We start from the raw sequence: 57,874 nt of genomic DNA on the forward strand, positions 1-57,874 counted from the left end.
AAATGTACGAACTTGGTGTAAAATTGATGCTATCTGCTCTGCTAGAATTGCTGCTGACACGACAACCATTGCGTGATGCTCACTGTGTTGCAGCCGTCACTCATCTGAGATTCGCTCATTTCAGATGTCCAGCTGAAATTCTGTGAAAATCAGATTCATTTTGTTGAAGTTATTGTGCACAAAGTGCAACTGACACATAGAGTGCAATTCTTCATCCCACTTCTGACCTTACGGCTGGCGGCAGATAATAAAGATGCGGGATGACGTGAGACTGCGTTCACCTGCTGGACTGAAATAAACATTAAGAGAGGATTAATGAGCGTGTTGTCGTTAAAAACCTGCTGATCTTGAATAAGGAGTGTTTATGAATCCGCTCCGAATGCTCTCAGCCAAAGTGCTTAAATTAAGGACGTGCCCCAAGAGCCCTTTGTGACTTTCTGGTCTGACGGGGATTTGCCATCACCTCCCGTGTACGTTCATTTCAAATCAAACGCTGGAATTCAGACAAAAACAATCAGGTATTTTGGGTTTATCTTTCTTTTTTAATCTGACATTCAAAAAAACCAAAAACAAAATCATGAAGTGAACTTTTTATTTCCAACATGTTGGACTTGTTCTTGTCTGTGGTTTGATCAGTGCTGGAGTCCAGATATCATCGTCCAGGAGACGCGGGGTCGCTTTCAGTGCTTACTCAAACCAACACCCCAAAGGAATGTCACATCTTAGCCGTGCACGTGAACGCTTGTGCCGGTGACAGAGGTGTGTCCGGGTCAGTCCGCGCAGACTCGGGCTGCAGCTCACTTCTTCTCGTACGTCTTCATGTATTCTGCTATGGACTTAGTGATCTCGCCACTTTTTTTGTCCTGTCCAAAATACTGCACAAACTCCCCGTCCGGTCCCACCAGGTACATAATGATTGTATGATCCACCTAAAGACAAAAACTCAGGTCACACAGTTGTTTCTTAGAAGAGTAAACCAGTTTTATTATTGTCAAACCGCAAGGACATGCCGCAGTGTCCCTGAAACAGGCGGTCACTCACAATGTAGTCGTTGTCTTCGTCCTTGGGGCCCTGGCTGTAATAGACTCTGAAGAGCCGGGACACCTCACCAATCTCAGCGGCCGTCCCCGTCAGGCCGATTAGCTTCGGTGAAAACTCTGAAAAAACGCACGATCATGTTTAAGACTGAAAGTAATAAACGACTTACGCACACAGATGAAGTGCGATTTAACAAAGAAGAGTTGATACATTTCCATTCCTACGGCTGCAGCACGTTTAGGTCAGTCATGACATCAGATGTGATTATTAGACTCAGAGGCTCGATTGATAATGTCTTAATATGATTGAAGGTAATATAAATGTGACCTTGACCTTCAGAGTGTGCAGAGTCCTGGAGGTCTCTTTAAGGTCATCACATCCTCTACTAGAATAAAACCCGTTTAAGGTCCTGTCACACCTTGACGATTTAGCCAGCATAAGCCAACCGTACTAAAAACGCTGGCATAAGTTCAATAAGTTAAGGGTAAGTTTTTTATAAGTTAAGAGCACGTTGAAGCACATTGAAGCTCGCTGATGTTCGTCCTAATAAGCTGAGCTCCTCAAAAAAATTTTGGGTATGCTGAAAATTTTCAACGCATGCCAGCGTGTGACTCATATGTCCTGCACATGCTGGACATCAGTTGTAGGTAAGTTATGTGATTGTTGGCAGATGTTTCTTGTAATTTACTCATAAGTCTAAATGCGTCCATTAATGCTGGTCACTGATTGGCTGAAAGCTGCACTCCGTATGCAGAACAACAGTTTCATTCACACACGGAGTAAATCTGACCTGTTCATTTCAGTCCAATTCACCATCACAGACGGACATGAATCCACATAAAGCTCCTGATTTTTGAAAATGACCTCGGAAAATCCTTTGATTTGTGGCTGGAAATGCCGCGTTTTAAAGCAAGTCCCTCTGTGGTTTTTCTGCTCCAGGTGCGTTTCTCATGCTGGTGCTGCGCTCTGAACACATAGAAGTGCTGTTATGATTTAAACTTTTAAAGCGCCGGCACTGTGGTGTGATCATCAGATGACCTGATTGATCGATCAGGGTGATCACACCTGATTAATGCGCTGTTTAAACATTTAAAGTGCCGTGGCTGTCGGTGATCACCATGCCGATAGATCACACAGCACTTCATTCAAATCGCACCTGATCGTGGCCTTAACCTTGTATTTTGAGGCATTCTACTGTAATTACCGGCACTGACTGCTACATGTCACTATCGTGTGATGTCTGGAACATTTCAAACCAGCCAGCTATTTTTATGAAGTAATTGGTTCATTTTCATTTTCATCACTGCTTCATTTCTGCATTCAGTACCTTTGACATACGCAGCCAAGGCCTCGGGCGTGTCCCTGTCAGGGTCGATGGTGATGAGAAGGGGTGTCAGGTTTGGGACAGTCTTCATTTTGTCTGTGGGAAGCAGTAGAGGATATTTGGGGATTGACAGCAGCATATTCTGTTCTATAAACTTTGAGGGGAACTTCAGTAATCACCTATTTCATCAACCACTTCCACCATTTTCTCCAGTTCTTCCGGGCAGATGTCTGGACAGTGTGTGAAGCCAAAGTAGATGAGAATCCAGCGGCCAAAGAAGTCCTCGCTCTTGGCGGGCTTGTTGTTGTGATCGACCAACGAGAAGGAACCACCCAGCGCCGGTTTACCGACTGACCTGTTCCTCTGCTTTCGAAGCACTGCAAACACCAGGTACAACAACAAAAAAAGGTAAACAGGAAAACTGCAGCAGAACAGAAGAGGCGGATGTTTAATCCGATGAAAAGAGAGCCCCTCAAAAATACCTCCACCTTTGATAGAGGAAGTGATGCACAGCAACATGGAAGATACTTACTTTCCTCCTTTTGTTGCTTGAAATACTTCACCCCGAGGAGCAGAGCGCCACCAACTGCAAATGTGATCACTAACGATTTCCATGTTATAGGCTGTAAAAGACAGTGAAGCACTCAGACAAATCTGCATGGAACTGCAGGACAAATTAACTCTACTTCATTTCAGGTTTTATAACTGAATAATCAATTCTCACACTGTTCGTGGGCTTTTGTGATCAGAGAGGCAGGTCTACAATCCGACTGACATTTAAAGATATTTGAGAAATATCATCAACTGCTGCTGTTACTTGCCCCTAATTTTGGTGGTTTCTTCTCTGATGAAGGTGATGGAGGTATGGAGGTAGAAGGTCTTGAGGAATGTTGATGCAGCCACTGTGCTGCTCTGAAGGTGCAGCTCCAGCTCATCTTTACCTGTTAATGAATAACACAGACTAATGCTGTATCAGTGTGGCAAAAATATGTTGATACCATTTAATACACTATCAGCACATTACCAACATACTGGCTCAACTACAAACATTCCAGACACAGCTTTGGAAAATCCATTTGCAAAACCTAAATCTGGTCACCAACAGCACAGACTGGACCAAGGGTATACAGGGAGAAGGATGCTGAGGATAGGTCAGGGTATACAGTGCATCCAAGAAGTATTCACAGTACTTCACTTTATCCACATTTTGTTATGTTAAAGGCTTATTCCAAAATGGATGACATTCATTTTTTCCCTCAAAATTTGACACACAGTACCCCATAATAGCAATGTGAAAAGGGTTTTTTTTGTGTGCAAATTTATTAAAAATAAAAATAAAATAAAAACTTTAAAAAAAAAATCAGACGAGGGTAGACTGAAAAGTTCTCGGCCTCACCTAGAAGGCAGGGCAGCATCTCCAAATCTATGATGCAGTTGTAAACTATTATGCCTTGTATGGTTATGCACTAACATTCATGCGTCTGTCTTTATTTATTTTTAGGTGAGGCTCTTTGAAAGTCTTCATATCTAGTGAAGATCCAAAAATGGACACAAAAGAAGCTCGTGTGGTGATTGAATATCTGCATAAAAAGGGCATGACACCCAAGGCAATCCATGATGACATGGATTTCCATTGCCATTGACATTGAGTCAGATGATGACGTCATTAAGGCTGTAGAGTCCTACCTGAAGGACCAAAATGAAGCCTTCTTCCATGAAGGCAACGGAATGTTGGAGCACCGCTGGACAAAGTGCATTGAGGTGAAGGGGGACTATGTTGAAAAATAACCAGGAACTAGGAGTATCCTGACAACCCTTCTTGGTGAGGCTGAGAACTTTTCGATCTACCCTCGTATGTCCATAAGTATTCAAAATTGAGCTCAGGTGACTCCTGTTTCCACTGATCATCCTTGAGATGTTTCTACAGTTTAATTGGAGTCCACCTGGGGTAAATTCAGTTGATTGGACATGATTTGGAAAGACACACACCTGTCTACATATAAGGTCTCACAGCTGACAGTCAGAACACAAACCAAGTATGAAGTCAAAGAAATTGCCTGTAGACCTCAGAGACAGCATTGTCTGGAGGCACAAATCTGGGGAAGGGTACAGAAACATTTCTGCTGCTTTGAAGGTCCCAGTGAGCACAGTGGCCTCCATCATCCATAAATGGAAGAAGTTCAGATCCACCAGGACTCTTCTAGAGCTGGCCGCCCGTCTAAACTGAGCGATCGGGGGAGAAGGACCTTAGTCAGGGAGGTGACCAAGAACCCGATGGTCACTCTGTCAGAGCTCCAGCATTCCTCTGTGGAGAAAGGAGAACGTTCCAGAAAGACAACCATCTCTGCAGCAATCCACTAATCAGGCCTGTATGTAGAGTGGCCAGACGGAAGCCACTCCTTAGTAAAAGGCACATGGCAGCCGACCTAGAGTTTGACAAAAGGCAGCTGAAGGACTCTCAGACCAGGAGAAACAAAATTCTCTGGTCTGATGACACAGAGATTGAACTCTTTGGCATTATGTTTGGAGGAAACCAGGCACCATCCCTACAGTGAAGCATGGTGGTGGCAGCATCATGCTGCGGGGATGTTTTTCAGCAGCAGGAACTGGGAGACTAGTCAGGATTGAGGGAAAGATGAATGCAGCAATGTACAGAGACATCCTGGATGAAAACCTACTCCAGAGCACTCTTGACCTCAGACAGGGGCGATGGTTCATCTTTCAGCAGGACAATGACCCTAAGCACACAGCCAAGATATCAAAGGAGTGGCTTCAGGACAACTCTGTGAATGTCCTTGAGTGGACCAGCCAGAGCCCAGACCTGAATCCGACTGAACATCTCTGGAGAGATCTGAAAATGGCTGTGCACCGAGGCTCCCCATCCAACCTGATGGCGCTTGAGAGGTGCTGCAAAGAGGAATAGACCAAACTGCCCAAGGATAGGCGCACCAAGCTTGTGACATCAGATTCAAGAAGACTTGAGGCTGGAATTGCTAAATTTGCAAAAATTTCAAAACTTTTTTCATGTTGTCATTATGGGGGGGTTGTGTGTAGAGGTTTGAGGGAAATAACTAGTTTACTCCATTTTGGAATAAGACTAACATAACAAAATGTGAATAATGTGAAGCGCTGTGAATACTTTCTGGATACACAGCATAATGAAAAGGATGCTGAGAATGGACAGGACTAGTAATTAACATATCTGAGGGACAGTTTAGGTGGGACAGTTTGGAGACAAAGTCACAGGTGAGACTGAGATCATGGTTTGGACATGTGCAGAGGATGGACCCGGGGTAAATAGGGAGAAGGATGCTGATGTTGGAGCAAAGCTCTCAAGTTGAGATACGCTCAAGAGTTATTTTCTGCCGAATCTCATCTTGCAGGTGATAGCGTTGAAATGTTTCAGAATGTCATGCATTAGTATGAGAGCATGACAACATAAGTCTCATGTTGAATGCATGAGACCTGACAGGACCGCTTTAAAGCGTGAGTCTCGCTACGAATGACTGAGACTTGAGAGCTCTGATGGAGCCACCAGGCAGGAGGAGAAGAGGGAGGCCAAAGAGGAGGTTTATGGATGTGCTGAGGGAGAACATGCAGGTGGTTGGAGAGACAGAGGAAGACACAGAGGACAGGGTGAGATGGAAACCATTAATTTGCTGTGGCGCCCCCTAACGGCAGCAGCCGGAAGAAGAATAATACGGCTACGTACTGATAACACGGGGTTCCATGGTAAATTTACGGTTGGTTAACGTCTGGATGAACTCATATTTGAGGTTGAAGTTAATAACAGTTTAAATCATATGGAGAAAAAAAAAAACAAGTTTTCCTCACATTAGTTAGACACCACCACTTTCTTTATTAATACAATATTATTAATACTTTAGTAATACTGCGACACTAAAAACGCATAGATTATTACCTGACAAACTGCTCGCGGTGTGACGTCAGTCTGCGGAAGTCCGGCGTCCCTCCGACAAACACCGTGCGACCATCTGACCGACTCCAAACCAGCACGTTTTTGTACCATATGAAGGTTTTTGTTAACAAACCTGCAGCCGGAGCTGAAATGTAAAACTCTGAACGCCATTCTGGCTCCGAGAAAACAAACGGACCACCGCCTGCTCTCAGGTCAGATTTACGGACTCCAACAAACGAAAACGGTTCTTACGGTATTCTCAAAAACTGTTCTCAGATCAGTAACCAGGCGGCGACGAGCTGGAGGAAGTGACGCAACACTTCTTCGTTATGTCTTAAAGTTGAGCTTGCTCTCTGCTTCCACCTGCTGACACTCAAGTATCATGACTACGAGTACTGCAACAGCAACAACAAAACAAAGACAAAACTAGAAAAAATAATCAGTGACATTTTTGTCAGACAATTGAACTGTAGTCTTTAAATGCAATTTTGATGCAGCCGTGTGTGTCGACAGGAAGAGCTGCAGCAAGCCGACATTTGACCCCATTACCTCAACCTTCTGACTGACCTTGCCAGAGCAACTCTGGAGTCCACCAGAGCAGCAAAAAATAAAAATTATATGTATAATTTAGAGTCCAGCAAACACGGAGAGTCAGAGGTCAGGTTTTGGTCACATCAGTAATGAGGTCATGTAAAGGTCACACTGAGCTCAGCTCATGACGTCATTTTGCAGCGACATCCAGCATCATGCGGATGTTGCCAGATTGGTTGGTTGTCGTATTTTTTCAGCAAATCAAAGGACTGGGCCTGGAGACACGTGAAATGGTCCATCTGTGTACTGTGGAGAGGTGGGCTCTGTTAGTGTCAGAGAAGGTTATGATGTAGGTCAACAAATAAATATATGCAGGTCATTTTTTTGCAATAATATCATCTCATGATATCTGCCAGTTGCGCCGCAGCAACTGGAGGATGACAGACAGACAGCACGCCATCCATCAGACCAGTATGCATGAATTAAATACAATTTATTGTGCAAAACTCATTCCTTCATATTTCCCATCAATTCTCAAGGTCATTCGGGCATTTAACCTCGTGGGGTGAGTTTTCTTAGTGAAAACGTCACCGAGCTCCATACAAGTCCATGTTAATTTGGTCACTTTTCAAAGTGGTCAAACTCATCAATAAAGTCAATTTGATGTACAACGGTTCATTTCAGGTCATCTTCATGTATAAATCTCACTGTTCAAGGCAACAATAGCTGTCAGAAGCAATAAAAAACTGGCTGATTTCAGTGGAACAGCATACAGAGCGAGCGTGTTGTCATCGAGCGGCCAGTCACAGAAGTACGAATTCTCGCCTTCGGATTGGCCACTTCACCACTTCACCACATCACGTGTGCCGACCTCAAGATTACACACATCTGATTTATTTAAAAAAAAAAAAAGGTTCCTGGGTTCCAGCAGGAACTTTGGTTCATTCCCGGGGTTCTTCAGTGTGGTTCAGCAGTTCTCTTGGTTGGTTAATTTCACCGGGTCGACGTCTAAATAGCGGTCTTGCAGTGTGAGGGCCAGTTGGACCTCAGCTCCTTATGGATGTAGAAGTAAATCCAGGCCACGAAAGGGAACACTGTCACGGCAACAGCTGTGCAGACTCGGAGGATCCCGACTGGAGCCCTGACGGAGGAACAGGAACCGAGGTTAGGAACCAAAAAAAAAAAAAAAACCTATTTCTGTAAAAACAGAAACCAAACTGTAAGAAATTCAAATTGAAAAACTAATTCTGATTCCACGTCTGTCAGCGCACCTTCCAGAGTGACGACAGAGGAGCAGCCAGACAACAGTCAGCGCCAGACCGGACAGTTCTCTACGGGCGACACACACACACACACACACATTTCATCTCCATCACTCTAATTGTTTCAGTTCAACAGTTATGACCTTGAGGTTGACCCTTCAATGTCACCCAAGGTCAAAGGTCATCTGCTCAAGACAAAAGAGACATGACTTCATATTTATATAACAACATGCTTCTGGAGATTGCTATGGTTCGATTATCAGACCACTAGTCCAATTACCGGCCCATTATCGGCCCTCCACAGTTACCGGCCCATTATCGGCCCTCCAACTACAGTTAGCAGCTTACTACAGATGGAGGACTAACTGACCACAGCAAGCAGAAAAAAAAAAACAAAAAAAACTTTATTATTACTTGCAACCCACACGCACCTACAAACTATATCAACTATCAATGAAACAACGAACAACCACTGAGTGATGCAACATGTGATGACTGATCCAAGTGACAGCGTACTTTGATTGGTTGCTCAAAAAGAAAAAGAAATGAGGAAAGAAAAAATCCAAGATGGCAGAATAGGCTCCCAGACAGCTGCATGAATCTGCTTAGCATTTCTTTTCTTTTCTATCTAAAAACCCTGTTTTTGTAACTAGATAAAACAGCTACAGTGATTTCTACAGAGATGTCACCATACTAACTAGCGATGCAAAAGCACGGTGACACCTATTTCGGCTCAAACAAATCAACTGAGCACTGCTGCTCAACGGGACACCGCGACCGTTCCAGAGCATACAAAAGTAGTGGGCTGATAATGACATTAGCGGCATGCCTTTGGTGAGGTATGATAGACTATCAGCTGTCATGCTAGTTAACGCTAACCTTCAGAGGATTCCCATAGTAAGTCCTCTATCGGCCTTGAGGCGGTTTTGTTTATCTCTGCATTCCAGAACGTCCAGCGAATGAGAGTCTAACTCCCCCTGGACAGGACACCAACACAGGTTACGTCTCCAACCACAGCCGGGACCCATTTACAGCTGGGTGGACTGAGACAATGAAGACACAGACAGGTGGCGTGAGCGGGGTTCAAACCCAGGTCTATGTACTGCCCTGTCCACTGAGCTACCTGCTCTATGAAATCCTCACACCCACGCCATGGTGGGTGTGAGGATTCTACCCCCAGTGAGGGCATGATCACGCTGCGTGAGGTGTCACGGAGTGGGCTCTGGGCGCGGGGTTTCCATGGAGGGCGGGGCTTCAGTGGAGGGCGTGGCTCGTACCTGCCCTCCTCCTGCTGGAACAGGTCTGTGATCCGCTCCCTAAAGAGCGTCCAACCCAACATGGCAACCACAGCCGTGGAAACCATCATGTGGAGGTCAGCAAGTCTCCTCCAGACCAAAGACTCTGACAAAAAACAACAACAACAAAAAAAAACCAACAACACAGGTCAAAGGTGACATTTCTATGACTGACACGGCGGCTAGATGGCGGTAGTGTTAATGGAGAAAAAGCATCAGCGCAACAAACTGAAATAAAACGTCCAAACAAACCTGTCACATGTGGTTTCACGCCAATAAATCCACAAAGAACCGCAGGAACTCCGTAACCCACCTGTCCGCGAGAGACCGTGTCAGCAGTGAATTAAAAACGAGGAGAAGATGTTTGATTGTTGGGATTCTCACCATCCACGAACCCGCGTCCGGATCGTTGATCTAAAGACAGAGAAAAATAACAACGACGACGAGCTGAGCGACAAAGCAAACACTCTTAGAAGTACTTACCTGCACATACGTTGCAAGAGCGAAAAATCCTGACATTAAAATATTACAAACTTGCCAAATCACGGAAAGTAAATTCATGGCGTTAACTTCTCTACCGACACTTTCAGTTCCCACCCGGGCCAGCGGGATGTACGGACGGCTAAAGTAGGCGCTCTATTGCCTTCAGGTACAGTCGGATAAATCACGCATTTTCTTGATTTTACCACGTTAACTCGCTTTAGCCCAGCTTTACCGATTAATTTGGGCAGTTATCTGTGTTATTTTACAGATTTCCATATGCTTTACAAAAAATCATACAAAGATTAATTCTTGTTACGTTTACACCCAAAGTGGAGGCTGTGTTTATTTTTGTGATTTTGGTTTGCACAATTACCAATGCTGTATCTGATGGTAAATTCACACGTGTTTTCTAACAGACAGAATTATGTGTGTAAAATATATGACCTCTGATGTATGTTTTATTCACAGTATCTGTAAAACATTTGAACGCTCCACGCCGGGATATCTTGCACAGTAAAACGAGCGAGATGACGTTCCGCCGCCCAGCAAGCTACATACTCAAAAAGAGCTATGTACTTCTGATCGATTTCCACAATAAAATCAGTAAAAAAAAAATAAAAAAAAATCGTAGTATCAATGTGCTTTATTGATTTCAAAATGTTTGTGTAATAAAAACACAATTAATTGTGTACTTTTTCAGAAAATGGTATAACGGGTCTGTGAGAGCCAGAATTCTTGATGGTTGGTAGGTGATCAAATACTTATTTCATGCAATAACATGCAAATGAATTATTTAAAAATCAAACAATGTAATTTTTCAGATTTTTTTTTTTTAGATTCTGTCTCTCACAGTTGAAGTGTACCTATGATAAAAATTACAGATCTCTCCATTCTTTGTAGGTGGGAAAACCTGCAAAATCGACAGTGGATCAAATGCTTAATTTCCTGTGTGCAATGTTGGTTTTCACTTAATTCTCAGTGCAATATTGTAGTCTACTTGCTGTTTACACTTATATTTGGTATTAAACATAGCTAATTTTGGCTTTTTTTTTCTTTTTTATTGTAATAGGTTATATTTATATCTATAGTTTTTTTTTTAAATAAGCAGGACCTGAGTACCACTAACATGGGAATGTGAGTTGGCACAACAAATAAAGTTCCTTGAATCCTAGACCATCACCATTATCATTCATTTTGTGGTGTTATACACCAACTTTGAGAATATTAGTTTGTTAATTTATGTTCTATATTGTATTTGTTCATTTAGCTTGTATTTGTTTGTATGCTTATTATTATTAATGTACGGACCCAATAAGTCCCTTCGGCTGCTCCCTTGTTTGCACTCGGGGTCGCCACAGCAAATCGAAGGCAGACCTGCATGTTGAATTGGCACAGGTTTTACGGACGCCCTTCCTGACACAACTCCACATTACAGGGAGAAATGTGGCAGGAGCGGGATTTGAACCAGGAACCTTCCACACTGAAACCAAGCACATTACCACTTGGCCACCATCCCTGCATTATTAATATATGGACCTTAATGGAAATAAATGTTTTCCCTTTACTGTGTTATGAATGTGTTTTTTGCATACATTTTGGTATGTACATTGAATTGTACAAAATAACTCCCATCAGTCTCTTTCTCCCTCTCTCTCTCCGGTTGGTTTGACCTGCTTTGTCTTCTTTTATTATTTCTACATCCGGTTTGTTCTGTGCCCTCGGTGGGTAGCTTGACGCAGCGGTGGCGGTGGGCGTTGACGTTTGATGTCGCTGGTCAGCTGATTGCGGCTCGAGGGCTTGTGTGCTAGCTGAGTTAGCTTCGCCTAGCTGGATGTTTGTTTTGGTGGATGCTGCTGCACAGGCGGCCTTTGACGTAGGACACCCCGTCGTTTAGCCCGCAGTCAGGTTCCCCCTGTGTCTATCGGTGTCCGGCTGTTTTTGCTCTCCCGGTTTTCGGCGCTGCCGCTGCTGATGGAATTCAAACAAACTGCAATGGCGACTCCCGGTCCGAACAGCTCGAGCCCCGCGGGCAGCGCGACCCCCGGAGCCGCGGCGCAGCACCACTTCCAGAGCCAGCACATCACCACCATGAGCCCGGTGCCCGGTGAGTTACCAGAGGCGGAACAAACGGCGCTCCCTGAACCGCACCATCAGCGTCTCCCCGGTGCTGCCAAACTCCGTTCATTTACCAACGTTTACAGTCGCAAATATCGTCCAAAAGCGTCAGACAAGCCACCAAAAAGCTTCTATGCAGCCCTAAATGTTCATAATGTAATTCGGCACATATTTGGTGTCGAGAATTGTGATCTTTCTCATTTATTGTCTTGACTTTTGTCCAAGTGAAACCCTTCTTGTATGTTTTGGGATTAGATTTGTGTCCAAACCAGCAGAGCTCACCTCCAGATTGATTTGCAGCCTTTTAATTCCGCTTTACTCCCCATTTGATTTCATTTGGGAGCAAATCAGAACAGAATCTAATGCAGATTTCTATAAAATTGACCTGGTTTGGCGGGACTTCACAACAAGAAGGTCGTATGTTCGAGTCCCGCTTAGTCCTTTCTGTGTCGACTTTGCATGTTCTCCCTGTGTTCTCGTGGGCTTCCTCCCACATCCAAAGACATGCAGGTGTGAATGATGACTGAGTCAGGGCCCCGATGTCGCAGACCGAACAGCCCCCCCCCCCAAAATTGGTTCCTTTACTGGTTCCTTCACTGCATGTCATTTGGGACCACAGCAGCACTTCTGAGTCTGACTCTCTTCACCCAAAGTGATCAGAGCAAGTAATGTGATTATTAACCATCAGATGACAAAGTAAAACCTCTTAAATTATTCTAAAGTCAGTATTAAGCAGAAACGAGGTGATAATCACCTCATTTTGCTACTGATGCATTGACGTTGGTGCAGCTGCACGTCAGACGTCTGCTGTGCTGCTGTGGCGCTCTGATCGGTCCGCCATCTTTTATGATGACATAATGCTTAATTTATGTGGAAATGATTGTTGTACAAAAGCTTCAGATATCTGTCGCTGAGATAGATGATGACTGGAGGCAGTTTGAAGCAGAAAGGAGGTAATAACTGAACCGCTGCTGATGCTCAGAAATGACGCATGCACAGTGAAGACGGGGGGCGATTAGGGGGGCCATTTGGTCAGCGACACCGGTATTAGTATTATGATGGTGGTGTTTCACTAAATATAATCTTTATATTTATTTTTGTTAATGCTAACTGTACATAATGAGCAATTCTCCCTATTATATATCTTCACCTATGAACCTGACGGGGTGGGGGGCAAACAAGCAAGCAAACAAACAACAAAATGACACGAGTAAATTAAAGACCGACTGGGATGTGAGGTGGATTTGCCGTCTAATCTCTGAGTTGGTGGAAAAATGGAAGCCATTCGTAGAGTTCATACCTCTGCCAAGACCACATATTCCCCACCGCCAAAATACCCACCAGCACCTGCAGTTGGCACCAGGCTGGGCGTCCCACAAGTTTATCTGTATGCTCATAACATTTTGAGGTCAGTGTTGCTATATGGTAGTGATGCTCAAATGAAGCAATAAAGCAGTATTGAACCACTTTGCCAGTTGTATTGAACATGGGTTCATTCATTCAAATTCAATTCAAATAGTGACATCTAGTGGTGAAATACTAGACAACACTGTCAAAATATGTTCAGCTGATTCAGTATATGGTGACTAGTATCTGGGATTGAGAGAAGGTGTGCTTTAGGAAACAAACTATGTGCAGGGAAGGTGAGATGTGCTTGTTACTCAGGACATGAATCTTGGGGATGGGAATTCAGAGATTGTTATTTGGGACACAAAATAGGTGCAGGGAAAGTGGGCTGTGCTTGTGTAACAGACTGTCATGAAATTTGTGGATGGGATTTCAGAGGTTTTTATTGAGGAATAAGAGTTTTTCCACTGTTTGTGGACTCAGGCGATTTCTTTTTTTGCTGACAACTTCTCCAGCTTTTGAAAAAACACAAGAGCTCACAGGAATTATACGAGGTCTCTTAGAAAAGTATCTGCCCTTTTTATTTTTTTCAAAAACCTGATGGATTTGAATCACGTGTGCTTGCATGAGCCAACCTTGAACCTTCGTACGCATGCGTGAATTTTTTCATGCCTGTCGACTGCGTAATTTCCTGGTAAGCAGCCTTTGTGTGGGACGTGTGCAGCGCGCTCGGCGGATTTTCGTTTCAAGGAAAAAGACGGAACGACTGGAGCAGCGCTGCATCAAATTTTGCCAGAAACTGGGCAACAGCCAGGTGGAAACCATTCAGATTATTCAGACGGCTTTCGGTGATGATGCTTTGGGCATCACACAGATTAAGGAGTGGTACAACCTGTTTAAAGACACCCGCACAACGGTGCAGAGCGAGCCACGCTCCGGTCGGCCATCAACATGCTGAAATTACCAGATTGTTTCCAAAGTGAATGCTGTTGTGATGTGGGACCGTCGTGTGACTATCTGAGAAATTGCGGAAGAGGTGGACATCAGCACTTTTTCGGTACATTCCTCTGTGACAGAAGATTTGGCCATGAAAAGATTGGTGGTGAAATTCATGCTGCTGCTGACGGCGGCGCAAAAGCACCTCCGTGTTGGAAGTCTCACAGGACATGTTATGACATGCCCACCTCTTCCACAATTTCTCGGATAGTCACCGAAAGCCATCTGAATCATCCAAATGGTTTCCACCTGTCTGTCGCCCAGTTTCTGGCAAAATTTGATGCAGCGCTGCTCCAGTCGTTCCGTCTTTTTCCTTGAAATGAAAATCCACCGAGCACACTGCACGCGTCCCACACAAAGGCTGCTTACCAGGAAATTACGCAATCGACAGGCTTGAAAAAGTTCACGCATGCGCACGAAGGTTCAAGGTTTGCTCATGCAAGCACACGTGATTCAAATCTATCAGGTTTTTGAAAAAAATAAAAAGGTCCGATACTTTTCTAACAGACCTCGTACATCGGATGCCACGATTGAAGTTCAGAGACACATGACTGATCCTCCCTTGCAAAGATCAGAGGATCCTCTGATGTACTGGAATGACCACAGAAATGTTTACCCACATTTATTCTTGTTGGCTAAACAATATTTATGCGGCCTTTACAGCCGCACATGCAACTGTACCTAACTTACAAACTGCTACATTACTACCTTTTAAGTTGCTTGTTTAGTAATAAAGTACTTTACTTGTTTAGTACTAAAGTACTTACCTTATTTGGACTGATCAGCTCAAAGTGTTCCCACATTTGAGAACAGCTTCTCTTTGTGGTTGGTTCCATGTTGATCCAAAAGCAGTGATGATGATGATGATGATAACAACTCCGACAACAAGCCCACATGTTTGTTGTGACGGGGTGCCTTTAAGGTGTGTTTTGGTGCGCAGAAGCTTTCTGAAGCAAGTCTCGTGTCAACAACTCATCTCGAAATATGAAGTGATTTATTTGGGACTGAAGCAGTCACTGCTTCATACGTTCTCGCTTACATCATTTGCTTTGGTGCAAAGCAAGCTTTAAAGCAGTGGTTCAAAGAAAACGCAACTTCGAGTTTGAAGCAAGGATCGGCGCTTTGGTGTCAGACTGACATCACTACTATATGGACACCTCGACATGAAAGTTGACACACAATGTGTCACAGAGGGTCAAAAATGAAATAAGTCCCATTTAGAAACTGTGAGATTAATTGTAATAACTATGATGGGTGAGGGTAGGGTGAGTGTGGCATGTGAGGTTGGCCCCGGGTGGCTGTAGATGTCTCGGGCTCTGGGGTGGGGGGTCTGCCTCGCCGGTTCTGCTGTGATCCCATGGCCCTGCTCCCCCTGTTGTGGGTGGTGGCGGTGGGGCGCGGGTGTTGGCACCTGGGGGTTGGCGGCTGCAGCTGGTGGTCTCCTGATCATGGGTTTTGGTGTTTGGGCTGGGATACGGGGTGGGGGGTGGGTTAGGGAGGTGTTCAATATGGGGGGCCTGGCTGCCAGGGGGCCTTGCGCTCTTCCTGGCCCCGGGGTTGGGCCTCGCCTCTTGTCTGGGTGCCGGGCTCCACCCTCGTATGGCTCGGTGGTCCCTACCTTGTGCTTTGGATTCGGTTGCGGTGGCTCCTTTGCCCCCCTTGCCGCCGCTCGCTTCCGCCCTCAGAGGCCATGGCCCTGATGGTGTGGTTCTGGGGCTCCCCCTATTGGTGGGCCTATGCCGGCGCCCTGTGCGCTTCCATTGGGTATGGGGCGGCTCCCTGTGTCTCCGCGGGGAGGGGTGGTGTCTGGGGTGCGTTCCAGCGCCGTTGGGCCGCTCCCCTGTTGGTTTGCTGTGCTGCCCAGTGGCTATGGGAGCTGCCTTTCCTGGCCCCTGTGCCCTTCCGCTGCCCCTTTTCTCCTGGTTCCCCCGGGGCCCTGCGTCCTGGACCCACTTCCGTCGGTACTTGTGGCCAGCTGCGTGGCTTCTGACGTGCCGGAGTGGTCCATGTCATATGGTAAGGTTCTGTACTCTTGTCTTGGCCCAACACACCAGCCACAGTAGTGATCGGATATTTAGCTGTGATCTGGGTCTCTGTGTGTGGATGGTCACGTGTTTGTGGCCGTCACCACAATTCGGTTTTTGGGTGCGCTTAAGGGGATTAACACTACGGTGTTCTAGATTAGGGTATGGATGCTCACTAATCAGACAACAGACTGTTGCTGTCACTGTTTGTTTATGTGTGGTTGTTTGTCATGGTATGTTGTATGGTTGGGGCCCCGTCTCCTCGGTGTCTCACGTCACAGTTATTGTCTTCACCACTTGTCTCTTGTTCTTGTCTGTCTTTGTGTTGTTTTGATGGTCGGCCCTTCCTGATAGAAGTTGTCGGTTGGCTTTGAGTAGGATGTTGTAGGCTGATCGAGAAGGGCGGATGGGGGTCACACACACACACCACATTCACTCACGCACCACATACCTTCTGTCTTTCTAGAATAAATTGCATATATGGTTATTAATGTTCATAAATGGTTCTGCCAGTGTGACATTTACCAAAATAGAAACTCTGTTACTTATCATAGGAACAGATCCCGAACAAAAGCAGAAATGTATATTTGCAGTTGGACTCTAATGTTTTTATGTCTCCAAATGTCCCGTCTCATTCTGTCCCCACACTTTGTTTCTTGGAACGGACAAAATTTGTAACAAAAAGAAGTCACATTTTGCAACTTTGTATTCGTTGTGAACCCTTTTAAATGTAGGTCAGACATTTTGTCAGGTAATTGTGAAAATGAATAAATTTGTTGTGGTTTGATCTATTTTTTGTGTTTATGGAAGCTTGTTAGAGGGGACATTTTTTACCAAGCTTCTGAATGTGATTAAAAAGTACATTTCTTAAAAAAAATCTCCATCTGCATTAAGTAAATGTACCAAATCATATTTGTAGATACTTAAGGTTTTTAATATATAATATTGTCTTTCCTTTTGTAATTTAATAACAGTGCAAGTTGAAATATACACTTACTTTTTTTGACGCACACATTTATCTACAAAACAGGCAAATTTCCAGCCAAAACTTTGTAACCAACCATGGTCGAGCTCAGGTATTTGGCACGATTATTCATCATGTGGGTCTGATGCACAAGAAACTGATATTACTGAAATTACACAATTGTTACGCAATTTTTTTCAATGTGAACTTGTCCATGTCTCCATCATTCTTCTGGATCCTGGATTTAGGATCTGTTCTGGATCAATTTACTGCTTTTGTCCTTCCCTTCTTGGTTATGTTTCTTTGTCATCAGGGTTCAATAAGTAAATGTTAGGAATCATCATCATGGGGAGGTGATAGTCTAGCGGTTAAAGCGTTGGGCTTATGACCAGAGGATCCTCTGTTCAAATCCCAGCCTGACTGGAAAATCACTAAGGACCCTTGGGCAAGGCAATCTCCCAGATGCTCCCGGTGTGTAGTGGGCACCTTGTATGGCAGCAGCCTGATGTCGGGATGAATGTGAGGCATTGATGTGAAGTGCTTTGAGCATCTAATGCAGATGGAAAAGCGCTATATAAATGCAGTCCATTTATTTATTTATTTCCCCCAAAAATCTGTATCCGTCAGGATCTCATAGTTTATTCACAACAACATATTTACAGTAACAATTACATATAGCTATTCTTACCTTTTATTAATCCTAATAGCATTAAATAATCACTTAATGGAGTATTTTGTATAAACTCTCACTTTTCATTTTCAGAGTCCAACACGTGCTGGAGATGTCAGAGTGAAACAGGTAATTACATGTTAACATTACTGTGGTGCACACAGATACACACAGTGTTCCCGAACCTGAGCCCTCTGCGCGGCGACACTGTTTTAGTTTGAAAAGGTGTGTGACCACATTCACTATTTCACAATGAAATCATTGCTGTGGGGAAGAAAACTAAGATTTAAGGGTGAAAATAAATCAAAATCAGCACATTTGCTGACGACACTCTGCTTTTAAAGGCCCTGTCACACCATGATGATTTAGCCAGCGTATGCCAGCTGTATTAAAAAACGCTGACATAAGTCGAATAAGTTAAGAGTAAGTTTCTTATGAGTTAAGCACATGTTGAATCCCGCTGATGCATGTCCCAATATGCTGAGCTCCTTGAAAAATTTTGGGCATGCAGAAAATTTTCAATGAGTGCCACCGTGTGACTCATACATCCCGCATATGTGGGGCATACAGTTGTATGCAAAAGTTTGGGCACCCCTGATAATTTTCATGATTTTCCTTTATAAATCATTATTTGTCTGGATCAGAAATTTCAGTCTTTTACACACACACACACAAAAAAAAAATATATATATATAGATAGATATAGCAGACGGACACACTGATATTTGAGAAGTGAAATGAAGTTTCTAGTCTTTACAGAAAGTGTGCAATAATTATTTAAACAAAACTGGGCAGGTGCATAAATTTGGGCACTCTTGTCATTTTATTGATTTGAATACATTCAACACTAATTATTGGAACATTAAATTGGTTTGGTAAGCTCACTGACCCTTGACCTCCTTACACAGGTGAATCCAATCATGAGAAAGGGTATTAAAGTGGCCATTTGCAAATGTTACTCCTCTATGCATCTCTTCTAATGAGTGGTAACATGGGAGCTTCTAAACAACTCTCAAATGACCTAAAAACAAAGATTGTTCAACATCATGGTTTAGGGGAAGGATACAGAAAGCTATCTCAGAGAGTTCAGCTGTCAGTTTCCACTGTGAGGAACATAGTGAGGAAATGGAAGACCGCAGGCACAGTACTAGTTAAGGCCCGAAGTGGCAGGCCAAGAAAAATCTCAGATACGCTGAAGTGAAGGATGGTGAGAACAGAGTCAATTAATTTTGTCTCTCACAGTTGAAGTGTACCTACGATGAAAATTACAGACCTCTCTCATCTTTCTACGTAGGAGAACTTGCACAATCAGGGACTGACTAAATACTTTTTTCCCCACTATCTGATATATTTAACTGAAATTGCTGATCCAAACAACCAATGATTTATAAAGGAAAATCATGGAAATCATCAGGGGTGCCCAAAGTTTTACATACAACTGTAAGTTGTACAACCCCAATTCCAATGAAGTTGTGACATTGTGTGAAATGTAAATAAAAACAGAATACAATGATTTGCAAATCCTCTTCAACCTATATTCAATTGAATACACCACAAAGACAACATATTTAATGTTCAAACTGATAAACTTTGTTGTTTTTGTGCAAATATTTGCTCATTTTGAAATGGATGCCTGCAACACATTTCAAAAAAGCTGGGACAGTGGTATGTTTACCACTGTGTTACATCACCTTTCCTTCTAACAACATCAGACCACAGCACACTTTTCCACTTTGCATCTGTCCATTTCACATGAGCTCGGGCCCAGAGAAGGCGGCTGCGTTTCTGGATGTTGTTGATGTTTGGCTTTCACTTTGCATGGTAGAGTTTTAATTTGCACTTGTAGATGTAGCGACGAACTGTGTTAACAGACAATGACTTTCTGAAGTGTTCCTGATCCCACGCAGTAAGATCCTTTTCACAATGATGTTTTTAATGCAGTACCACCTGAGGGATCAAAGGTCACGGGCATTCAGTGTTGTTTTCAGCCTTACCACTTACGTGTAGAAAGTTCTCTAGATTTTCTGAATCTTCTGGTTATATTATGGACTGTAGATGATGGAATCCCTAAATTCTTTGCAATTGAAAGTTTGGAAACATTATTTTTAAACTGTTGGACTGTTTATTCACGCAGTTGTTCACGAAGTGGTAATGCACGCCCCATCTTTGCTTGTGAACGGCTGAACCTTTTGGGGATGCTCCTTTTATACCCAATCATGACACGCACCTGTTTCCAATTAGGTGTTCTTTGAGCCTCGTCACAACTTTTTTGAAATGTGTTGCAGGCATCTATTTCAAAAGGAGCAAATATTTGCACAAAACAATAAAGTTTATCAGTTTTAACATTAAATATCTTGTCTTTGTGGTGTATTCAGTTGAATATAAGTTGAAGAGGATTTGCAAATCATTGTATTTGGTTTTAATTTACATTTTACACAACATCCCAACTTCATTGGAATTGGGCTATAAGTTATGTGATTGTTGACACACGTTTCTTGTAAATTACTCATAAGTCTAAATACGTCCATCAGTGCTGGCCACTGATTGGCTGAAAGTTGCAATCCTCATGCAAACAGACTGTTTGCTTCAGTCCGACTGATCATCACAGTCTGATGGACATGTATCCACATAAAGCTTGCGGTTTTGGAAAACAACATCTGAAAATACTTTTGTTCCTTCTTGTGGCTGGAAATGTAACATTTTAAAGCAAGTCCCTCTGTGTTTTTTCTGCTCCAGGTGCGTTTCTCAGAGGGTGCCGGTGTCATGCTCTGATCACACAGAAGAACTGTGACAATTTAAACTTTTAAAGTGCCATCACCGTCATTGTGATCATCAGACGACCTGATCGATCAGCTGTGATCACATCCGAATGAGGTGCTGTGACTCTTTAAACTTTTAAAGCGCCATCACTGTCTGTGTGATCTGTCGGTGTGGTGATCACACTGACAGATCACACACAGCCACGTCTGATCGCAGTCGACTGGCACTTTAAAAGTTTAAATCATCACTGCGTTTCATTATTGGGGTCTCTGATGACCTGATCAGCGGACCTGAAAGCAGCCACCCGGCTCATTAAAAGTTTAAATAGTCACAGCACTCCATTCATTCATGGCAGCGATTACGACACCCAGTGGACTCATCAGCATTCTGTACACAATGAAAATGGTCCACCAAGATACAAAATAAAAAATAAAATAATGTTGAATTACTCTGTTTCTGACCTGCACCAACTGTGCAGTACCGACCCGAACCACTCGGTGGAAATGGGGCTGTTGGCATACGCTGGCTAAATCGTCAAAGTGTGACAGGACCTTTAGGTTCTGATGGTTAAATTGTCAGACGTGTGGACAGCATGTCAGTTAGCTGTTGGTTTTGGTTGATGGATTTATTTGTTAATACAGCTACAGCTGCCAGAGAACTTCAGCTATAAATGTTTGTATTTCTTTATTAATTCATCTGTTTTTGGTTATTGCTGTTTGTTCCTGTTTCAATTCATGTTTATCTGACCATTTTCACATTTGTCTTCATGCTGACGATCTGTAACCACTGATGTGATGCTAAATGATGGTGAGCTGTCCAAAGAAAATGTCTGTTAAGTCTTTTCCCCGCCGACCGTGTGGTGATGGTTCTTCACGCTCATGTCGAGGTCACTTTGTATTTGATCTGCTGGTCATTTGATATCCATTTGGTCCGATGGTTGACGATCCTCATATGTCACCGTGCGGCAGTGTTTGCACTCCTGCATGCTCAATGCTTTGTCTGGAAAATGTTTCTGAATATTTGGCAGAATCTGTGATTAGTCATTTGTCCTGAGAGTGCCTGTCGATCCAAAGCCTGCAGAATTCCTGATGTTCCGACTTCTTTTTGACATGGACACCTCTGCATTTCAGGAGTGCTTCAGAAGTTTCTCATAATAAGTTGTTTTGTAAAACCTGCTAAAAGGAAAGGTGATTATAAAATGTCACCATTAGAGGGCAGTGTTGAGGCAGATAAACGGGGTGGTTGGAGGTGATGTATGAAGAGAATAAATTCTGTCTTCTCACCTCCAGGGTTTCAGATAAACCTGTCTGGAGCTCCCCCAAGTAAGCAAAACCTCTCCTGCTGTACCGCTTTGATTTCTTCCTGCCTGACAGTCTGTTGTGGATGAGTCTGTCCTGAATCCTGCTGCTTTTAACTAATCCAACTCCATGCTTACGGGGTTCACTTCAGCTTGTGCCAGGAACTCAAAACACTGACACTCTTAGTTGTCTCCCTGCTCCAACACACCTGAATCCAATGAAAGACTCTTTAGCAGACTTTTAATGAGCCTTTCATTGGATTCAGGTGTGTTGAAGCAGGGAGACAACTAAGAGTGTCGAGGACCGAACTTGGCCACCACTGGCCTAGACTTTGGGAAATGTTCTGCTGGAAAATGGACAGTCTGCTATTAACTGTGAATCAAGTGTGGATTTTTACTTTTTTTTATTATTATTATTATTTATTTATTTATTGCGGCTCAACCTTAAAAGTTTGTCTAAAATGTGGCGTCTGTTGCAGTCCCCCAAGTAAGCAAAAACTCTCCTGCTGTACCGCTTTGATTTCTTCCTGCCTGACAGTCTGTTGTGGACGAGTCTGTCCTGAATCCTGCTGCTTTTAACTAATCCAACTCCATGCTTACGGGGTTCACTTCAGCTTGTGCCAGGAACTCAAAACGTAACCTGAGTGTAACAGCACAGAATGGGGAAATTACCAGATTTTCTGGAGTATTAGTTGCACCTGTTTAAAAAAAAAAAAAAAAAAAAAAAAAGTCTCTTGAAGGGGAAAGCCCATATATAAGTTGCACTGGAGTATAAGTCACACCTTTTTTTTTTCTCTGTATCATCAGCTCGTTAATTTGGAATTTTTGTGCATTGTTGTAGTCTGTTGTATTTTTGTCAATTATTTGATTATTGGTCATTAATTACTTATTTTATTCTGATTTATTTTGTTTAGTCTTTTGTTTCCTGTGAAAGTCCGATATAAGGACTTACTATAATTATTATTGTGAATAACAAATGCATGATTTTTCAGTATATAAGTCACAACTGAGTATAAGTCGCATCCCAAACCAGTAAAAAAGAAAAAGCCGTGACTTATACTCTGGAAAATATGGTTATGTGCAGCCATGTAGTGTTGCCAATTTAGTGACCTTTGTTTGAGATCTAGTGGCTGTTTGACCTTCCCTAGTGACTAAAAATCCTATCTAATGACAAATGTTGCAACTTTTATTACAAACTTTTATTAGTTTGTAAATCTTTCGTTAAATAAGATTTCAAAAATATCAAAAAAATAAATAAAATGTGTGTGTATGTTATATCGTCCTCACCCATCTTTTTCGTCCCACCCCGCTAAAAAAAAAAAAAAACTAACAAAATGATCCAGCCTTCAGGAGAACAGGATGCTGTTCTTTTTTTTTTGCCCTATGCAAATTAGACATGATTACTTAATCTAGTGACTTTTAGTAACGTCTTAGGGAGCCAGTCGCAGTGTTTTTTTTTTGTTTGTTTGTTTGTTTTTTGGTTTTTGCACAGCCGCGACTATACCCTGATCAATAAGAGCCTAGACCAGGGGTGGACAAGTTTGGTCGTTCGGTCCTCGAGAGCCACCTTCCTGACACTCTTAGTTGTCTCCCTGCTCCAACACACCTGAATCCAATGAAAGACTCTTCAACAGACTTTTAATGAGCCTTTCATTGGATTCAGGTGTGTTGAAACAGGGAGACAACTAAGAGTGTCGAGGACAGAACTTGGCCACACCTGGCCTAGACTTTGGGAAATGTTTTGCTGGAAAATGGACAGTCTGCTATTAACTGTGAATCAAGTGTGGATTTTTACTTTTTTTATTATTATTATTTATTTTTTGCGGCTTAACCTTCAAAGTTTGTCTAAAATGTGGCGTCTGTTGCAGTCACTGTGTGACTTCATTCCTGACCTGCATTATATTTGTGCAGTTGTCTCTCTAACCAAAGCGTTGATGATAAATGTGCACCTGTGCGCACACTTCATCTGCTCTTTCAGGACATGTGCAAGGTCCTGCGTCACATGGTGGCCGTTCTGGGTGATCGATCTGCACTTACATGCACCGATGGCCCCAATTTAGTCTGATTAATGTCAGTTTATATCAAAAGTCAGAATGAGAACAACGTGTCAGATATCGGGTTGGAACCTCCACCACCAAACTCACAACCTGCTGCTGCGCATTCATGTCATCATATCCACTGATTAGGGTCACGTCGAAACATACAGATATGACTGCAGCCATAAAATCTCACAGTATCAGAGATGAAATTATGAATAAAAATGAAAATATACATTTGAATGCAGTGAAATTGAAACATTACTCACAGATCTTTATTGATGCTAGTTAGCAGTTTATCAGTGAAGTTAACGGCTTCACTACAGCGACATCTAAGTAATTGTATGATGTCATAATATGTGCTACTGCAATGAATGAGAAATAAAACAAAGGTTTGGTTTAATTGGAGACTTTTAGCTTTTAATTTGAAAGCATTTGCATCCGAACAGAGCAATAGTTGTACATGTAGCTACTTTGATGCATCAACCTGTAATTTTAGGTTTAAGGTCATGAACCTGCATCATTACTTACTGACACAGATTGAAGTGAAAAGTAAATTTAAAGACTCAGCTTTCATTTGTGCTGTCTGGCTGACACTTCAGAAAGTAGAAATCGTGTTCAGTGAGAAGACACACACACACAAAGGATTGGCGGAACAGTTCTGCATCTGATTTGGTTATTTTAAGAAGAAGAAAAGCCCTCACATGAATCTGCTATCTGCTTAAAGCTTAATGTCAGGCAGTGACATTACTTTTCCACATAGTCACATTCTCTTTCCACATACTTATACCAATGCCAGACAGGTTTTTGCATCCTGTCAGTGAAGAAATCGGGTCTCTTCTCTCAGTAGCAGCGACGCACAGCTGCTTGCACTTCTGCATACAGGGACTGGGACAGAAAGTTGGCCCTGGACTTTTTTCTAAAGACTGGCCTACCACTACAATCCGTGGGCAGATACTGTGCCAACTCGCTCCCCACTAAACTACATATAAAGACAGAGCCCTTAATAACACTGTTGTTAGACCTGGTTCTTTAATTAGTTCTGTCCTCAATAGTAAAAAAGAAACTCTGTAAGTACAAAAGGTACAATTTATTCAGTTTCAGGTGAAGTTAGACAGATCTGGGTCCTTAATGGTTAGAGCTCACACTGCAACTCAGTCAGAAAAGGACCCCAAACACAGATTACAGTAATGTTTTATACAACCCCTGGCAATAATTATGGAATCACTGGCCTCGGAGGATGTTCATTCAGTTGTTTAATTTTGTAGAAAAAAGCAGATCACAGACATGACACAAAACTAAAGTCATTTCAGATGGCAACTTTCTGGCTTTAAGAAACACTATAAGAAATCAGGAAAAATAATTGTGGCAGTCAGTAACGGTTACTTTTTTAGACCAAGCAGAGGGAAAAAAATATGGACTCACTCAATTCTGAGGAATAAATTATGGAATCGCCCTGTAAATTTTCATCCCCAAAACTAACACCTGCATCATATCAGATCTGCTCATTAGTCTGCATCTAAAAAGGAGTGATCACACCTTGGAGAGCTGTTGCACCAAGTGGACTGACATGAATCATGGCTCCAACATGAGAGATGTCAATTGAAACAAAGGAGAGGATTATCAAACTCTTAAAAGAGGGTAAATCATCACGCAGTGTTGCAAAAGATGTTGGTTGTTCAGTCAGCTGTGTCTAAACTCTGGACCAAATACAAACATGGGAAGGTTGTTAAAGGCAAACATACTGGTAGACCAAGAAAGACATCAAAGCATCAAGACAGAAAACTTAAAGCAATATGTCTCAAAAATGCACAACAAAACAAATGAGGAACGAATGGGAGGAAACTGGAGTCAACGTCTGTGACCGAACTGTAATAAACTGCCTAAAGGAAATGGGATTTACATACAGAAAAGCTAAATGAAAGCCATCATTAACACCTAAACAGAACAAAAACAAGGTTACAATGGGCTAAGGAAAAGCAATCGTGGACTGTGGATGACTGGATGAAAGTCATATTCAGTGATGAATCTCGAATCTGCATTGGGCAAGGTGATGATGCTGGAACTTTTGTTTGGTGCCGTTCCAATGAGATTTATAAAGATGACTGCCTGAAGAGAACATGTAAATTTCCACAGTCATTGATGATATGGGGCTGCATGTCAGGTAAAGGCACTGGGGAAATGGCTGTCATTACATCATCAATAAATGCACAAGTTTACGTTGATATTTTGGACACTTTTCTTATCCCATCAATTGAAAGGATGTTTGGGGATGATGAAATCATTTTTCAATATGATAATGCATCTTGCCATAGAGCAAAAACTGTCAAAACATTCCTTGCAAAAAGACACATAGGGTCAATGTCATGGCCTGCAAATAGTCCGGATCTTAATCCAATTGAAAATCTTTGGTGGAAGTTGAAGAAAATGGTCCATGACAAGGCTCCAACCTGCAAAGCTGATCTGGCAACAGCAATCAGAGAAAGTTGGAGCCAGATTGATGAAGAGTACTGTTTGTCACTCATTAAGTCCATGCCTCAGAGACTGCAAGCTGTTATAAAAGCCAGAGGTGGTGCAACAAAATACTAGTAATGTGTTGGAGCGTTCTTTTGTTTTTCATGATTCCATCATTTTTTCCTCAGAATTGAGTGAGTCCATATTTTTTTCCCTCTGCTTGGTCTAAAAAAGTAACCATTACTGACTGCCACAGTTTTTTTTTCCTGATTTCTTATAGTGTTTCTTAAAGCCAGAAAGATGCCATTTGAAATGACTTTAGTTTTGTGTCATGTCTGTGATCTGCTTTTTTTATACATAATTAAACAACTGAATGAACATCCTCCGAGGCCGGTGATTCCATAATTTTTGCCACGGGTTGTAGACGGTCTGAGACCATGGGTGGACCCAAATTTCTCTTGGCTCACAGTAACAGAGAGGCGGTCCTCCCTTGTTGTGTGCTTAGCACGTGATCAAAAAGCTTATGTCATGTTTAAGCCATGTGCTAACTAAGTCAAAACTGGAAAGATGTAAAAATAAGACCGTGGGTTCGTGACCACTATGCCTATTGTTACGCCTTTTCACATGATGACTCAGGATGGGGCCGATCCAATCCAGTATTGGTATTGGCTTCCGTATTGGAAATTTCGGATACAACCTGCAGCGTTTTCCGATACCGGAGAGGATCCACTTCTGTAAAACCTCTCAGGTGCTGCTTGCTCTCTGCTCTGTTTGCTGCTGAGTGTGAGGAAGGGAGGGGGAGGTCTCTGAACTGAGACCGAGCTGTTTGAAAGAGGTCTCTTCCGCATAGGAGCAGGATTGTAGACACGGTGGGTGACAAATTTCTGCCCGGCTCTTGGGTTCAAATTGGCTGTGCCACAGAGGACAGATTTTCCGCAAATTGAGCTGAATTATTGCTGAAAATATGCGTTGAAAAATCAACCGCTTCAGCATCCTGTGAGGCTGTGAAACGTCTGAGCTCAGAGCATAGCTGAACAGAGTTTCTGTCTGCAGAATGGGGGGAAAAACTCCATCAAAATCCTTCAGTAGTAATCCAGAGTTCTTCATGTGTGTGTAGCTGATGATACATTTAGAAATTGACAGTTTATTTTACAGTTGAAAGTCTTTGAAGTTCCAAGCTTGCCCTTAACACACACACAGAGAGAGAGAGAGAGAGAGAGAGAGAGGGAGGGAGGTGCTATATGCTCGTTAAACTTAACGATCATAAACAGGAAAGTGTGAAAAACTGATTCACAAAGTTTTTCATCTTAAAAATAGCAGGTTTGACAATCCAGTCAGTCCGGGTTCAGGTGGACTGAATGGATTGTCAAACAAGACAAACAACTTTTTTTTTTTTTTTTTTTAAGTAATACAATCCCACTCAAAAATGTTGGAAAAAAACTGTCAAGATGAATAAAACTCTGCCTCCTCCACTGCAAAGGTACCATGTGTCATTTTTAAAGAAGAGAGCAATTGAAATCAAATAATGTTTTTAACCTTTAAAAATGATTATTATTATGATTATTATATATATAATTATTTATTTTATTAAAGGAAAAAACTCACTGATCAAATACAGTTGGGAAGATAGACTGTGCTATAAACTAACAATTGTGTATAAATGAAAATAAGGTGCCCTTACAACTGAAATATCCACCTCCGATAGTCAGAATTCATCCATCATCGACGATTTCATAAATGGCACCATTGACACAATTTTAACCAGTCAGTAAAAAAATCCCCTGGATCGCTTGCAGAATGCTGTGACGTAGTATGGGCATGGGCTGATGTACCGTTCACTGATTCATTGATTAACATCCCTTTGAGCAGGTGGAATCAGTTAATCAATGAAATCACCTGGTGCAGTGGGTGGTTGCACAGGAAACCTGCATCCTTTTGGCCCTTTCTGGAACGAGTTTTTTCATTCATTCATTCATTTCCTTTATTTACCCAGGTAAAGACTCATTGAGATTGACATCTCTTTTCCAAGAGTGACCTGGCCAGAGCGAGTTTGAGACCTCTAACACCTTTGCCCCTTCTATACTGAAGGGCGACACTGGCGGAGTGTTGAACCTATGTGCCCATGTGACTTCACACATCGCTGTTAAAGCAGCCAACATGGCCGCCTGCTGGTGGCTTTAGACCAGCCATACAAAAACGATCTTAACACCGATATTCGCCCTCGTCTAACTCGGGCGAATATTGGTCATTTTGGGTGACTGGGCATGGACGGAGGCGTTATTTATATGAATGAATGAGTGTTTATCCACACCATGCTGGCACGCACCTGCTATCATCGCCACTACCACCAATCTCCTCCTGCTCCTGTACCGCCTACATGGCAGCGGGATCCTCACTGTATACGGCCTGTGGTGTCAACAGTGAAGGCAGAGTCTCTGTAATGCGTGCAGTTGTTTTAATCTGTTATCTAGTCAAGCACCTTGAAACTATAAGTAAAAAAACAACAAAAAAAAACATAGACATAAACACAAATGTAACATAACACCAGTCTAAACAAATTCTTAAGTTTTACATTGCAATACTTGTGTACACACACATACAGAGCATATTAAGTGATTCAATCAACTCAAAAGTATTTATACAGATACACATAGCAAGAAGAATATTTAAATCCTCAAATTGACACACAAATCCTCCATGACACCAGAAAATAACACCAAGTGCTAAAAATAGTAAGTACTAGCATTTTAAAACAATGTGTTTATTACCCACAGTCCGAGTGTACGTACTTCGATTCGCTCACCAAGGCATCAAAACTGCTCAGATTTGGCTTGCTGCTCTTCTCTTGCATCAAGCAACACAGTCCAGTCGAAGATTCAAGCTTCTCTACTTCTCTTGTAACATCAACATTACTTGTGAATGGATACTTCTTTGCCAAACAGAACTTCACACTGGTGCACTAAACAAAAATACAACACACATTCACAAAACAGTGTGTATTGACATCATATTTTGTAGAAACTATGTAATTAGTGACCAAAGCAAAACATCAGTATACCACACTCATCGGGTCACACGCAAAAAAGGTGTGTGAGAAAACCTCCAGAGATTTTTACTTTCAGTTTCTGTGCTCCCCATTGCTCATCATTAAGGGTGATTGGGGGGGGGGGGGGGTCTAGAACATGCTTAGATGGGACTCTTTCTTTTGCCTGACAAGCCACTGGGCCTATGCTGTGTCTGCAGGCTGCAGCTGAGCTTTGTGGGCTAGTGCATGACTCTCTCCTTGGGCTGGAAGAGTCACAGTGGCAAAGCGCAGCAAAAAAAAAAAAAAAACCCTGGGCAGCCCCCGGCCCATTATTAATCGGGCCACTTAGAAAAATCTTGGTAGACCAAATGGCCAATCCACCCCTGCCTGCGTCATTAGTATGACAGTTTCCTTTCAGTCCCCTTTTCTTTCAGTTTGGAGAAAAGGAAAAAGAGGGCATGAGCAATCCTGTGATATCTGGTGATATCCTTTAATGGTGTGGAGGGTACTGTCATGGTCACATTCTGTTCACTTTTGTCAGTACTTTAATTTTGGCTTACTTCATGTGTTTATTTGGTTTTCCTGTCCATGTGCACTCTGGTTTCCAGTAGATATGCATGCCTGTTTCCTCGTTTATTGTTTCACGTTGTATTAAGACGTCCTCCCCTCACTGGAGTGCCAGAACATCTTGCTCCCAACCAGCTCTTCTAGCATTTTTCTCCCATGTTGGTTTCTCCTGTTGCTGACCATGTACTGCCTCTGTACTTGTTTGAGTTTTGGCCTGACCCTTTTAGATCTGCTCCCTGGTTTGGCATGTGCTTTTTGTGTTTATGGGCTGCCTCTGACCTCACTCCCTCACCAACACTGTGCCCCCACTGTCTTAATTGGACTCTGTTTGCAGCTTAACTTATCCAATTGTCGTTCTCTGCTAATGAGTCCCCAGTCAGGGTCTCATCGATTCATAGATCTGTACTGGATCTGCTGTTGTAACCGTCAGCAAAACAGGAGACTCCAAAAGAATCACACACATCTACTCATGTACTGTATAAAACAAAATAAAAATGTAGTTTCAGCCGCACCTAAGCTCTCATATTATGCACTCACTGAATAGCGAGGTGGAGTACCCCATGCCGCGCATGTCATAGATTGTCAAATGAAGCCCAGAGAGTATGGTAATGCTTAATTAGTCAATTAAACTAATAGTCCCTGAGGTCCGCTGGCATTGGTGCGTTTCTCCACATTCTGTTGCATCGAGCAGTTGAGAGTCTGAGAGTCTATGACCACCTCGATGGATGACCACCTCGATGGGACGCTACATGGCCGCAGGTTACTTCCCCAGCCGAGCCCGGTATCCATTTCCAGCTGGGTGGACTGAGACTATGTAGATTAAATGTCTTGTCAAGGACATAGATGGATAACATGAGCGGGATTTGAACCCAGGTCTGCGCATTGGCAGACTTGCTCCTTACCCGCTGAGCTACCTAACCTACACCTGTAAATAACATCACACCTTTTAGGAAGCCAGTATAAACCTGTTACTGTTTTATAAGAAATTGTAACTTGATTTATCACTTAATTGTAAATGATGACTTCTGATCTTCCTCACTGTAATTCAGGAGTTTTACCCAGTAATCATGAGCTGAATTCAAATTAATTTCTGCAGTTGAAGCACCACCGAAGTGGTTCTTCAGCCTACAATGAGCAAGCTGGATTAGCACCTATAGCTTTATTAATGTGTCGTAAATAGATTTTTTTTTTTCCCCCACGACACCCTGCAGAGTTTAGCCAAAGTTTTCACTCACTCACTCGTCTTCAACCACTTACTCCAGTTAAGGGTGATGGGCTGGAGCCTGTCCCATCAGTCATAGGGTGAGAGGTGGGGTTCACCCTGGACAGGATGCCAGTATGTCACAGTGTCACATACAGACAAACAAACACATTCACACCTACGGACAATATAAAGTTTCCAGTCCATCTACCCTGCATGTCTTTGGATGTGGGAGGAAGCCGGAGCACCTGGAGGAAACCCACACAAACACGGGGAGAACACGCAAACTCCACACAGAAAGGACACAGGTGGGAAACAAACACTTCCTGTGAGGCAACAGTGTTAACCGCTAATCCACCGAGCTGCCCCCCATGTTTTCATTCATACAGAGTTTCAGCTCACAGTCTGTTGGGGTGTTCCTGGTGTATCAACCTCGAACGCGTCCTTGAGTCAAGGTGAAATCAAGCATATTTCCATCACGCTGTTGCTCCTGCTGTCTTATTTATCTGTGAGATTCTGGATCCGTATGGAAAAAGTTAATTTAAAAAGTGAAGACACGTCTCTAAATGAAAACTGACCTGCTTCAGTCACTACAACATAAATAAATCATCACTTTTTCACCTAGTTGGCTTTTGAGACATCAGGTGATGGACACAAGAACATTTTGGAGGCCCCTTTCAGTTCAGGAATGGTTTGAGCATGTGTGCTAAGTCTTTTTTTTTTCTTCTTCTTTTTTTTGTTGTTGTTTAAATGCATGCCCTCTGTGTACGTCTGGATAAATGTATTCATTCCTCACTGTGTGCTGTTGTGTTCTCCTCGCTTATTTATTCTTCTGACTTTGTGTGATGAGCATTTTTGTCTCTGCTTTAATCTTTAAAGGTTTCATGTTTCAAAGCAGGAATTCCTGTCAGACCTTTGTTTGTTGTTTGTTTGTTACTCAGGTAAACGTAAAGCCCTGAAGTTGAATTTTGCCAATCCTCCAATCAAACCTACCACCAGATTTACACTGAATACAGCGGGACCGCCGTTTCAGAACCCGCACATGTAAGTAAAAATCTGAGCTTTTCTTCTAATCTTTCAAAAGACACTCAACAAAAATGGAAATATAACAGTTTTCGTTTTATTTCCACTTTACATGCACTGAAGCAAAAGATCAAAGATTTCTTCTGTGCACACAAATCTTGTTCACAAATTTGTTTAAATCCATGTTAGTGAGACCTTCACCTTTACCCCGTTAATCATCCACCTGACAGGTGATTAAACAACTTGATTCTAAATCATGCAGTTATATATTACTTTTCCATCTGAATCAAGCTCAAAGCGCTTTATAATGACGCCTCACATTCACCCATTCACACTCGTGCAGTGATGTCAAGGTGCTGCCATGCAAGGTGCTGAACTGCACATCGGGACCAGCTTGGGGATTAAGGACTTGCCCTTAGTGGTTTTTACGGTCTGACAGGGATTTGAATCGAGGATGCTCAGGTCTCGAGTCCATCACCTCCCTCACATGTCAAACATTTGGAGGGAGCGTGCAGTTGGCCTGTTGACTTCAGGAATCTGCTCCAGAGTTGTTGGCCAGGAACTGAATGTCACCCACCTCCTGGTCGTAAGTACATCCAGCCGGCTCGGTGTATCTCTGGCTGCTACATCTGGCTTCTTTGCCAGATTAAGATTTATGTATTTCAAGATCAGCTGCACTTTAGATTTGACATCTGTGCAACAATCATACTGTTATTCAGCATTTTGAGATACCTGCCAGGCGGATATATTATCAATACCCATCAACACGGATTTTAACACATTTGTGAACAAAATTCAAGGAAAATAAACACATTTTTTGCCCAGGGAAGAAGTGTTGCATTTATATTTTTGTTGCCTGTGTGTGTATATCCAGGGTTCTCAGAGTTGGGCATTTAACTTTTTTTTCTTCGTAAAGTTGTTTGTTTTTGCCTCTGTGCACTGGTTTGTTTCGTTAATGACATGATTGGAAACTGTATTTTGTAATTTTGTAAACACTTCTAAATTTAAAAATGATGTTTTTGCAGTGGGGAGCTGTGGCCTGAAGGTCTGAGGTGCCTCAAGGCGCAGCAACCCTCAAACATTGTGGTGGACACCGGTGGTCAGGGAAGCTGTGCCACTGAAGGAGTCCTTCCGGGATAGTTTATCTCGGAGGACTCCAGAGGCAGTTGCAAGGTACCAACAGGCCCGAAGGGCAGCAGCCTCTGCTGTGGGGAAGGAAAAGCAGCGGGTGTGGGAGGAGTTCGGAGCAACCATGGAGAAGGACTTTTGGTCAGCACCAAGGTGTTTCTGGAGACAATGAGGCACCTCAGGAAGGGAACCATCCAAGCTGTCTACAGTAAGGATGGGACTCTGTTGACTTCAACTGAGGATGTTATCCTGCGCTGGAAGGAACACTTTGAGGAACTCCTGCATCAGACCACAGCGCCCTCTAGCTGATGGAGGATTTTCATCAATTTCCGTGGTGGAAGTCACTGAGGTAGTCAAACAACTCTGCAGTGGCAAGGCCCCAGAGTTTATGAGATCTGTACAGAAATGCTGAAGGTTCTGGTGTGGAGGGATTTTCTTGGATGAGATGTCTCTTCAACATTGCGTTGAGGTCTGGGACAGTGCCTAAGGCCGGGGTCACCAACCTTGTTCCTGGAGGGTACTTGTCCTGCATGTTTTTTTTTTCCTTTTTTGTGTCTTCCAGCTGTTGATTGGCTGAGCACACTTGATAGAGTTAATTGTGTGGGAGCAGAACAGAGAAAGTTAGAAACATGCAGGGTAGGGGCCCTCTAGGAACAGGGTTGGTGACCCCTGGCTAAAGGAGTGGCAAACTGGGGTGGTGGTCCTCATATTTAAAAAAGGGGGCCAGAGAGTGTGTGCCAATTACAGGGGCATCACATTACTGGGTCTCCCTGGTAAAGTCTAGTCCAGGGTGCTGGAAAGGAGGGTCCGACCGATAGTCGAACCTCAGATTGAAGAGGAACAGTGCAGGTTCCAGCCTTGTTGTGGAACAACCGACCAGCTTGTCACTCTCACAAGGATCCTGGAGGGGGCCTGGGAATATGCCCATCCAGTCTACATGTATTTTGTGGACTTGGAGAAGGCATATGATTGGGTACCCCGGGAGATACTGTGGGAGGTGCTGTGGGAGTATGGAATGAGGAGGTCCTTTCTCAGGGCCATCCAATCTCTGTACTCACAAAGCGAGAGCTTTGTTCAAGTGCTCAGCAGTACGTCAGACTCGTTTCCGGTGTGAGTTGGCCTCGGCCAGGGCTGCATCTAGTCACCAATCCTGTTTGTGATGTTCATGGACAGGATATCAAGGCGTAGTCAGGGGGAGGAGGGTTTCCGGTTTGGTGGGCTCAGGGTCTCATCACTGCTTTTTGCAGATGATGTGGTCCTCTTGGCTTCATCGGCGTGTGACCTCCAACACTCAGTGGATCAGGTTGTGGCTGAGTGTGAAGCGGCTGGGATAAGGATCAGCACCTCTAAATCTGAGGCCATGGTTCTCAGCAGGAAACTGATGGATTGCCTACTCCGGGTAGGGATTGAGGTCTTGCCCCAAGTGAAAGAGTTCAAGTACATCGTCAACTTGTTCACGACTGAGGGGACAATGGAGCATGAGATTGGCCGGAGAATAGGCGCAGCAGGGGCAGAATTGAATTTGCTCCACCGTACTGACCTTGACAATAAAGGAGCTGAGCCAAAAGGCAAAGCTCTCGATCTACTGGTCATTCTTCGTTCCTACTGTCACCTATGGTCATGAAGGTTGGGTCATGACTGAAAGAACTAGATTGCAGGTACAAGCAGCTGAAATGTGCTTCCTTAGAAGGATAGCTGGTGTCTCCCTTACAAATAAGGTGAGAAGCTCAGTCATCTGTGGGGAGCACGGAGTAGAGTTGCTGCTACTTCGCGTTGAAAGGAGCCAGCTGAGGTGGTTCGGGCATCTAGTAAGGATGCCTCCTGGTCGCATCCCTAGGGAGGTGTTCCAGGCACATCCATCTGGGAGGAGACCCCGGATGAGGTGGAGAGATAATATCTCCACACTGGCCAGGGAACGCCTCGGGATCCCCCAGTCAGAGGTGGTCAGTGTGGCCTGGGAAAGGTGAGTCTGGGGTCCGCTTGAGCTGTTGCCCCCGTGACTTGGTCCCAGATAAGCGGTTGAAGATGAGTGAGTGATGAGTGTTTTGCAACCAGGTAAAACCTCTGAAGTAATTTAAAAGACATCTAGCTATGCGGGAATGTCACCACGAAAGACGTTTAACTGACATAAATCAATCAAACTTTGGTTCTGTTGAACAGTCAAGAATTGAATAAAAGTTCTTAGTGACTGTGTTGAGTTTCCTCATCACTAGAACTACCAGCCTTTTCTCACTACTCCTTTTTCTCCCGGAGGGTGCCAAATGGCACCGCTGGGGTAATTTACAACTCATTAGGCCACCTTTTCTTATGTGAATGCAGCCATTAGATCAGAATGTGCCAGTACCAGAGTCACCAGTGTTCTTTGCCTTCAAATGATCATTTGTTGCTCTCTGTTCCATTTGCCTGCACAGAACTGGGAAAAAGGGCTTTTGTTTACTTGGCTCTGTCTACATGGATCATGTTGCAAAAAGACTGGAAATTAACTGAACTTATTTCATTGAGCATGTTTAAGTCCAGACTGAGAGCACTTGAGATGACCTCTTTAAATTGTAACTGTTTTTGTTAATCTTTTTTATTTTGTGTGAATTTAATTCGAATTGTAGTGTAACTTTTCTGCCTCTTGGCTAGGACTCCCTTGCAAAATAAATTTTTAATCTCAGTGAGATTAAATAAATGTAAGTAAGTCCCTTCGGCTGCTCCCTTGTTTGCACTCGGGGTCACCACAGCAAATCCAAGGTGGATCTGCATGTTGATTTGGCACAGGTTTTACGCCGGATGCCCTTCCTGACGCAACCTGGTTAAATAAATGTAAATAATAATAATAATAATTTACTTTGATGTCCACGAATGTATTAAGCTAACTGCTTTTTAATATATACATGTGCATCTCACGAAATTAGAATATTGTGAAAAAGTTCAATACTTTTTCTCAGATATTTTAGAAAGTGACATATAAACAGCAAAAAACCCACTGGTTTATTGTGCAAAACAACACACCGGAAATAAAAAAGGATCCAAAAAACAGTCAACAAAAGCACAAACAAAACAAAATGGCAGGCTGGATCAAGGTCAAGAGCAAAAGCAAATGCAAGGTCAATACACTTGAGAGCAGTCCATAGAGCAACAGTCTTTTTGGAGGGGAAAGCAAAAGTGTGATCCAAATAACAAACACAGGTAACGCACAAAAAAACAGTAGTCGTGCCATACAACAATTATACAACTCAGGAGAAACGTGGGGCTCAAAAAGCAGCATGAAGTTCACCGACAAGGATGCAGTATCCAGATCAGACAGGAGATAATATACCTCTGGAAATATATTTTTTTGGCTTGCTAAAAATGAAATTCAACTGTCTGGACAAATAATAAAATTCTATTCTGCTTCTGACCAAACACAACTTGGCTGTAGGTTGCTTATTCACAACAAAATTTATGTAGTATGTTGTCAAAGTAATTTAAAAAAGTAAACTTAAACACCATGACTTCAAATTACCATTGCTCCTGTCATGGTTCACGCTTCTGGTGCTTAATTTATGATATCTGGGTTTATATTTCTAGTGTCATCTCCTGTGTATTGTATTCTTGTGTAGTGTTTATATTATCTGGCATTTCTCTTCCATGTTAATTAGTCAAGTTTTCCTGTTTATTATTTCACTCATCACTCACTCATCTTCAACCGCTTACTCCAAATAAGGGTCGTGGGTTGTGCGAAAGTACACTGTACATTCAGGAACACGGCGTTGGCCAGTCGCTGTGTTTTACAACCTGATTGACTCCCTAACCCCCGCTGAGTAGAGTGTAACGGCCTCATTTACATAACACTGGTGTCAAGATGGGCTGTTCACAGCCGCCATTTGGCACCACCTTGGGATTTAAAGGAAGAAGTGCCATTTGGCACCACTCTGGTAGTTCTAGTGTTTGGATGTCTTCACAGACATCTTTAACACTTCCCTGAAGCAAGCCGTTGTTCCATCATGCTTCAAAGCCGCCACCATCATACCTGTGCCAAAAAAATCAGCTCCATCTTGCTTCAATGACTACCGTCTGGTGGCACTGACGGCCATCATCATGAAGTGCTTCGAATGGCTAGTCATGTCACACATCAAATCCATCCCCCCCACCCTAGACCCCTCCCAGTTTGCATACAGAGCCAAGCGATCTACAGAGGATGCAATCTGCTCAGCCCTGCACCCAGCCCTCACACATCTGGACAAGAAGGACTCATATGTGAGAATGCTGTTCATAGACTTTAGTTAAGCGTTCAACACCATAACACCTCAACAGGTCATCTGCAAACTGGACAAGCTGGGGCTCAGCAGTTCCCTTTGCAACTGGCTGTTGGACTTCCTCACCCAGAGGCCACAAGCAGTCCGTGTTGGCAACAACACCTCGAGCAGCATTGTATTGAACACAGGGGCTCCCCAAGGCTGCGTGCTCAGTCCACTGCTCTTCACATTACTGATACACGACTGCACAAACCATAGTGAAGTTTGCGGATGACACAACTCTGGTGGGGCTCATCACCAAGGGCAGTGAGACTCACTACAGGGAAGAGGTCAACCTTCTGACCACATGGTGCAGAAACAACAACCTCCTGCTGAATGTCAGCAAGACCAAGGAGATTGTTGTTGACTTCCAAAAAGGTCACACCCAACACCTGCCACTGACCATCGAGGGTGCTGCTGTGGAGCGAGTGAGCAGCACCAAATTCCTTGGGGTGCACATCAGTGAGGACCTGTTCTGGACCACCAACACTGCATCACTGGCAAAGAAGGCCCAGCGGCGTCTCTACTTCCTGCACAAACTCAAGCGGGCAAGTGCTCCACCAACCATCATGAGCACTTTCTACGATGGCACCATTGAGAGCATCCTTTCCAGCTGCATCACTGTGTGGGGTGAAAGCTGCACTGACTACAACAGGAAGCCCTACAGCACATAGTGAATGCAGCTGGAAGGATCACTGGTGCCCCACTCCCCTCTCTGCAAGACATATACACCACCCTCCTCACCCACAAAGCAACCACAATTGTGGGCGATGCAAGCCATCCCGCACACAACCTGTTTAGCACTCTGCCCTCCGGGAAGAGGTACAGGAGCCTCCGGTCCCGCAAAACCAGACTCACAAAGCGCTTCATCCACCAGGCTGTGAGATTATTGAACTCTCTCCCCCCAGCTCCACCCAGGCTTTCAAGAAGCTAATATATATATTTGCACTTTACTGTCCTTATTGTCGAAATGTCTTGTCCTGTCATCACTGAGGGAAGGTGAGAAACGAAATTTCGATTCCTTGTATGTCTAGTACATGTGAAGAATTGACAATAAAGCCGACTTTGACTTTTTAATATATAATTAAATGTTATACACAGTGGCACCAAGAGTTTCAAGTGAGAAATGCCAACTGCTTGTCGCTCTCATTTGTAGCTAATGTTAGTGTTTTTGGATTTGTTCTTTAAATAATGAATGGATTTTTTTAAATTAATAATTTTTTTTAGAAGCTTGGCAATGTTTTCTGGAATAGAGTCTAAAAATGATTGGAAACCCGTATAAAAAGAAGGTGTTGGAAAATGTGGTTGTTTTAGCTGTTACTCTTGTATATCAAGCTTTTTACTTGTGTTTATTGTGGTTGGGGTGACTGTGATGGGTCCGTGGCTATAAATATTCACCAGTGATGTGCGTGACATCATTTTGTCACCACGTGGGTTTCACAAGTTAATGTACAACCTCTTTGCTCTAATATTTATATCAAAAGACTATGGATCAGACATTCCTGTGTCACGGTCTGAATGGTCCCCTTTTGTATATTGCGCATGCGATTAGTCGACATCATCTGCGGTCTGAACAGTCCCTCGTTCTGATCGGTCCCCCTGCCTTCACTGCGCATACGTCATTTTGGAGGGGAACGATATGTCTACTCTCCACAATTGGTTCCCCCCCAGACATGAATTCTTAATTCTTCTAATATATTAATGTGGCAATCTGATTGTGCTATAATATCAATACATTAAAAGGATCTGTTACGCTTGTCTTTTTTTTTTTTTTTTCACCCTCTGTCCAGAGCCTTCCTCACCGCCCTCTTCTGATTTTTGGTCAAACTAGCGGGGTAAATGCAGTCCTCCAAGTACTGCATAATCGCCTCCATCAGCTCATTGTAGTCACCAACAGTCTTTCTGTTGTCCAAAACTCTCTCTTCAGTGGCATCCAATATCACTAGATATCAAGAGCAAGCTCGCAAGCATGCGTTATTCCTTCTGCGGCAAAGCCAGAAACTCGGGGGGTATTTTACTGGCGTCACCACTGTTGCGTGCATGTGCAGTATGTAAAAGGGGAGTGATTTTTAGGGGGGTACTGTTCAGATTGTGACACTGGGTTTAATTCATTAATCATGGAATCAGCATTTTTTACATTTCCATGAGAAACATTATTCACTGCAGCATTTCATGTTGGAGAGAAGTTTGAAGCTGTAACCTTTTTCTAAATTTTGTCTTTATGTGTGTATCCACTTGTGGCATTTGTCAGAGAGCGACTGAGAACGCACAGTATCGAGTCATCTGGGAAGTTGAAGATCTCCCCGGAGCAGCACTGGGACTTCACAGCTGAGGATCTCAAAGATCTGGGCGAGATTGGGCGAGGAGCTTATGGCTCAGTCAACAAGATGGTGCACAAGCCGAGCAACCAGATCATGGCGGTCAAGGTGGTCGCTTGAAACATTTAGCCATGTTTAGAAGGTTTGTGCTCTGAGGTTTTATTTCATTGTCCTCATCTTTTGCAGAGAATTCGATCAACAGTTGATGAAAAGGAACAGAAGCAGCTGCTCATGGATTTGGACGTGGTCATGAGGAGCAGCGACTGTCCTTACATCGTGCAGTTTTACGGCGCTCTCTTTAGAGAGGTGATTGTACCCTTAACTGAATTTTTGTCTTCTCTTATTGTTTATGTTGCACTTTTAAATAAAGTGGTGCAGTTATCGTCTTATGAGTGTATCTGCAGCAGATGAATAATGTTTTTGTACCTTCTGGTTTCAGGGTGACTGTTGGATTTGTATGGAACTTATGGCTACCTCGTTAGACAAATTCTACAAATTTGTATATTGGTCATTAGATGATGTGATTCCAGAAGAAATATTAGGAAAAATAACATTAGCTGTAAGTTTTACTCCGATGTCCAGCTCTTCAAAAATAAAGACGCTATTTTCTGACTTCAGCGACTGAATGATTATTGTATGTGTTACAGACTGTGAAAGCACTTAACCACTTAAAAGAAAACTTGAAAATAATACACCGAGGTAAGATGACGTGAGGTGCCTTCTAAATACCAAGACTGATATACGATCTCACGTATGTCAGTGTGGCTAAATGGATGTTGGTGTTCTGTCTCCGTCAGACATAAAACCGTCAAACATCCTCCTGGACAGGAACGGCAACATAAAGCTGTGTGACTTTGGCATCAGTGGGCAGCTGGTGGACTCAATCGCCAAAACCAGAGATGCTGGGTGCAGACCGTACATGGCAGTGAGTAGCACTTGATTATGAATACGTGTGTATATATATGTATGTATGTATATATATTTATGTATGTATTTTCTTCTAAATATTGTGGCAGTTGTAGCTAAAGTGGATTCTAGATTAGCTAATTATAGGCCAATCTCCAACCTTCCTTTTCTCTCAGAAATTCTTGAAAGGGTAGTTGTAAAACAGCTAACTGATCATCTGCAGAGGAATGGTCTATTTGAAGAGTTTCAGTCAGGTTTTAGAATTCATCATAGTACAGAAACAGCATTAGTGAAGGTTACAAATGATCTTCTCATGGCCTCGGACAGTGGACTCATCTCTGTGCTTGTTCTGTTAGACCTCAGTGCTGCTTTTGATACTGTTGACCATAAAATTTTATTACAGAGATTAGAGCATGCCATAGGTATTAAAGGCACTGCGCTGCGGTGGTTTGAATCATATTTGTCTAATAGATTACAATTTGTTCATGTAAATGGGGAATCTTTTTCACAGACTAAAGTTAATTATGGAGTTCCACAAGGTTCTGTGCTAGGACCAATTTTATTCACTTTATACATGCTTCCCTTAGGCAGTATTATTAGACGGTATTGCTTAAATTTTCATTGTTACGCAGATGATACCCAGCTTTATCTATCCATGAAGCCAGAGGACACACACCAATTAGCTAATCTGCAGGATTGTCTTACAGACATAAAGACATGGATGACCTCTAATTTCCTGCTTTTAAACTCAGATAAAACTGAAGTTATTGTACTTGGCCCCACAAATCTTAGAAACATGGTGTCTAACCAGATCCTTACTCTGGATGGCATTACCCTGAGCTCTAGTAATACTGTGAGAAATCTTGGAGTCATTTTTTGATCAGGATATGTCATTCAAAGCGCATATTAAACAAATATGTAGGACTGCTTTTTTGCATTTACGCAATATCTCTAAAATCAGAAAGGTCTTGTCTCAGAGTGATGCTGAAAAACTAATTCATGCATTTATTTCCTCTAGGCTGGACTATTGTAATTCATTATTATCAGGTTGTCCTAAAAGTTCCCTAAAAAGCCTTCAGTTAATTCAAAATGCTGCAGCTAGAGTACTGACGGGGACTAGAAGGAGAGAGCATATCTCACCCATATTGGCCTCTCTTCATTGGCTTCCTGTTAATTCTAGAATAGAATTTAAAATTCTTCTTCTTACTTACAAGGTTTTGAATAATCAGGTCCCATCTTATCTTAGGGACCTCGTAGTACCATATCACCCCAATAGAGCGCTTCGCTCTCAGACTGCAGGCTTACTTGTAGTTCCTAGGGTTTGTAAGAGTAGAATGGGAGGCAGAGCCTTCAGCTTTCAGGCTCCTCTCCTGTGGAACAAGCTCCCAATTCAGATCAGGGAGACAGACACCCTCTCTACTTTTAAGATTAGGCTTAAAACTTTCCTTTTTGCTAAAGCTTATAGTTAGGGCTGGATCAGGTGACCCTGAACCATCCCTTAGTTATGCTGCTATAGACGTAGACTGCTGGGGGGTTCCCATGATGCATTGTTTCTTTCTCTTTTGCTCTGTATGCACCACTCTGCATTTAATCATTAGTGATCGATCTCTGCTCCCCTCCACAGCATGTCTTTTTCCTGGTTCTCTCCCTCAGCCCCAACCAGTCCCAGCAGAAGACTGCCCCTCCCTGAGCCTGGTTCTGCTGGAGGTTTCTTCCTGTTAAAAGGGAGTTTTTCCTTCCCACTGTAGCCAAGTGCTTGCTCACAGGGGGTCGTTTTGACCGTTGGGGTTTTACATAATTATTGTATGGCCTTGCCTTACAATATAAAGCGCCTTGGGGCAACTGTTTGTTGTGATTTGGCGCTATATAAAAAAATTGATTGATTGATTGATTCATGGAACCTTTATGTTTAGTCAGAGACACCCCACCCCGCCTTACCTCAGTGCATCGCCTTTTATAGTTTCCACTGACACTCTGCACCCTTGTTGTTTAAATAGCAAGTGCACTTGTGCTCATGGATGTGTTGCACTTAATGTACGGTATTTTCTGGACTAGATGTTGCACCGATCTATTTGTTGCATCTGTCCAAAAAAATGTGTCATGATGAGGAAAAACCTTTGTAAGTCACATCAGCCTATATATCACATTTTTGAAACGTGGTGCTGCCGCTTTATACAACAAGCAGACTGCCTGGACACATAGATGGAGTTGATACATTGGAAAAAGTCAGAATACATTATTTCCAGGACTTAATGGACTTTATTACTGATCCCTCTTCTAGTTTATCTTTCTTGTGCGGTGCTGCAGGTGTGCGCTCTGATTTCTCTTCTAGTTTATCTTTCTTGTGCGGCGCTGCATGTGTGCGCTCTGATTTCTGTTACAGTTTATCATTCTTCCCGTGACCGCAGAGCTGCAGCTGGCGATCGCGCGTACTCTAATTGTCCATGAGTGGACGTGGAGATGTCCCCTGTGAGGAGTTATACTGGATGTGGACATGTCCTGTCTCTGGCAGTCGGTCTGTGAGCAGGAGTTAATGGACTTCATTTAACACAATCGTGAGAGAACTTGAGGAGCTGAAGTCAGGCTGTAATGAACATTTTTTTTCTTTTAATTGTTCACATATGCTCTTTGAGCGGTATAGTTACTGCATTGTGTTACAGTGTAAAAAGTTTGACAATAATCCTGCGGCGTGATTTATAGCTCGGCAACAAAGGAGCACAGCAAGACTCATAAATTAATGTTAGGTAGCGTGGTATTGTGTGGGTGTGGCATACAGTCACCTTAAGTACCGTAACATTGTCTCAACTTGCGTGAAAACTACTTCCTTTCTGCGTCCAGTGCTTTATGCCGAAAATCCATGAAAAAATTAAACATGTTTAATTTTTACATCATTTCGCGTCACCCTTTGCGTCCCTCAGCGTATTGTGGCGTTAGACTGCAAAACTCGCCGTCGTCATGACGCTACATGACACAACTCTGTGTTGGCCCGATGTGAAAGGGGCTTAAGTCGTAGGACAAGCCAAACAATAAAAAAAAAAAAAAGTGTTGTTGTGTGGCAGCAGAAAGCGAGTCTGTCTGTCATTTCTGTGGCCCATCATGCAGATGTGCATGACATCGCCAGGCTCACATTTTGTATACTCTGCTTTTATACATAGGGGCGCGTATTGTGCTCATCTTCTCATTGTAACTCATCAGACTAAAATGAAATTAAACTGAAGACAAAAATTACAAATAAAATTGAAGAGAAACTTCAGTGACAAGTTGACAGGGCCTGTTTGGGGATTTCATTCCAGTGACAGGACCTCCTCTTAAAATAATAATGATAATGATGTTCTGTGTGTCCAAGGTCCGGGACTTTAGGTTCCTGCTGCTTCCTGTCTTGCGATATGTTTGTCAGACTTGGATGCCACACAGTGACCTACAGTGTTGACTAGATATGTTTGGTGCTGGGTTTCTGTGGAAGATCATTGGGTACTACTGGAATGAGCTTGTGTCAAACGAGTGGTTATTTTAGGAGAGTCAGATGAGGAGCATCGCATGCATTGTGAGGGAACATCAGCTAGCACGTTTTGTCCATGTGGTATGTTTCTCTGGGTGTGGTCCAGCACACAGGCACCTCAGTGATGAGGACCCCCAGCAGCTGGAGAAGGTCAAGAGGGTGCCCACGTTGCACCTGCCGGCTGCAGATAGATGGATACGTTCTAGAAGTGGGAATGGACTAGGTGGATCCTATGGACCCATGGTGGTTCCTTAGTGTGGATAATGTAGCGATGTGCAGGATGAGCACATACTCCCCAACCAGGCCTGACCTCTTGTTAAACAGCTAAATGAGCTTGCAAATGTGTCTTATCTATTAGGACATTTGTGAAATTGGCAGAACTAGAGTGTGCTGCAGATATTATAGGCGGGTGTAATGAATAACATTAGCAGAGGCTGCGCAGAGGCTCTGGCATGTGCTCACTGACTCACTGGAACAAATGAATGCAGCAGAGTCTTGATGAGGTTGGTTCACTTCCACCTGTGCTTCTGCTGCTGCCATTACTCAAAGCGGGCTGTTGCACGCAGAGATCCAGTGACCTCACTGAGGCTTTTTCTGAAAATGATCAAAACATGGTGTAAAAGCAGATCTTCCTCCAGCTCAGCTATAATTTATTATTTGAACAGGAGTTCATATCTAATAAATTTTAAATTACCAGTGATATCACAGGTGGGGGCCAAGTGGTTAGTGCACTTGGTTTCAGTGTGGAAGGTTTGTGGTTCAAACCCCACCCCTGCCACATATCTCCATGTAATGTGGAGTTGCATCAGGAAGGATATTTGGCGTAAATCTTGTGCCAATTCAACACGCAGATCCACCTCTGATCTGCTGTGGCAACCCTGAGTGCAAACAAGAGAGCAGCCGAAGGGTTGTACAGTGAAATAAAAACAAAACACAGCAGCAAGTATTGACTTTTTAGAATATGGAGGAAGAAACCTTCAGGCTTTTTGATTCGTAAGCGGCAGATTGTTAATTATAGTTTGCGTAATTTAGTAATGGAATGGATGAGTAATCGTGTCAGCACTCGCCTGTTTTTGGCGAGCAGCCACTGCGCTCTGTATGCTGAAGCACGCCGTATCGACTGCAATGACCTCAGCGCTATAGTTCTTTTTTACCCCTGGTTACATTGATGTCAGGAGGCTAAACCCTCTTGTTTTGACCCCCTTACTGTCTACACTAGGTTCCATTCTAAGTTTGGTTTCAACACTGTCAGGATCTGGCAGGACCCCCCCCCCCCCCCCCCCCCCCCCCCCCCCGTGGATGGTTCATTTATTGGTTTCAACCTCAGCCACACTGCTCTATATTCTTGTTTCCAGCTAGCAGGCTAGTCACGTGTTACACCATGTGAACAGAATTTGGGGGTGGGTATCTTTAGGATTTCATCCATACTAGTGTAATAGTAGTAGTACCAGTCCAGGTGAGTCCACCTCTGCCGAGGCAAAGTATTATCCAAAGTTTGTCATAGTTGGTACGGCTTGTTCCCATAGACTCATGCAGAATTTCAAGTCCCACCCACATGAGTTGGACGCAGCCTTATACAATCTTTAGGCTACTTTCATGACACAGTATGTGGTGGTCACTGACATTAATACATCTCCCAGGCAAAGAAATATAATAATGTTTGGGTGGTGATGAGGCTGCTTCTGAAGATTTTTTTTTTTTTTTTTTTTTTTTTTTTTTATGTTAGCACTTGTAGACTTAGCATAGCATGTGTCTTTGTGGTGCTGTGGTAAAGACAATGCCTTAATCAATGCGTGCATCAACAGTCGTATCCGTGAAGTTACTGTGACAGGCGCTCTTTTGTTTAAAGGGAAGTCAACAGTGTGAAAAATGGGTAAAAATGAGTGGCTTCTAATCAGACTCTGCTTATTCTTCGAGGCCGGGCAATGTTGCAGCCAAGACGTCGTTATTATATAACGAGGACGAGGTTTAAAAAAAAAAAAAAAAAAACTCTGCCTCAAGGCCTCCAACACTGGTAATTTCATCGCAACATCAAAGACACAATTTCTAAGAAATGAGACACAAAATGACTCTTTTATTCAAAATAAGTTATGATCAGCTTTACCTACAGCGGGCCTAACGAAAGGCCCCTTCACACATAACACGATTGAGGCCGACTAGCGCACAAAGGAGGAATTGCATGCCATTCGTGACATCCCTCTCTGGGCAGGTGTCAGCCAAATTCCAGGTACCACACACGAACATCCAACACCACCCACTGGACACTTAGGAAATGTGTTTCCATTCGTGCAGTCAGCACGAAAATAGTCAGGTGACCACTTTTGAGCTGGATGTGAAATGTGTCTAAGTGCCCCCATGACTATGGCATTGCCAAGCAACACCCGTGGCATGCCAGAGTGTCTGCTCCCCCCTCAACACATGTGGCATGCTTGTGTATCATGTATGTGTTGCATCCCAACACATGGCGTGTGTGTATCGTGTGTTTTGCCCCCCCCAGAACACATGTGGCATGCATGTGTTTTGTGCTCCCCCACAACACATTTGGCGTGTGTGTGGGGGGTGGGGGCGGGGGGGTCAAGCTCAGGCGATGTGACATTCAGATTGCCTGCTAGGCACATGATCTGACAGCCCGTTTTTCCTGGCACAGCCTGTCGAGGTGCGTGCCGTGTGCCCGCTGCAGGCCGGCACAAAAGCAATATATGTTTTATGTATTTCCACATGAGGACAGCAGGCACACACACGTGCCTCACAGTGGACAGTTGTAAGGTCATGTCCTTCAAAACACGGTGCGTGTTCTCCAGCTGTGACGTCTAGAACCAGAGATCTCAACAGCTGCTGCTCTTGGCAGCCACGCCCCCTGTCCCTTCAGCGCACAGATCAATGTGTCACTCTCACTTTCTGTGATTAATCATTTTAGTGATTTGTTATGTAATTGTGTATGTAGTTACTGTAGTAATTATTTATATACCCGGCTGGACACAATAAGAGCACACTGCTTAATTTGTGTCATTTCAGGACTGTACGTCTGTGACCATGGGTCATATACGGAGGCACAGCGAGATCATACTTGTATTGTCCACTCAGTAAGAGGGATTAAATAAGTTGCAGTGTTTCTATGGTGTGTGGTTTTCATTTTTTTTTTCTCCGCAGCAGCGGTGCAATGTGGTGTAACACGTTCCAGCTGCTTGCACTGTGTTTTTGCACGCACATGAGCGTGCAAGAAACCATTCCCGCGGTATTGTGTACGCCTGGCCGACCGTGCATCCCTCCCGACAGCAGGTGGAATGTTTCGTGGTTCCCCACTTCGTGTTTGCTTCGTGAATTTTCTTCTGATTTCTGTGTCTTTTGTGTTATTTGTGAAGGGGCTCTATCAAATGTCACAACCAATACGTTAAACTTAAAATCTGGCAAACTGATTGTCATTGTTATAACTAATTCTTGGGCTCAGTGATTGGCTTAAATCTTTTATGGAAATCCATTTGAACTCTTTGAACTGTTTGTGTTTATTGTTCTGTTTGATCAGCCGGAGAGAATAGACCCGAGTGCGTCACGGCAAGGCTATGATGTCCGCTCTGACGTTTGGAGTTTGGGAATCACACTGGTGAGTCTACAACTGTGACCCAATCATAGTATTGAGTAGGCCACAGGGTCAGTGCAAAAATCACATTTTGGATAATGGCTGAGAGGGCTGATTCCAGATCACCTGCTGATGACCAGTTTAGAATTTGAGAAAGAGAAAAATGTTCACACTCAGTTTCCCACAACGGCACATATTCCAATTATTTTGTAAAAAGTCTGTAGTATGTTAGTTATGTTAATTTTATTTCCATATAAAGTAATTTTAAAATAATAACTACAAAAATGAATTTATTCCATTTTTATTCATGATGCTGGATTTTCAGGTGATCAGCTGTTTAACAGTTGGACGATTCCAGAAACTGATAGTTATTTGAAAATGCTTCTGAATGACTGACATAACTTGGGGTTGATTGGAGGACTTTTAAGTGTATTTATCGGGTGCCTCTGAACAACCTGTGCCTTCTTGTTTTTAAGAAAAAGGGGGGAAAGTCTAAAGAACTGAGCGAAGATCTGTGTGACAGTCTGGGCTGGTAAACATATCGGCGCACATGACAGTGATAGAAGAGAATCAGCTTCAGTCCCAAAGAACAGTCAAGATCATTTGCAGATATTTACACTATTAACTGGAGATTATCATCACAAGTGGGATCCTCAGATTTTATATACTGGTGATGTCCATCCTGCAATAAATATTCTACAAATCTTTATCAGCAAAACTGAAGGAAAAAAAAAAACCCTCATATTTCTGAATGACCAGGCCTGGACAAAGGGCCAATCAGCGAACGCCTGGAGCCCAGCCGGGCTCAGCCCGAAAAGGCAACCTGAACTTTCCGTCTCCACTCTGTGGGAGGTGGAGCGCTATCAGTTAGAGCTGGTGGGCCTCACCTCCACGCACAGCCTCTGCTCCAGAACCACTCTCTTTGATAGGGGTTGGACCTTATTCTTCTCTGGAGTTGCCCAGGGTGTGAGATGCTGGGGGGGGGGGTTGGGATACTCACTAGCCCTCAGCTGAGCGCAGCTGCATTGGAGTTTGCCCCTGCAGACGAGAGGGTCGCCTCCCTGCGCCTTCAGGTTGCGGGGGCAGTTCAGAGTATTCGGCCTTCTTGGAGTCCTGCGTGCGGTTGTGGTGGGGGACTCTGGGGATGTCAACGCACAGGTGGGAAAAGACAGACTCCTGGAGAGGTGTGATTGGGAGGAACGGCCTCCCCGATCTAAACCCAAGCGGTTGTTTGTTATTGGACTTTTGTGCTGTCACGGACTGTCCATAACGAACACCATGTTCGAACATAAGGATGCTCATAACTGTGCATGGTACCAGAGGGCAGGCCGAAGATCGATGATCAATTTTGTGATCGTATCATCTGATCTGAGGCCGCATGTTCTGGACACTCGGGTGAAGAGAGGGGCAGAGCTGTCAACTGATCACCATCTGGTGGTCCACCAGTACCGCTTAAGTTCCTTTAAGTGATACTGATGAGGTTTAACAAAGTTTAACACCTGGTTTGTACTTTGGCTGACAGTTGTGTTTTGTCATCACTGTCTAAGGACTGGTGTGTGTGTGTGTGTGTGTGTGTGTGTGTGTGTGTGTGTGTGTGTGTGTGTGTGTGTGTGTGTGTGTGTGTGTGTGTGTGTGTGTGTGTTTTAGTATGAGCTGGCCACGGGGCGATTTCCCTACCCTAAGTGGAACAGTGTGTTTGACCAGCTGACCCAAGTGGTTCGAGGAGATCCACCACAACTCAGCAACTCGGATGAGAGGCGCTTCTCTCCCAAATTCATCGCCTTTGTCAACGTGTGGTGAGCAAACGCTGTCGGATGCGCCTTTGGCATGGCAGAGAGCGCGCTTAGACATGAGTTTTAGTTTTACGCACGGCGAACTCAAACGTGTGATTTCAGCTTCCTTGATGTTTTTAATGTTGGAAAGTTCTTCAGGACTAGAAGTTTACTGTTGTGTCCCCCTGGTGGGCAAATGGCTGAACTGCTGCTTCCCTGGTATTGACATGCTTATCTTTTTCCTTCTTTCCAAAGCCTCACGAAGGATGAGTCCAAAAGGCCAAAGTACAAAGAGCTGCTGGTGAGAGACACGAGTTCTCCATGATGTCAGCATTTTACCAAATAAAGCATTTAATATTTTAAATTAGAGATTTACATTTCCTTTGGACTGAAACTCGACTCTTCAGCAGAAGGCAATACTGTGAGATTTGAGAAGTACACTGAGAAAAATCTAAGGTAGTAAGATTACATCTCTGTGCAAAATCCAGTTAGTTCTTGGTCAAAATGTGGGTGTGGGTGTGTGTGTGGCTGTGTGTATTCCAAATGAAGTGGGGAAGTTGTGTAAAATGTAAATAAAAACAGAATACAATGATTTGCAAATCTCTTCAACCTATATTCAATTGAATACACCACAAAGACAAGATATTTAATGTTCAAACTGATAAACTTTTTTGTTTTTGTGCAAATATTTGCTCATTTTGAAATGGATGCCTGCAACATGTTTCAAAAAAGCTGGGACAGTGGCAACAAAAGACTGGGAAAGTTGATGAATGCTCAAAGAACACCTGTTTGGAACATTCCACAGGTGAACAGGTTAATTGGAAAAAGGTGTCATGATTGGGTATAAAAGGAGCATCCCCAAAAGTCTCAGCCATTCACAAGCAAAGATGGGGTGAGGATCACCACTTTGTGAGCAACTGTGTGAAGAAATAGTCCAACAGTTTAAGAACAATGTTTCTCAATGTTCAATTGCAAGGAATTGAGGGATTCCATCATCTACAGTCCATAATATAATCAGAAGATTCGGAGAATCTGGAGAACTTTCTACATGTAAGCGGCAAGGCCGAAAACCAACAATGAATGCCTGTGACCTTCGATCCCTCAGGCGGCACTGCGTTAAAAACCAACATTGTGTAAAGGATCTTACCCGGTGGGCTCAGGAACACTTCAGAAAACCATTGTCAGTTAACACAGTTTGTCGCTACATGTACAAGTGAAAGATAAAACTCTACCATGCAAAACGAAAGCCAAACATCAATAACATCCAGAAACGCCGCCGCCTTCTCTGGACCCGAGCTCATTTGAAATGGACAGACGCAAAGTGGAAAAATGTGCTGTCGTCTGATGAGTCCACATTTCAGATTGTTTTTGGAAATCATGGACGTCATGTCCTCCGGACAAAAGAGGAAAAAGACCATCCAGATTGTTACCAGCGCAAAGTTCAAAAGCCAGCATCTGTGATGGTATGGGGGTGTGTTAGTTCCCATGGCATGGACAACTTACACATCTGTGATAGCACCATCAATGCTGAAAGGTACATTCAGGTTTTGGAGCAACACATGCTGCCATCCAAGCAACGTCTTTTTCAGGGACGTCCCTGTGCTTATTTCAGCAAGACAATGCCAAGCCACATTCTGCACGTGTTACAACAGCATGGCTTTGTAGTAAAAGAGTGCGAGTACTAGACTGGCCTGCCTGCAGTCCAGACCTGTCGCCCATTGAAAATGTGTGGCGCATTATGAAGCGCAAAATACGACAACGGAGACCCCGGACTGTTGACAACTGAAGTCGTACATCAAGAAAGAATGGGAAAGAATTCCACCTACAAAACTTCAACAGTTAGTGTCCTCAGTTCCCAAATGCTTATTGAGTGTTGTTAGAAGGAAAGGTGATGTAACACAGTGGTAAACATACCACTGTCCCAGCTTTTTTGAAACGTGCTGCAGGCATCCATTTCAAAATGAGCAAATATTTTCACAAAAACAAAGTTTATCAGTTTGAACATTAAATATCTTGTCTTTGTGGTGTATTCAATTGAATATAGGTTGAAGAGGATTTGAAAATCATTGGATTCTGTTTTTTTTTTACATTTTAAATGCCCCAACTTCATTGCAATCCGGTTGTTAAGTGTGACGTAACGCATCATGTGATTTTCAACTTCCTGCTCCAAACAAAAAAGGCGCTCTGTCATTAACATTGAGAACTGCACTGAGACGCTCTGATCAGGCTGCACACGGACAACAGCATTAACATCGCAACATAAAATTCTTTGTATATTGTGCCTAAAACTCCCCTGGATATATTAACTGGGTTTTAGATGATGTTACTGCGTTTGTTTTATGTAAAAATGCCAGAAGCTCAGGTCGTTTCTCTGTTGTTTTCAATGGGAGTTGCTGTGAGCTGCGATCGCTTCCTCTTCATGTCGTTGGGGGGGAAAGTGAAGTTTGCACTTTAACGTCCTGTTTATTGTAATAATTTTTTTATTAACAAACACGTATATTTTACCTGTGCATAATGAAATATATAAAGTAAAAAAGAAAAAGTTTTATTAAGTGTTCTGACCATAGAACCAGACGGAGGCAGAGAAGACGGGAGGTTTGCGCACTCTGTAAACACAAACTGAACTTAAATTGTAGATCCTTAAAAGGATCAAACAGACGTAACTTTAATTGTAAACTTGCAGGTCTTTGGACCCGGAAACAAATTTGTCACGTGATGCGTTACGTCAGAGCTTAACAACCGGATTGGGGTTGTATATTGTGATGTTGAATTGGTGCAGTGTCCTGCTGTCTGTATTTTGTGCTGATTGTAAGACTTTTATATCTCATTTTAATCTGCAGTCTGCATTTCCATTTTGTTTAAGGACAACTTCATGTTTTTCTCAGCCGTACTCGTGTTAAAACATTATCAGTCAGGTTTCTCAGTGATCTGCTCACCTTTGACAGTTGTGTTGTCCAATGGAAATCTCATTTTCCACAAAGTACTGCAAAGGAAATGCCTGAACATCAATAAGACACCAGCTTTGGTGCTTTAAATCAGCTCAAAGTGCATATTGTAGTTATCAACACATAAATTGCTGGTGAATTTATAAAAATTTTATGGCGACTTCATCTGCTGTGAATAACACTGACAATCGCTGATGTCTGTCTGGTCCACAGTTGAAATAAACTTGGACTGAGTCGGTCATATTTCAGTGATTAATTGGAGCTCGTATTAGTGTGAACGCTCATCTCAAACAGTCAAATTTAAGTTTTTTTTTTTTCCTGAAGTATGTCCAATATGTTTGGATTCAGAGTTCAAGATGTTTCTGTTGCCTCACCCAGGATTTGTATGAAATAAAATACTTTTTGTTGTCTCTTCTCCCGACAGAAAGACCCTTTCATTCAGATGTACGAGGAGCGCTTGGTCGACGTAGCCGGTTACGTTTGCAGGATCCTGGATCAGATGCCGTCTTCCCCCAGCTCACCGATGTATATGGACTGATAGGACATACAAAAAAACATCAGTATAGTTTGCAAACATATTTTAAAAAATAAGACAAATGCAATTTCCAACTGTAAATTTGCTCGGTCCCCTCACTGCAGTGTTAAAAGAATTGTGAAGTATAAAACAGCGTTTGCAATAGAAACTGTTTGTTTCAGTCTCGTCTGTATAATAGATTGTCAGAAACACTTCTGTTTGTCTCCTATACACACACACACACACTTTGGATGAGGCCACGTCTCAGTGACTTAAAATAATCAAAGGAAAACTCATATTTATGGAACCAAAATCGTGGATGATCTGATTTGGAGATTCTTGAACTGGAATCGTGCTTTTTGTGAATTGTTCCACCTCCTCTGTGTCTGTGAATGGAAGCACCATGTTTGGTATCTTCATGGATCTTTGCTTGTTTGGGTATTGAACAGTTAATGAGACTGTGGACATATTGGACGCAGTGAGGTCTGTGTCCTCGTGCTGCAAAAGTCTTTATGCTGATCTTTGAATAAAGAGTGTGACACAAAGGAAAGCTGGTTTTTGTGCAGGTTATTTTTTTCCATCCTGAATAAGTTGAAAACAAAGCTCAGTCACGTGCGCTGTGCAGCCAGTAGACTCTGAGTGTTGGTCCCAAGCCCAGATAAATGAGTAGGGCATCTGGCATACAACAAGCCAAAGTAAAGATGCAGAGTACAAATCGAATTTCCATACCGGATCAGTCGAGGCCCGAGTTAACAATGACTGCCACCGGTGCCGTTGCCCAACAGGGTGCCAGCGGAAATTGGGCTACTGCTGGGTGAAGAAGAAGAGGAGGAGGAGAACGTGACCACAGACAGCTGGAGAAGAGGAACTTGAAAGGTGGAAGTGAAAGTTGGGAATTTGAATGTTGGCAGTCTGACTGGTGAAAGAAGAGAGCTGGCTGACATGATGGAGAGGAGAAAGGTAGACATATTGGGCCTCATGTATCAATGTGCGTATGGCGATATTTGAGCGTATATGGGGTGTACGCCAAAACGGCTGCGCTACTTGGCATTTATCAATGTGGTCGTTGGCGTACGCTGCGCTGAAAATATACACCAGGTCGAGAGGTGGTGTAAATTATACACCAAAATGAACCAGCGCTGGAATCCACATAAAAATGAAAATGGTCAACATGGTAAACAGTGCCATTATACAAATCAATGCATATGTTAGATAAATAACACTTTCTTGATTATACTACATAATTAATACAAATCCCGCTTTTGCGGGCTTGCTGGTATATCGAGCACGATCCGTGTCCACAAAGAAAGCGCTGCTCGCCTTTTTTTTCCAGAGCCTGGAGCCAGAGCAGCGCTGAGCTTAACTTTATGTGGTGTGATGGTTTTAGACAATGAAATTGATAATTACAACTGTAGTTTCGTCATTCCCTTAATTCGCCCGTGCTGCAATCAGGTTGTGTCGTCTCCATTCGTTTGTCACAATAAATAAAGAAATACATTTTAAGAATAAAGAAATCCGAAAAATTAGGCGTGTCTTATTAACTGAGCGAGCAAATATCCACGTCAAGAATTATTGACATGTGAAAAGAGAATACAGTGGTCCCTCGCTATAATGCGGTTCAGCTTTCACGGCTTCGCAGTTTCGCGGATTTCCTTAGTCCAATTTTGCATGCTTTTTTTTTTTACAGTGCATTGTGTTCTGCGTGTCTGTTTATAAGAATCTTCTCGCCCAGAAGAAAAAAGAGCGCCAACAACTACTCTTAACTGTGTTCTACACTAGGAAAGAGACACCTGCAGCCAGGTGTGAGGGAAAAAAGGCGCGACAGTGGCGCGCCAGGACGAAGAGGTGCGATCAGAGGAACTGTGAAATACTGGTCAGTCACTATTAATAATTTCTTATGTGTCCAACCTCGTAGGTTGATCGTTAAAATTAAATTCGTTAGTTCTAAAAGCCATCATAATTATTTATAGGAAAACGTTCCATTTTTATTTCTCAAGCAAATGTTTGGGCCTGAAAACAGTTTGGTCTTATTTTTCTACAAAGGTTTGAACTTTGAGTGTGTTTACACACGAGAGAAAAGTGAGAAAATTAATGCCTGATTGAGAAAAGTGTATAAAGTGGTTTTACAGGGTTTTTACAGCTTTAAAACGTCTATAATAATTGTAAAAAAAAAATAACGCTGACTACGTGGCGGACTTCGCTTTTTGCGGACTATTTTTAGAACGTAACTCCCGCGATAAACGAGGGACCACTGTAACACTTTTTTGATAATACTGCAAAACAATTGATACGACGGCCGCTTTTGACGCTCTATTGGCACGCGTCGTGATTGGTGGAGTTCTTTTTCTTTGCCGTCTTCCTGGCTTCCATGTCGTAAAATGAGGGTGTGTCTGAAGCGGAGTCTGAATATTTATGGGCGTGTTTATTATAATTACGATTGTTTTCATCCGCCGCATTTATCAAGGTCACGTCAGGCGCACGCCGGAACTGGACAGGTGCGCACTGCTTGATACATGTCACGGCAACTTTGGTGTACTTAAAATTTACACTGTAAATTTACGCCACAAGTGCGCAACTTTGATACATGAGGCCCATTGTGTGTGCAAGAGACCAAGTGGAATGGAAGTAAGAGCAGGAGCATAGGAGGTGGGTTCAAGTTGTATCAGGGTGAGGACAGGAAGAGAAATGGTGTTGAGGTCATTTTAAAGGAAGAGTACTTTAAGAGTGTGTTGGAAGTTAAGCGAGTGTCGTGCAGGACATGTACGAGGATAACGTGACAGCGGTGAGATGTGCAGTAGGAATGACAGACTCATTGAAGGTGGAGGTGGGATTACACCAAGGATCAGCTCTGAGTCCTTTCTTATTCACAATGGCGATGGACAGGTTGACAGATCAGATCAAATAGGAGTCTCCATGGACTGTGATGTTTGCAGGTGACATTGTGATCTGTAGTGAGAGTAGATGGCAGGCTGAGTCTCGCCTGGAAATGTGGAGGTATGCTCTGGAGAGAAAGAGAATGAAAGTCTATAGAAGCAAGACTGAGTCCATGTGTGAACATGAGAACGTGAGATTTCTGACACCCGCCGATCCAGATCACCTCCAAAATTTAATGGTCTTCCTTGGTCTAATATCTATCTCTGGTGAAAATTTCATCAAACTCTGTGCAGTAGTTTTGACGTAATCTTGCTAACAGCCAGACTAATAAACGCAGATGATTCTATTACATCGTTGGTGGACGTAATGAGAGGGAGCCCAGTGGAATAGCGCAGTTACAACAGGTAAAATGGACTGCATTTATATAGCACTTTGCCATCTGTAGGTGATGGTCTCGTGGTTAAGGCGTTGGGTTTGAGACCAGAAGATCCTCGGTTCAAATCCCAGCCTGACTAGAAAATCCCTGTAGCAAGGTGAAGTCCGGATTAAAAGATATTCCTGCTGTCTTGGCTAGTGGGGAATTCCCCTTTGGCTGACCTGGTAGAGTTTTGATCTTCAGTTCGAGCAGTCCGGTGTTCGAATCCCACTGCTGTCCCGGCCACAAAGAGAGGTCATCCGGTCACAAACTAAGGGCCCTTGGGCAAGGTCCTTAATCCCTTAGTTGCTCCCGGTGTGTAGTGAGTACCTTGTATGGCAGCACCCTCACATGGGGGTGAATGTGAAGCATTGTCGTAAAGTGCTTTGAGCATCTGATGCAGATGGAAAAGCGCAATATAAATGCAGTTCATTTACCATTTATATCAGAAACTCAAAACACTTTACAATGATGCCTCGCATTCACATGCCGGTGTCTGGGTGCTGCCATGCAAGACGCTCACTACACACCGGGATATACACTTGGGGGATTATGGACATTGCCCAAGGGCCCTTATTGATTTTCCTGTCTTGTTTGAACCAAGGATTTTCTGGTCTGATGCCCACTGCTTAACCACTGGACCATCATAGTAGAAGTGAAAGTAGATGAGTTTAAATACTTGGGGTCAACTGTTCAACGTAATGCAGAGTGTGGTAGAGAGGTGAAGAAGAGGGTGCAGGCAGGGTGGAGAAAGGTGGCAGGAGTGATTTGTGTCCGAAGAATATCTGCAAGAGTGAAGGAGAAAGTTTAGACCGCAGAGAGACCAGCTATGTTGGACGGCTTAGAGACGGTGGCACAAACAAAAAGACAGGAGGCGGAGCTAAAGATGTGATTCTCTTTGGGAGTGATGAGAATGGACAGGATTAGGAATGAACATATCAGAGGGACAGCTCAGGTGGGACAGTTTGGAGACAAATCAGAGAGATGTGATTGAGATGGTTTGGACATGTGCAGAGGAGGGACCCAGGGTATATAGGGAGAAGGATGCTGAGGATGGAGCCACCAGCAGGAGGAGAAGAGGGAGGCCAAAGAGGAGGTTTATGGATGTGCTGAGGGAGGACATGCAGGTGGTTGGAGAGACAGAGGAAGATACAGAGGACAGGGTGAGATGGGAGATGGTTGATCTGCTGTGGCGCCCCCTAATGGGAGCAGCTAAAGGGAGAACAAGAAGTTGAAAACAAGTTCCAGAGACACAAGTGTAAGTTGATTTTTGGCTGTCAGCCTGTCAGAGTCGTTCAGAGTTGGACCTGGAAAGAGCAACTCAGTTTACACA

General features: G+C 43.2%; 3 protein-coding genes and 1 long non-coding RNA gene across 7 annotated transcripts; 1 reads left to right on the forward strand and 3 right to left on the reverse strand.

Annotated features, from left to right (window-relative positions):
- Positions 1-578: 578 nt before the first annotated feature.
- Positions 579-6,527, reverse strand: LOC117528305 (protein SCO1 homolog, mitochondrial). The gene is made up of 7 exons (XM_034190917.1): positions 6,285-6,527; positions 3,184-3,303; positions 2,895-2,985; positions 2,542-2,739; positions 2,366-2,458; positions 1,042-1,157; positions 579-929 (listed from the first exon to the last, which is right to left on the reverse strand). Exons 1-7 carry the CDS (start codon positions 6,450-6,452, stop codon positions 798-800), a joined length of 918 nt encoding a protein of 305 aa, XP_034046808.1. The 5' UTR covers positions 6,453-6,527; the 3' UTR covers positions 579-797.
- A 754-nt stretch (positions 6,528-7,281) lies between these two features.
- tmem220 (transmembrane protein 220) lies at positions 7,282-9,965 on the reverse strand. The gene is made up of 6 exons (XM_034190918.1): positions 9,853-9,965; positions 9,754-9,783; positions 9,622-9,682; positions 9,352-9,475; positions 8,084-8,143; positions 7,282-7,953 (listed from the first exon to the last, which is right to left on the reverse strand). Exons 1-6 carry the CDS (start codon positions 9,928-9,930, stop codon positions 7,821-7,823), a joined length of 486 nt encoding a protein of 161 aa, XP_034046809.1. The 5' UTR covers positions 9,931-9,965; the 3' UTR covers positions 7,282-7,820.
- A 1,641-nt stretch (positions 9,966-11,606) lies between these two features.
- On the forward strand, positions 11,607-53,283 carry map2k4a (mitogen-activated protein kinase kinase 4a). Of its 4 annotated transcripts, XM_034189677.1 has the most exons (13): positions 11,607-11,956; positions 18,062-18,097; positions 22,018-22,050; positions 32,250-32,352; positions 39,973-40,147; positions 40,226-40,345; positions 40,479-40,598; positions 40,687-40,738; positions 40,837-40,964; positions 47,968-48,045; positions 49,669-49,817; positions 50,049-50,094; positions 53,163-53,283. In XM_034189677.1, exons 1-13 carry the CDS (start codon positions 11,824-11,826, stop codon positions 53,274-53,276), a joined length of 1,287 nt encoding a protein of 428 aa, XP_034045568.1. In that variant the 5' UTR covers positions 11,607-11,823; the 3' UTR covers positions 53,277-53,283. The 4 variants fall into 4 exon arrangements, with proteins under 4 accessions (XP_034045568.1, XP_034045569.1, XP_034045570.1 ...); XM_034189678.1 differs by lacking the exon at positions 22,018-22,050; XM_034189679.1 differs by lacking the exon at positions 22,018-22,050 and having other exon boundaries at positions 11,608-11,956; positions 32,262-32,352.
- Positions 31,446-53,429, reverse strand: LOC117527366. The gene is made up of 3 exons (XR_004565509.1): positions 53,295-53,429; positions 43,621-43,627; positions 31,446-31,486 (listed from the first exon to the last, which is right to left on the reverse strand). It is a non-coding gene; the product is annotated as an uncharacterized LOC117527366 (long non-coding RNA).
- Positions 53,430-57,874: the final 4,445 nt, after the last annotated feature.

This window comes from Thalassophryne amazonica, chromosome 16, assembly GCF_902500255.1.
Source record: "Thalassophryne amazonica chromosome 16, fThaAma1.1, whole genome shotgun sequence".
NCBI classification, from domain to species: domain Eukaryota; kingdom Metazoa; phylum Chordata; class Actinopteri; order Batrachoidiformes; family Batrachoididae; genus Thalassophryne; species Thalassophryne amazonica.

Excerpts from the sequence above, each read along its gene's own strand:
- tmem220 (XM_034190918.1), bottom strand. The coding sequence starts at position 9,930 with ATGAATTTACTTTCCGTGATTTGGCAAGTTTGTAATATTTTAATGTCA. Across the intron at positions 9,476-9,621 it reads CGTGAAACCACATGTGACAG|AGTCTTTGGTCTGGAGGAGA; the intron begins GTTTGTTTGGAC and ends GTTTTTTGTCAG. Across the intron at positions 7,954-8,083 it reads CTCTGTCGTCACTCTGGAAG|GGCTCCAGTCGGGATCCTCC; the intron begins GTGCGCTGACAG and ends TTCCTCCGTCAG.
- map2k4a (XM_034189677.1), top strand. The coding sequence starts at position 11,824 with ATGGAATTCAAACAAACTGCAATGGCGACTCCCGGTCCGAACAGCTCG. Across the intron at positions 32,353-39,972 it reads CCGTTTCAGAACCCGCACAT|AGAGCGACTGAGAACGCACA; the intron begins GTAAGTAAAAAT and ends GGCATTTGTCAG. Across the intron at positions 50,095-53,162 it reads CAAAGTACAAAGAGCTGCTG|AAAGACCCTTTCATTCAGAT; the intron begins GTGAGAGACACG and ends TTCTCCCGACAG.
- LOC117528305 (XM_034190917.1), bottom strand. The coding sequence starts at position 6,452 with ATGGCGTTCAGAGTTTTACATTTCAGCTCCGGCTGCAGGTTTGTTAAC. Across the intron at positions 2,459-2,541 it reads GGAAGTGGTTGATGAAATAG|ACAAAATGAAGACTGTCCCA; the intron begins GTGATTACTGAA and ends TGCTTCCCACAG. Across the intron at positions 930-1,041 it reads ACGAAGACAACGACTACATT|GTGGATCATACAATCATTAT; the intron begins GTGAGTGACCGC and ends TTTTGTCTTTAG.